General features: G+C 40.0%; 3 protein-coding genes across 3 annotated transcripts; 1 reads left to right on the top strand and 2 right to left on the bottom strand.

Moving 5' to 3' along the window:
* Positions 1–44,884: 44,884 nt before the first annotated feature.
* LOC138895767 (uncharacterized) lies at positions 44,885–48,008 on the bottom strand. The gene is made up of 7 exons (XM_070180492.1): positions 47,622–48,008; positions 46,907–47,486; positions 46,277–46,617; positions 45,846–46,165; positions 45,589–45,649; positions 45,055–45,409; positions 44,885–44,964 (listed from the first exon to the last, which is right to left on the bottom strand). The coding sequence occupies exons 1-7, from the start codon at positions 48,006–48,008 to the stop codon at positions 44,885–44,887; spliced, it is 2,124 nt and encodes a 707-aa protein (XP_070036593.1).
* A 15-nt stretch (positions 48,009–48,023) lies between these two features.
* On the bottom strand, positions 48,024–48,980 carry LOC138895766 (uncharacterized). The gene is made up of 2 exons (XM_070180491.1): positions 48,247–48,980; positions 48,024–48,132 (listed from the first exon to the last, which is right to left on the bottom strand). The coding sequence occupies exons 1-2, from the start codon at positions 48,978–48,980 to the stop codon at positions 48,024–48,026; spliced, it is 843 nt and encodes a 280-aa protein (XP_070036592.1).
* Positions 48,981–55,519: 6,539 nt separating this feature from the next.
* LOC104113237 (lectin-domain containing receptor kinase VI.3-like) lies at positions 55,520–57,900 on the top strand. Its single transcript, XM_009623348.4, has one exon. The coding sequence runs from the start codon at positions 55,712–55,714 to the stop codon at positions 57,746–57,748; it is 2,037 nt and encodes a 678-aa protein (XP_009621643.1). The 5' UTR covers positions 55,520–55,711; the 3' UTR covers positions 57,749–57,900.
* The last annotated feature ends 14,189 nt before the right edge of the window (positions 57,901–72,089 follow it).

The raw sequence follows: 72,089 nt of genomic DNA, 5'->3' as shown, positions 1-72,089 counted from the left end.
TGGCATTAAGTCAGAATTAAGTGGTTCTAGTAACTATGGAATGGTAAAGGAAGAATGCGATAAAAATGTGAAAGGGATGAGATTGCACTCATTCAAATCCTACAGATATGCTATGATTCCATAACATTATGCAAGCACGACGTCAAGGAAAGGAAGTAAGAGTCCCTGCCCGAGATGTTATAGGCAAGGAAGAACATCAAAAATTCCGTCCAGTATACGATGTAATGAGCTCGTAGCTTCACAAGAGTCAGAAGGTCTTCCCTAAGTACTACAACGAAAGACTAGCTGAGGAAATAAGGAATAAGGCTTCAACCTAAGCACAGTGACCTAAAGAGGAAATGGTCATTTAAAAAAATAAAAATAAAAAACAGTCTCACTACAACATTATATGCACTCCATGAGAAAGTGGCACCTACCATGGCTAAGGAACGGGAAGAAAAATCAAAAGTAATATTCGAGACCGTGTGAGTTGCACAAAAATTATGGCATGCATGGGAACTAAGATAAGCTAAGTATACACGCAACAGAGGGGCAAAAAGACCAGGAAAAGTAATAGCTTACATTTAAAGGAAGCTCAGAGGGAACAAAAGGGATTATGCACTTAAGACTTCAGAGTGATATCCATGCACCATATATGTTGACATTCATACAGCCGTAGAAGACTCTGATATAAGTTAAAAGAAAGAATTGAGACTAGGGCATAGACAAAGGATTGAATTATCAGAATATTGTATCATGGATATTCCATAGCGCCCATGAAAGGCTAAAGTAATAACTAATACCGTGAGCCACAGATCAGAAGATAGCTTAAGCCTACATAAAGGACTGATCAGAAGGAAGAGGAAACTAAAGAGTTACAACAACGAAGTAAATCAGGAGTCTGATTATTGGACCCAGAAAATTATATAAATCGCGATTGAGAACATTGCAGGATCGCTCTTAATATGAGAGGTACAAGAGAGATAGTACAGTAGCCATATTCTATAATGGTCTATGATAAAGTCAGTTAGAAGAGTACCGTCCTCATAAGATGTCAATATGAAGATCCCACCGGAGTATGTATGCATTAGAGGTGCGAGTATTATAATAGAGCTTCAAGTCGCGGATGTGAATTATACCTATGTGGAAGGGAGGTCATGAAAGAGATAAAAGATGTGATGCGAGATTTTAAGGTAAGTAAGGTAAAGGTGAACAACGTACAAGATACTCAAATGCAAAAGATCGTGAATAGTCCATACTTCGGATAGAAGGCTAGAAGCGCTGGGATTCAGTATCCAGGAATGATAGTGGCGTCGTCAGTGTCATATATCTTCCAGCCTATGGTTTCTAGGTATCGAGAGGTCTATTTAAGAGAGTAAAGAAGAGTTAGAGACGATGTGATGTCTCGCTTGATGTTCCAGAAAGACATAAGGAAATCTACGATGCAAGCAAGTTGAAGGAAGGTAGTGAATAATATAAATAGATATGTGTAGGTTGCAAGTTAAAGTATGGTAAAGCGACAAGGTTTTAGGAAGACAGGAGTAAGAGTAAGAAATGGCGAGTGAGAAGGTGATGAGAATGGATAAGTCCTCAGGATTAAGCCCATGAAAACAAGAGAGTTCATGGTCCCTCTAAGTTATAGAAAGCTCGGCATAGCCTGAACAAAACTCAAAGGAGTCTAAGACTAGTAGAATTTAAAAGAGATGAAATGTTGCCCTGATAGTAGAATAAGGGTGTGATTGTGATAAATAAAGGATGACGTTTGGACCTTCAACTGAGTAATGATTTGAAGAGGATTTCATGGATTGTACGGAATTAAAAACGTAGGGTAAATCACATTGGGATGCTATAAAATATGATTATTAAAGTACAATATCACCGCTAAGTGAATCAGGAAAATCACTTCAAATATTCCTCGATGCAATGTAAGCCCTAGTGGAAAGGTATTACGTAAGAAGTTTCAAGTTATCAGTGGTATATTATAGATCAATATTAAGGTGAATCAACAATGGATGGACAAAAGTCACAAAGTATGAGATGAGAATAGGCCGTCATTCTTAAGATGAATAAGTAATGAGGAAGCATTAAAGGACTTAGATTTATGCATATGGGATAAGTAGCGAAAGTAACCTGGAGTTCGGTAGCAGGCCTCAGTAACGATAAATCGAAGTAAGAGTCATGGTATAGTGTGACCCACCTAGATGTAGTAAAGTCATACGGATGGATAAACGGATATATGAAATAAGGTATAGCAATATTCGTAAGTTTAACAGAGTAAAGAGCGAAGAACTTCAGTATACCTATAGATGCCCAGAGAGACATTTTATCAAACTCTGTATGTGTTTACAAAGTGAGGCCTAGAGATTAGCTAAAAGCTGGAGGAAAAAGGAGAGAGGTGTCGCATAGGCACACTTACAAGGTCAGTATCAGGCTGCATAATAGAAGGTAGAAACAATTACGGGATTGGAAGGAAGTCATGTTGTGGGAAGGAGGCCTAAAGGGGGGAATGTCATGTCCTTTGTATTTATTCGCAGAACAGTTACCTAAATGGCAAGAAGAGTATTAAATATTCGCAAGATCTACCGGTTATGAGAATAATAAATGCATCGGTCAACATTCGAGGACGAATGTTCCAAAGGGGGGATGATGTTACACCCCATATTTTCGTACGTAAAAGTATGCCATAAGTAAATTGATGGAAGCTCGTAAATGAGATGTTACATCTCGCATTTTCGTATGTTAAAGTTTTGTCGTAAGTTAATCCACGTAAAATTCGGGAATGAGGTTATTTTAAAATTATAAGCATTATGCTATTTCAAACACGTGATGGGTAAATTTATGAAGGAAAAAGGGTAAGCAAATCAAAGAAAAGGAATTTCGTCAAAGTTTGACATTTTGGGATAAAATACGGTCCAAGCTATGATACCCGGTATTTATGGACTAGTACCATACAAGGTACCATATGACCATGATAGTATGATGTATAAGGTGTATTAAAAATGAGTAGAATTTTAAGTAATTTGAGATAATTCTTAATTATGCGGGTAATTGGTTAATTACCGAGTAACGAAACATTACCTAATTAACTAATAAGTTTGGATAAAGATTAAAAATTTCCCCCCACCCCTACGTGGCAGCAAGCCACTCCTTAAAGATATGACTCTTAGTCATTCTTTATTAGGTGGCAACATAACATAATAATTTCAAGACACTTCATTCTTATATTTTGTATACAATCACTGCAATCAAAAACGTTAGCCATTCTTACAATCAGAACATTAGCCATTCCTCCAAGTTTTTCAAACAAAATTTCTTAGTTACAAAGCACTACCAAATACCTTACAATCAGGCGTTAGAAATTCCTCCAAGATTTTCAACAAAATTTCTTGCAACCAAACAATCCTAATAGGAATTATTAGCACCTTAGCAACGTAAAATTTTGCGGTTCTAAGAGAGTACGATGCAACCTTTTTCAAGAATATCATACAGAGTTTTCCCTACTCCATGTATGTTAAGGCTATCCCTTCTTTCTTTTTGGCATGATCAATACGATATAAACAAAACGAGCAAATGCATAATTTTTATAAATGACTCTATTCATAGAAATATTAGGGGTATCTATATTCTTGATTCTCCGTGTGAATTATTATTATATCTTGTGTTCATGAGTCTCAGAAAAATACGTATTGGATAAAATTTATCCGACAGGCATATTATTTTTACGACATTCCGAGAAAATCTTATTAACGTATTTTTTATACATTTCATGCATTTATATATGTACATTGACCCATGACCAGATGACGTTATATATACGTATATTATATGTATATGGGATATGGAAAAAGTTTATGGCGTTATACACGCACCACCACCTGATCAGCTGGTATACGTTGATGATTTGCTCACAGTGACCGAAATGACATGATGGGATGCCCTTAGAGGCTTGATGATGTTATGAACATATATACCTATGCATGGTATGACATTTATACACATATGCATGACGTTATAAAAATGAAATGATTCATAGAGCTATGCAGAGGTACATATCGAGTCTTTTACTCCATGTTTCTCTCATGTCTATTATTTACTGATTTTCATTCCTTACATACTCAGTACATTATTTGTACTGACGTCCTTTTTGCCTGGGGACATTGCGTTTCATGCCCGCAGGTCTCGATAGATAGGTCGAGAGACCTCTAAGCAGGCAATCAGCTCAGCGGAAGATGTTGGTACACTCCATTTGTTCCGGAGTTGCTTATGTGGTCAGTATGATTATGACATATACTGATTAGTATGGCGGGGCCCTATCCCGACCTTTATGATATTTATGTACTCTTAGAGGCTTTTAGACATATGTCGTGTACGTGATAGATTGTACGGTCTTGTCGGCCTATGTTTTGAGTTTATAAATGATGAGGTTGGCCTATTAGGCCCGTATGTCACGTGTATATGATGATGTAATATGAAAGATACGTTACATTGGTACTCGGTTGAGTAAGGTACCGGGTGCCCGACGGCCCATCGGTTTGGGTCATGACAGCACATCTGCGCCCTCCATGTCCACATCTGCGGACTTAGCCCACGCAGCCCAAATGCGCACCTGCGGCCAACATTTCGCAAGTGCGAACGCACCAGAAGCCCTGCTGCATCAGCAGCTTCTCCAAGTCAAACTTGGTCCGCGCATCGTCCGATTAACACGGCGAGGATCCTGAGGCCTCGCCCAAACTCACCGATAAGTTTGTAAACATGAGACGGACTTGCTCGAACCCTCGAAACGCGAAAAACAACACCAAAGCTAAGAATCACACCCTAAACCAAATTTAATCAACTTATGAACTTCGAGTTCTTCCAACTTGCTCTAAACGCGACGAATCATACTTAATCTACTCGGAATGATACCAAATTTTGCGTGCAAGTCTTAAATCACCTTACGGAGCTATTCCTAGGCTCAGAATCTCAAACAGACTTTGATAACACCAAAACCTACTCCACACCAAATTTAAATAACTTTTAAACCTTCAATAAGCCAACTTTCGACTTTGGGCACGGAAATGCTTCTGGGTCATCCAAAACCCGATTCGGAGACACGCCCAAGTCCAAAACTATCATACGAACCTATTGGGACCTTCAAATCCCGGTTCTGAGGTCGTTTGCTAGAAATGTCGACACAAGTCAAACTTAGCCCCTTTAAAGCCAATATTAAGGAACTGAGTGTTCAGATACTCGAACTCTTCCAAACCCGTACTAACCATCATCACAAGTCGTAAAACAGTAAAAGCACATACGGGGAGTCTTATTTAGGAAAACGGGGATCTAAAAAGCAAATTGACCGGTTGGGTCATTACATTACGGACCTACTTCAACTTCCGGAATCGGAATCTGACCCCGATATCAAAAAGTTCACTCCCCGTCAAACTTTTCAAAAATTTAATTTTTTCCATTTCAAATCTAATTCAACTACGGACCTCAAAATCATAATCCGGATACGTTCCTAAGTCCAAAATCACCCAACAGAGCTAACGAAACCGTCAAAACTCCATTCTGGAGTTGTTACTCATAAGTCAACATCCGAACAACCATTTCAATTTAAGCTTTCAACCTTGATGTTAAGTGTCTCATTTCATTCTGAAATCCCTCCGGACCCGAACCGACTACCCGACAAGTCACATAACAGTTATAGAGTACAAAATGAGTAGTAAATGGGGGAATGGGGCTACAACTCTCAAAACGACCGGCCGGGGCGTTACACTCCTATAAGCTAAAAAGTGCTTAAAAGCTTTTAAGCCAATCCAAACACCCTCATAATATGGCCAAACAAATTAGATCACACAACATGATTTATATTCTCTGCGCATCACGCAGGTGCTATACTAGTGATTATGTAAATTTTCTTAACATTGTATATATACACGTTTATCTTTGAGGAAAGGAAAAGTTATACGCTTTCTGGCTTGGTTGCATTTGTAAGCAAAATTTGCATTGTTTTTCAATGAAATACTCCTGAAATATTCAGGGCCTTATAACGACAGGACATCCATGTTTCAAAGAAACTAAACATGTTGCTAACATTTTATCAATCGCCAGAAGTATAGAATTTCATAATTGTAACATTTGTTTGCTTAATTTACACACATTTCGAACAAGAAGAAGTTTCTTCCAAGAACTTTTAAGCATCATCAAATAAATGACAAAAGGATAAAAGGTACTATAAAAACGGAAGGCTTCCTTCCAGTCTATGATACATGAGATCTCGAGGATATATCGATGTGATCTAAATGATTAGTGCACTAAACATACTTTTAATGATCTACTAGAAGATTTTCATGGCGACAACAAGAGGTTATCTAATTCATATACAAATGTAGCAATATGCTCACATAGTATGCTAGTCGTACGACCTATTTATCCAGTATGAATGATGCAAGAGATAAAGGGAGAATATATTTTTCCTTTGCTTGATGGAGCTTAAGCACTCCCTTATGAGGCCTTTTGGGCCTAATACACTTATAAGGGTGTTAGCTAATTAGGCGGCCCATTAGGTCTAATAACCCTAAGCCTTAGTGCAGTCTATATATAAAACAACACTAGAGGAATTGAAAAGAGACGCTTTTCACTAGACTAGAGCCAGCTAGGATTAAATATTCTCTGTATTCATCAAAGGGATTTTTAGGTCCTGGAAACAAGGGATTCATCTCATCACGGTCTGCTAATACTAACTTGACTTGTATTATTCCAGAAAATGAAAATCCTAATTCCTAAATGGCGAAAATTGCAGTTCCCTAATAAAATTTTTTAAATAACATCATCTCATCACTGTCTGCTAATGAATGTTTGTATATACAGAGAGAGAGAATACTGCCATATACATGTGGACACTTGACTTACCTTGGTGCAACAGAAAATGCCAAGTTTATTACTTACTACTTTTCATGTCTTCTTTTGGTGAGAGGGAAGAATGGAAGCAATTTTGAACATACTGTTGTGATTTGAACCGTCGAGTGATAACTTTTAGAATGACTTATACTAACTTGGGTATTGACCGGATTGTAATAACTTTTCATGCAACCAACTGCTCTGTTATTCCAACAGCAATTATATATATCCTTAAGAAATAATAATAAATAAAGTGCATAATTTACCATGATACCCATATTAATTGATACATATATTTAATAAATTTAAAAAAATGATTTGAAATGAGCAGGGGCGGACCCACAAAGGGTCAAGCGGTTCAGTTGAATCCGCTTCGTTGAAAGATTATATTGTGTATATAGATAAATTGTATTTTTAAAAATATATTCTTTATATAAATGATAACTTGAACCCGCTTGACACAATTATGTTGTCGGTCGAGTTGGTTTAGTGGGTTCAAAATATACTAATGGTACTGAGTTCGAATCTGTTCGGCAAAGACACAAAATCAATAATAATTATTCTATACTTTAATTTGCTTTAAAAAAATAAATCTATCTACAACATGAATTTTGATTCAATTTTTATTGATATTTATTCAATTTGTGTATTTGTTACTTTAATTTAATTTTAGTCTATGTTGAAATGTCTATTGTTATACTAAAATTTCGGATTTGGTATATAACTCTTTTTCACAATTGGAATTATTTTAGTATTTATAAAAACAATTATTCTCTTTTGTTTAGAATTAACAACTTCTAACATAATAACAAGAAAAAATCTAGATTTTATATGAATATCTTAGAGCTAGTACTTTTTTTTAAAACTGAATTTCTTGAAGTAAAATTTGTTAAATTAAATAGATAAATTGCTAAAAATAGAAATATATAACTTTTTGTATCTTTTTAAAAATATTTTTAATTTTGTTAAAACTATAGAGCGCAACTTTAAAATGACTTCATTTTAAGATATTTTTTGAGAAAAAAAGTGATCAAACCTTATATGCTTGTCATATCCAACACCAATTATACTAATGCATGCCTATCGTCGTTTTTTTTTTTTTGAACCCGCTTGTGTAAAATCCTAGGTCCGCCACTGAAAATGAGTAATTAATATTGTGGGTATAACAAGAAAAAAGAAATTGTCTTCTCTTGATATGCTAAAAGTGATAAGTAAAAGTGAAAATTTATTTTTAAAATAGTGGACAAGTAAAAATGAACGGACAGAGTATATATTTGGTTCTCTTCACTTTAACTTAGACTTACGAATATATAAATAGCAATAGAGACCTTTGACTTTCCCAAGACACACAAGTGTAGATACAATTAATTTTTGTAACATGCCATTGAGTTCTCTGCCAATCTACTACTCATATGTGCTATATTGGCAAATACACGTTTTGCGTTTTCAGTTTAGGCCTTTTCCCCACCTAGCCACTGCTCTTATATATGGTTGGTTTCTCCTCATAAGCCGTATATAAGTTGGAATCCAGTCAATTCTTTCTGTCCGTTTGAACCTTGAACATACAAAAGCACAAGAACTATATATGTCTGTTCATCGGTCTTGATCCCTAATGAATTTAGCTATGAACGTTTACTAGTTCTCATGTATTTTCCTGCCTTGACTGCTATCAAATACCACCAAAAATCATAAGAATGTCTGTTTACTTGTTTTAAGGAATGGAATCTCGCAAGATTTCTGGTTTTTGTTTTTTTCCTATTATATATTTTTTTGTTAATGATGTATGTTCAATTTGTTTCTTGCAATGGACAAATGGTGATAATTTCCAGATATCATGCTTAGCTTTTCCGTGAGCCAAAGTTGATTAATCCTTACTAGTCTTTTGTTGTATAGTTTAACAAAGAACTTCTAATTGTAAGAGCATCACACAAGTAATAAGTTAGTCTTCCAGTCATATATGCCACTAGTTTCATCCACTAAAATAGTATCGGAGTAACAATTTGTTTGTTTTGTTGGTTTCCTTTGTTTTCTTCCCCTACAGACTGCTCTTGTGTTCATTTTCAACAAGGACGCAGCCGAATAGCTATATTCCTGATCAGGATCATCAGCTAGATAAAAGATGTGCTATATTTCTTACTCTTCTTACTTCAATTTTCCTCTACTTAACCCCCCACCCCCATATTGTATACTTTTCGAAAGTAGAGCTAGAATTTTAAGTTTATGAGTTATAAACTCTAAAAAAGACAGCTTAATGGGTTTCGTTCGAATAATTTATATATATATAAATTTGTGAGTTTTTTAAACATAAATACAGAGTTTGAGCCAAAATTATTGATACCTCCTTAACCTTTCATATATTTTACAATGGCTCTTCATATACTTATTTAAGTTGTGATCTGCACATCCCTCTAGTCCAATAGAAAACGTTAGCCTTCATCCATGAGATCAAGGTATCACTACCAGTAGAGGCCGCTTCCATAATAGACTTTGAAACCTCGTCTTCCCTTTCGATGTCCGATCCCGGACCTGACAAGCAGGGGTAGATCCATGTAAAGAAGAGGCATTGCCACGCCACCCGATCGCTCGAATAAAATTTAATATTTATAATGGTATTTCACACAATAAAATTGATTTAAGTAAAGGGCGTCACCCATAGTAACAAAGTGATGCTAGGTGCCAAGTCAAAGCTCCAGCTTTTCGGGCCTTTGGCGTATGTAGTGTCTCTTTTTTGTCATTTTCTCTTATTTCTTCTTTTCTTAATTTATTTTTATGCATCTTTGTATTTTCTCTCTATTTACAACACCAGTTTATTATTTATTTAGATTATGTATTTGCTTCCTTTTTCATTTTCTAGATCTCCAAAGTATTATTTGAATATAATTTTAATTATTTTCCTTTTATATTCATCTAGTGTTGTTTTCTTCTTGATATTAAATTGGTCCAAATATTTTTAGTTTGGTGATTGCGTATTTATTTATGTATCAAAATTTTATAAATCGTATCGAATTAATTCAAGATAGATCAAACAGAACCGAGATAATTCAAAATATAGTGAATCGACCAAACATCACTCTTTTTCAATCCTTGACTGGTGGTAGTTTGGCATTAAAATTAAATTGAACGGCACCCACAACCATAAAATACTGGATCCGCCTCTACTGACAAGTGATCTACTTGAAAGGATAGATTATTCGTTTTTTCCTAATTAAAATTAATGCATACTTGTCTTCTGTTTATTACCTCACGACTAATCATTTTCGTCTCATTTTTTCTTCTTTTAAGGATCTGTTTGGAAAGCCACCCAGTAATTAAAATTGATATAATTACTAGGTTAGTAATTATATTGTCTAGTAATTATACAGCCTAATAATTACGACGACATGTTTGTTTGTCATAATATAATTATAGTGTAATTACAAGCGTACTTCTTGATTGCACATATGTAATTACACAATTAGATTAAATTTTAAATGAAGTAAGTATCGAAACTTAAAAGTTAATATAATAAATATATGCCTATAAATAATTTATTATAAGTGTAAATGATATTAGATTTGGTATTTAAGAAGCATATCTTTTCTTGAATATACACTAATTAGTAATCATATATTTATAACTAATATTGTAAAAATAATTGATATATATTTTCTAAATTAATAATATCTAGTTTAATTAATTATAAAAATAAAAAACATACATTTTGTAAGAACACCATGGAATGCATGTTTAATAAAATAAATTAATATTTATAAATATAATGTCAAAACATTATGCAAATATTTGACTAAACTAATCTATCAATTATAACTAAATAATGAACAACGTGCAATGTGAAATAACATGCTAATACTACTAAAAGAAGTAAATTGGAACCATAAATATAAGACAATTTCAAAATCTCCCAAAATATTTTTTAACATATGTCAAATTTTAACATAATAAAAATAAGTTCCAATACAACTTAAGATTAGAAAACATAATAAGTTTATAGGTGTGTTTGGTATGAAGAAAAATATTTTTCATGGAAAATATTTTCCTAGAAAATGTTTACATGGAAAATGAGTGGTTTTATCACTTATTTTCCTTGTTTGGTTGGTGAATGTAAAACTTTCTCCGGAAATTTTTTTATACTGTTTGGTTAGAGAGTAGAAAATATTTTTCAGGAAAATATTATTTTAGGAAAACAACGTTAAAATTTGCGCTCCATAGCTATAAAGAAAATACTCTTTTTTTGGTTGAAAAAAAGTGCTTTTTCTACGATATGAAAATTAAGTACTCATTTTATTGAAATAAAAGAAAGTTATTTTTCTACATCATGAAAAGAAAATACTCATTTTGCTGAAATAAAAAAATACTTTTTCTACATCATAAGAAGAAAATAATCGTTTTATTGAATTGAAAAAAAAATACTTTTTCTACATCATAAAAATAAAATACTCTTTTTGTTGAAATGAAAGAAAATACTTTTTACTTCATCATTTTGTTGAAATGAAAGAAAATACTTTTGTAACGACCCGACCGGTCGTTTTGAGCTCTAACGCGTCGTTCGGCGGTTTGCTGGTGCAGGTGTCTGGTGTTGTTCTTCGCGAACGCAAAGGGTCTCACGCGGAGAAGGAATGGGAGCTGGGCCATGGAGCTGTTTAGCCTTCGCGAATGCGACGCTTCCTACGCGAACGCGAAGGGCGAGGGACAGTAGGCATCGAGAACGCGATATGAATGTCGCGAACGTGTAGAGTTAATTTGGATGCTGTAATTTTTGGCCTTCGCGATCGTGATGGTCTTTTCGCGATCATGAAGAGGAGCGGGCCTGGGCAGACTGGATTTAATACAGGATTTGGCTCATTCTCTCTCATTTGTCACTTGGTTGGGGGATTTTTGGAGAGCATCAAGTGGATATTTTAATCATCTATCTCAAGATAAGTGATTTCCTCACGTTGTGAGTTAAATACACGGTGTATATAAGGATTTAAACATAGAAATTTTTGGAAAATAAAGGGATTTTGAATAAAATCTAGAAATTGGTATTTTTGGAATTGGAACACGAAATCTGACATGGAATTGGGAACAAATTATATATTTGAGTTCGTGATATTATGGGTAAAGGTTATCTTCAAACAATTTCGGAATTCGGGCATGTGGGCCTGAGGGTTGACTTTATTGACTTTTCGAGCGGAGTTGGAAATTATTATAAATTGTTAAATTGCAAGCATTAGAGTATATGTTGATTGATTTGTGCGTTGTTTGACTTGTTTCGGATTGTTTGGCCTTAAATTGAAGAGTTAGAGAGGCGTTGGAGCCGGTTATGGAGCTTCGGAACAAAGTAAGTCTCATGTCTAACTCTGTGAGAGGGAAACTACGTACGCACGAGGTGACGAGAGTCCGTACGTAGCTAAAGCATGTTATGTCCGGTAGACTTAGGTTTTTATCATGCAGTATTTGAATTACTTGAACTTATTATGCTGACTTAGTTAATTGAAATTAGAATTGAACTGGATTTAGAAATTACATATATCTTAGGCCAAGCCTTATCACCTTGAGTTATTGGGTAGTTATTTGAGAAACAGTAAAGATTATGTTCACTCTGTGCTCATGTACTGTATTGTATGCACGTATCTCGTGATTCGATAACTTCCTTCCTTTCTTGTGGAGCAGGCCGAATGCCTCGAAAGCATATAGATGAATCTATGAATCGTGTTGCACGTCCCTCGGTAGTGTACTTATTATTCTGGATCAGGCCGAACGACCTCGGCGGAATCGTGCATTAGATCGCTAGTAGTCTGAATGTTCACGAGATAAACCTTGCACTGATGCCTGACATTTTATGGTATTCCTTGTTTATTTAGTATTGACACTTGGCATTTTCTGAACTATTAAGGTAGAATACAGGATCGAGAAATTTATACTTTAAAGGAAATAACTGGAAAATTATGAAATGATAGACTTACTCCACTATTGTTGTGCACTTCATATCTGTTATGAATTATCATGTTATTTAATTGTACCTCTATAAAGTGTCGATGTTGACCCCTCGTCACTACTTCTCTGGGTTTAGGTTAGATACTTACTAGGTACGTGTTGATTTACGTACTCATGTTGCACTTCTACACTAAATGTGCAGGATCTGACAGGTTCATTTGGAGATCATCTTGGCGCGCAGGTGCAACTGTTGAGGAGACTTTGCATGAGCTTCAATCCAGGCTATGTATCGTAGTCCACCGAGTCTCCATCGTACCATTTATTTTATCCTGTCTTATTTATATTTTGGAAAGATGTTGTATTGTTGTTGTACTTCTTAGAAAATGCTCATGCACTTGTGACACCGGGTTTTGGGGGTTCCTTCAGGTTATTCATTATTGTGGTTCATGTAAGTATTTTCATTTACTCTGTAAATTCTATTTTATACGGTTCAATTAAAGAAAATTATGATTTCAAATACTAAAATGAGTAATTACATTGGTAAATCACTGTTGGCTTGCCTCACGACGGCATTAGGCTCCATCATGACCTATAGTAGATTTTGGATCGTGACAGCTTGGTATCAAAGCATTAGGTTCACATAGGTCTCACGAGTCATGAGCAAGTCTAGTAGAGTCTTGCGGGTCGCTACGGAGACATCTGTACTTATATTTGAGAGGCTACAGGGATGTTAGGAGCACTTCCCTTCTTGATTCCTCATCATGCGGTTTGATTCCTTTGAGGCATATACCTTTATTTTCTTCCTACTCAATCTTATGCGACGTTAAGTGCTTGTTATCACTTGTCCTTCGAGGAGTCGTAGTGGTACTACAGACGTGGTGCAGGATGTTTTTCCCTGTGTGTTCGGGAAGGATATTATCATCGCCTTGCGGAAGGATGTTCTTTTGTTCCAGCTCAGTATCTATATTCTCTATGGTTTCGAGACTGTGAACTGATGGCCATGATGTCTATGCATTGTTATCGCACAATGTTGGTGTGATGGTAGGATGCTTGTTTATTTGTCGATGCAGTGAAAGAAGGATTTCTTAGTGCATGTTTTAGAGGTTCGGCATTTAATTTCAGCGGAGTAAAGGCAATCAGACTATGGATGTTCAGGCTTTGGTTGATGGAGAAATGAGACTCGATATTTTCGAGCATAGTGCAATTCTCATTTGTGATGTGATATAGTTGTCCTTGTTGAAACGTGTTAAGGTTCGTCGGTGTTATGGTCTCCCTTGATTTTGCCTTCGAGGGCAGGGTGTTGTGAAATGGTGCCTGAGGGACGGGTGTCAGAGATAGCGGTGTGCAGCGATTCAAAATCGAATTGGTATTTCTAATGTTGAGGGCTCGAGAAAGATGATCTTCTAGGAGGTTTAGAGTTGGGAGCAATTTATTAGTTCAGGTGCTACAGGGATGGATTTTGATTTGATGCAACATTTGGGTAGCGAAGCATGAGGAAGGACATGGCGGGAGGTGTCTCGCGATTGTTGGATTACTAGCAGGCCAAGTATGAAAAGCGGAGGTCGAGAAGTTTCTTAAAGGAGATGGTTTGACCGAAGTGGAAATGGCAGAGTATCATATGGATTCAGTGGTAAGATAGCCACGCACCTTAAGAAAGATTAGAGCGATTTGGGATGCATGGTGGAAAGTGGCTAGGTCTACGGATTGTATTTGGGATGGCGGCTACTGTATTGAGGAACATTTAATATTGTAGAAAAGAGTTTGCTTGAAATGAAGAGGGGTATGAAAAACTTGATTATCATTGGGATGCATCATGACTTCGAGTTTGGAATGTATTGTTGCACTTTTAGTTGATGTCAATGGGGAGTGAACGGACTTGTACAGCCGGTGGATGAGCACGAACTCAGGAGGGTTTTACTGATATCGTGGTGGTTGTTCCCAGTGAAGCGTTATTTGGGAGATGTCGCTATGGAATTCCATGGGGGGAGGGGGGATATCTCCTATGGACAGGTATGTGGTGGTATGATTTTGATGAAGTTTCTACGAAGATTTCTGCTTGCTATCTAGTGAAGGTCGAATAGGCAATTGTGGCTGATAATTCGGGATGTTTTATGAAAAGTGTAACAGGAGGTTTCAAGAATTTGGCGGGTTAACAGTGCAAGATCATGGTGATTGAGAAGGAGGAATCTTTATGGGTTCTAGATTTATGTGATTGTAGCTTAAGGCTAAGTGGGGGAGCCCCACCGTCTATAATCGAATCACGTAGTTGTCTGCTTGTGCAGCTTCTGGTTATCGGTGCATTGGTGGAGTATTTATGACTAAAGAAAGAAAACATCAGGGGTAATTCGAGCAAAGGATTTGATGAATGTGTTCTATATTTGGCCTTATCGATTCATGTTCAGATTTTTGGAGAAGTCTTAGAGTTTATGCTTCTGGTAAATATGATGTACAAGGGAAAATAATTCATCTAGTTGCTTCTTTGGGAGTGTTCATGTGCTGACAGCGCACTAGAGTTTGGCATATTTTCAGGACCAAGTTAGAGCGGGTAACTCTCAACAGTGGTTCCAATGGGTTCGTTATATGATTGAAGGCTGGGATTTTTCAGCAGAGTGTGAAGAATACTTGGGGAATTTTCTATGTTACCATCGGGTCTACGGGGCAGTATTGGATGAATGGGAGAAACAGTTTAGGATTCGCGGAAGGTCCTTCAGAATGGGTGTACCATTTGGAGATGCTATTGTGCGCATAAAGAGAGTATGAGATGGTTCATGAGTATTTAGACGATGTGGTCTTGTGATGCGGGTCACTCACATGTGGTTTGTGGCAATGATCAGTTCCTTTAGCGTGTAGAGTTATACATGTGGTTTGTGGTTGTACGTGCGGGCTCGACAGCCACCACAACTTGATTTATTTGGGAGGTAATTGATTCTAATGGCATCATTATGTGTAGATGGATTTTCGGAAGAGTCATGACGGTTTAGATCACGACTTGAGGTTTGTAATTTTTTTGCGATTTGGGAATTCAATTGCGTGTTGCGTTGGTTCTTCTGAAACGAGCTAAGTAAAAAGTCTTCTAGCCAATGAGGTGTTTATTCTACTGGTAATTCAAGGATTATGATGAATTCTAGTATTCTCGCGTAGCGGTATGATAGGTGCAGTGAGCGACAAGGAAATTTGAAAAATTGAGGATCAAGGTTGCGGTTCGGTGCTATCAATAATGTCACAAGCTCGGATGGGTAGAGGAGAATCCATATGTTAAGAGAAAACTGGCATTTTCTTTAGTGTCACCTGAGAATGGGGTTCTGTGGAAGAGGCATTGTGTATTGAATTATGGAATCAGTATGGTTGGTGGTGTGGAGGCACAAATTTTTCCACCGTGTGTGGAAGGTTGTGGGAGCGTACCCCACGGGGAGACTTGTATAAGTGTGACGTGCTAGTCACTTGATTGTTAAAGATTAAAACCAAGTATGGAGGTTTTGGTAATATCGCAAATGTGAGAGTTTATACCTGAGAGGCGTTCTATTCCTTGGGTTGTGGGTTGTGTGAGTTTGTCCCGGATTGGGCGGTTATTCTTCTGTGTCCTGGAAAAAGGTTATTATGGATCCTTGAAAGGTTATTCGCCCAGCATAGTATGATCAGAATCAGCTTGGGGTCCATTGATGGGTCTAAATGTGAATGGGTGCTCTACATCAGGGCGGGTGTGTACATTCAGCATAGCATTGCTTATGGAGGAGCCTTCGGGCATTGGATGTTATTCCAGTCGTCAGTTATTCCATGTAAATCTCTATTGTGACATGTGGCTGGTGAGACGGCTTGATTATTCGCACATGTGTTGAGGTCCCACGTAGCTTGTGGTGTTATGTGAGCATGATGGCTCTCAAGATACAAATCATATATCGCACCTTAGTTGTTCTTGGGTTTCATATCGTATGGCGCTATCCGTCTCCGCAGGATTTGTACTGTGCACTTGGTGTGCTTGTGGTCAATATTCGGGAATTTCGTAAGTATAAGCGTTACGGCTTGATGTGTGTTTTCTCCTTAATTGTCATGTGCGGATCGGGTGGCACGCCGCCACGGGTATATTGTTTGGATCAGGTTGCACGCCGCAACATTATCATGTTTGGATCGGGTTGCATGCCACACCATTGTCATGTTTGGATTGGGTTGCATGCTGCAACATTGTCATGTTTGGATCGGGTTGCACGTCGCAACAAAGTCATAATGGATCGGGTTGCACGCCGCAACAGCGAGATGTTGAGCATCATCCCTTACACTCATTTTGTCTGTCTTGTTTTTCATCCCTGAGGTAGGTTCATAGCATTGTTCTACCAATTTATTTGTTACGCGGGCTCCGTAGTTTTTCTCCAGAGCTCATTCTTCTTTATGTGTCATGTTCAATTTGTAGCTTGTCGGTGCATTAATGGCGTCATATGAGATCTTGGTCAGTGTTTGAGATGGCTTACTGCCTGAGCAGCTTGTACGGGGTGAGACGAGGTTATTGGACCTGGGATCAGTGCGATTAAAGTTATGAAGGGCGTATTAAAGAGCAAATATCGTTATTCAGTTCAGAATGAGGTAATGGTTCCGTCCAGAAGGAGAAACTCTAGTACTTATTGATTCGGTAGGTGGTTATGAGTTTCTACACATATCTTCTGTCGTGGCAGTACTGGAGGGTTGAAACCGGGCATATATGTGTTATGAGGTATGCTTCGGGCACTGGGTCAATGAAATTTCAACTATTGTGCTTGGAAGAGGTTGCCTTGGGCAAATGAGTTATGCGGCGCATTTTGTGATGTGGGCATGGGTGCATGACTATGTGTGGATTAAGCATGTGGAGATTTGCATTGTGTTCGTATGTTAGAATCATGTCTTGTAAAGAAATTCGAAAGTTGGAATTTGGTTCTAAAGCCTGTTAGCCAAGGTTATAGGGAGGATCTTCAGTCTGGCTCGAGCTAATGTGCACAACTGGGTAGTGGTGGCACGGGTAGGTGCACAAGGTGTCTCACATTGATTTTGGACAACTCTGCAGCAGTTCTCATCACGTTCGAGGACGAACGTATGTTTAAGTAGAGGAGAATGTAACGCCACGACCGCTCATTTTGAGCTCTAGCATGTCATTTGGCGGTTTGAGGACTTGAGTAGCTTCACTTCAGGTATTTTGACTTGTTCGCGTGGTCGGAATTGAATTTCGGGAAGTTCGGAGTTAATTTGGAAAGAAAATTCTAATTTCGGAAGCTTTAAGTTGGAAGAGTTGACTAAGGTTTGACTTTTGAGTAAACGACCTCGGAATCAGGATTCGAAGGTTCCAATAGGTTCGTATGATGATTTCGGACTTGAGCGTATGTTCGGGTCGAGTATCGGGTGGCCCGGGAGTATTTCGGCACTTATTGCGAAAGGTTGGCATTTTGAAGCTTTAAGAATTCCCTAAGTTTGGTCTGAAATGGGTTTTTATGTTATCGATGTCAGTTTGGGGTTCCGAGCCATGGAATAGATTCGTATCTTGATTTGTGACTTGCACGCAAAGTTTGGCGTCATTTCGGAATGTTTTGATATAATTCGGACGCGTTTGTCGAAGTTTGGAAGTTTGAAAGTTTAAAGGAATGTTTCGATCGTCGATTCATAGTTTTGATGTTGTTTGATGTGATTTGAGGCCTCGTGCAGGTTCATGTTATGTATTGGGACTGGTTGGTGTGATTGGACGTGGTCCCGGGAGCCTTGGGTGTGTTTCGGACAAAATTTGGCTGAGTTGCTGGTGTTCGTACTAGTGTCTGGTGCTGTTCCTCGCGAACGCGAAGCGTCTCACGCATTCACGAATAAAGAGCTTGGGCTGCTGGATTTTTGTTCTTCGCGAACGCGTCACCAGGGTCGCGAACATGGAAGGGAACCTGGAGCAGCCTACGCAAACACGACAGGACGGTCGCGAACGCGGAGAAGAAACGGAAGCTGGGCCCTGGAGCTGTTTAGCCTTCACGAACGCGATGCTTTCTACGCGAATGCGAACGCGAAGGGCGAGGGGCAGTAGGCATCGCGAATGCGACATGAAGGTCGCGAACGCATAAACTTAGTTTGGAGGCTTTGATTTTTGGCCTTCGCAATCGCGATGGTCTTTCCGCGATCGCGAAGAAGAGCGGGTCTGGGCAGACTGGATTTAATACGGGATTTGGCTCATTCTCTCTCATTTTTCACTTGGTTGGGCGATTATTGGAGAGCTTCAAAGGGAGATTTTCATCATCTATGTCAAGGTAAGTGATTCCCGCACATTGTGAGTTAAATACATGGTGTATATAAGGATTTAAACATAGAAATTTGTGGAAAATAATGGGATTTTGAAGAAAACCTAGAAATTAATATTTTTAGAATTTGACCGCGAAATTTGACATGGAATTGGGAACAAATTATATATTTGCGTTTGTGGTGTTATGGGAAAATTTTAGCTTCGAATATTTTCGGATTTCGGGCACGTGGGCCCGAGGGTTGACTTTACTGACTTTTCGAGCGGAGTTGGAAATTATTATAAATTGTTAAATTGTAAGCATTAGAGTATATGTTGATTAAGTTGTGCATTGTTTGACTATTTTTGGATCGTTTGGCCTTAAATTGAAAAGTTAGAGAGGTGTTGAAGCCGGTTATGGAACTTCGGAGCAAGGTAAGTCTCCTGTCTAACTCTGTGAGGGGGAAACTTCCCCTAGGTGATGTAATTGTTGTGTGCTACTAGTTGTGGGTGCTACGTACGTAGGAGGTGACGAGAGTCTGTACATTGCAAAAGCATGTTATGCCCGGGTAGACTTAGGTTTTTATCATGCAGTATTTGAATTACTTGAACTTATTCTGCTGGCTTAGTTAATTGAAATTAGAATTGAACTTGATTTAGAAATTACATATATCTTATGCCAAGCCTTATCACCTTGAGTTATTGGCTAGTTATTCGAAAAACGGTAAAGATTATGTTTACTTTGTGCTCATGTACTATATCGTAAGCACGTGTCCCGTGATTCAATAACTTTCTTCCTTTCTTGTGGAGCGGGTCGAATGCCTCGACACCATATAGATGCATATATGGATCGTGTCACACGTCCCTCGGCACTGTACACATTATTATGATTCGGGTCGAATGACCTCGGCGGAATCGTGCGTTATATCGCTAGTAGTCCGAATGTTCATAAGATAAACCTTGCACTGATGACCGACATTTTATGGTATTCCTTGTTTATTTAGTATTGACACTTGGCATTTTCTGAACTATTAAGGTAGAATACAGGATCGAGAAATTTATACTCTAAAGGAAATAACTGGAAAATTATGAAATTAGAGACTTACTCCACTATTGTTGTGCACTTCAAATCTGTTATGAATTATCATGTTATTTATTTGGACCTCTAGTAAGTGTCGATGTCAGCCCCTCGTCACTACTTCTCCGGGGTTAGGCTACATACTTACTGGGTACGCGTTGATTTACGTACTTATGCTGCACTTCTACACTAAATGTGCAGGATTTGTCAGGTTCATTTGGAGATCATCTTGGCGCGCAGGAGCATCTATTGAGGAGACTTTATATGATCTACAACCCAGGCTATGCATCACAGTCCACCGAGTCTCCATCATACCATTTATTTTATCCTGTCTTATTTACATTCTGGACAAATATTGTATTGTTGTTGTACTTGTTAGAAAATGCTCATGCACTTGTGACACCGAGTTTTGGGGGTTCCTTCAGGTTATTCATTATTGTGGTTCGTGTAAATATTTTTATTTACTCAGTAAATTCTATATTATACTGTTTAATTGAGGAAAATTATGATTTCACACACTAAAATGAGTAATTAAATTGGTAAATCATTGTTGGTTCCATCACAACCTATAGTGGTTTTTGGGTCGTGACAGCTTTTTCTACATCATGAAAAAAACTAATTTTTTTGTTACAATAAAAAAATACTTTTTATATCATGAAAAGAAAATTCTCATTTGTTGAAATAAAAAAGAAATCTATCTATAATACAAAAAGAAAGTACTATTAATAATATTTTTATTTAGGGCAGGGTGAGGGTGGGTAGGGTGGGGTGGGCGGGGTGGGCGGGGGTGGAGTCGGTAGGTGGGGTGTGTGAGGGTTGGTAGGGATGGGGAATAGGGTGGGGAAGGTTGAAAAAGTGTTTTGAAAAATATTTTCCCTTCTCTTGATAGGGAAAATATTTTCTTCCATTTGGAGGAAAATGAGTTCAAGAGAAAAATATTTTCCAAAACATTTAAGCCAACCAAATATGAGAAAATTAGAAAATATTTTTCGGAAAATATTTTTCTTCATACCAAACACACCATATAACCTCATTCAACAACGAAATTCTACTTTAATGACATCACTCATTATATGCCAAGTTTGTTAATGACTCATTATTTCTAGTATTAGGAGGAGAATAATAACATAGTTACGCTAAATGAAGAAAATAAAATAAATAATAAATAAAATATATGAGCAATTACATAGAATCACAACAAGTAAAGGTAGAGAAATAAAAAATAAATAATGTACAAAGAAAAAATATTTTAAAATTAAAAAAGAAATTTAAAATTTTAAAAATATTAAATTAAAATAATGGAAATAAAAAGTTATGAAGAAAATAAATTTAAAAAAAAAAAACAAAAAGGGAAGACTTTAAAAAGTAACCTTGTAATTACTGAGTGTAATTACCACTAATTCTCACCTCCCCCTTGAAAATTGGAGAGTGCACTTATACCCAATTCCATGCCGACTAAGTAATTACTTGGCCAGACAAATATGACAAACTGTGTAATTACACCCAATTACACCGAAATCTATTGGTAGGTGTCTTTCCAAATAGGCTCTAAGTGTATAATGCACGATCAAGAAATCAAATGTCTAAGAAGGGACACCGAGAAAAAGCTTTATTTTAATCCCCTTGAAAACTTTCATCATATCTTTAAACTGTGTTTTAATCCTATTTTTTTTTTGTTTGTCTTACCTATCATGTTCTTCCTTGATTTCTCCCTTCTTTTATGATGACCCGATATGTCACGACCCAATTTCTCTATAGGCCGTGATGACGCCCAACGTCGCCGCTAGGCAACCCAACAGTAACTATGTATCTATTCTTTTAACATTTTTGAAATAGTTAATTGTTTTTATTATTCTATAAGTAAGAGATGAGAAATTTAATAAAATAAAGTGTAACCAATTATAAGATCAAGTATGGTGAAATAAATACTCAAAATCATCAAGTGTCTACTAGCAAAATTTCAAGACCTGGTGTCACAAGTGTATGAGTTACTAGTAAAATATACAAAACACTAAGCTACTGTTTGAAATAAAGTAGATAAAAAGTAAATACAAACGAAAGACTTCGGGTGCTGCAGAACGGGCTCGGAAGGCAGCTCACTACTAAGTCTTGGAGTATCAGCAGTGTGCGCCGGGATAATAACCAGATGCACCTATCTCAGATCCTACACGGTTAGTGCAGAAGTGTAGGGTGAGTATATAAATAACATGTACCCAGTAAGTATCTAGTCTAACCTCGAAGAAGTAGTGACGAGGGGTCGACTTCGACACTTAGTATGGGCTCACAATAAAATTCCGAAATTCTAAATAAGCATGGGTTATGTAAATAATAATGAAACTCAATAACAAGTAGTGAATAAATAATTCTTTCAGTAATAGTAAATCCCAAGTCAATTTCCATCATTAAATAATTGTAACCTCTCAGGCCAATAAAACGATATCAAGTATAATTAGGCTCTGAGTATTATTACGCACGATTTATGTCGAGGTCGTACGACCCGATCCAAAATATATGTATATTGGGTGCACTGCCGAGGGTCAAACGGCATGAACCATAGATGCATCTATTAACCTGCCAAAGCGAACGGCCCACTCCCATGAGAGTAGAGGAATTTACCTCGCTCACGGAAGTACTTGCGACGCGAGTGGACATGGATTTCTCAGAGTTATTATAAGATTCGTCCATTCTTCCCCAACATAAGAAATCTAAATGGAAGACTTTAAATCTTAAAAATCCTTAATCTCAGCTCTAGTTAAGACAATTAATATGCATAATCAACATAACAGTGCAAACAAAGTATGGCGTAAATCCAAGACCACCCGGACATCACATGGAATATAGCTATGCACGGACTCCCGTCACCTAGTGCGAACATAGCTCCCCAGACAAGTAATTCACATCAAAATACACCTAAGGGGATGAGTTCCCTCTTACAAGGTTAGGCAAGAGACTTTTCTCATTCTCAAGCTCACTTCCGATCCACAAATATGCATCAAATCCTCAACTCGGTGCCAAACAACCCGAAACTAGTCAAATATTATATAAATTAATCAATACATGTTCAAAAGCTCATAATTTAACTATTAGAGTAATTACCCAACCCAAATTGGAAGACTCCTAAAATTCACCCCGGGCCCACGTGCCCAGATTCCGAAAATTTTCGAAGATAATTGTTAACCATAATCTCATGAACCCAAATATATAATTTTCACCTAATTCCATAATCATTTTCGTTGTTAAATCTCATTTTTATCAAAACCTCGATTTTTCAACTAAACCCATTATTTTCAAAATTTTACATGTTAAAGTTTACCCATAATCTATGTATTTAACTTACATTGGATAGAAATTACTTACCTTCAATAGCTAGGTGAAAACCCCTCTGTGAGAAGCTCCTAAATCGCCCAAGAATTGAAAGAAATGAGTAAAAAAATGCCCTAAGTCCCGTATTAAATGAGCCTCACTGCCTCCAACATTTTAGCATCTGCGGTCAATAGGCGCATCTGCGGACTAAGGTATGCTTCTACCGAATGCTTCAGGCCCAGCACTGGCCGCACCTGCGGCTCATCTCTCGCATCTACGTCCCCAGGCTTGACCGGCCCCCTTCGTACTAGCGGCCCTTCCCTTGCAGAATCGAGGCCGCTTCTGCGGAACCCTCGTCTCTTTTGCAGGCCACAGTCAGCTCGCCCAAAATCACTTCTGCAGCCACACGCTCGCACCTGCGAGCTCGCAGGTGCGGGTGCACCAACAACCCCTTTCAAGCTCTAACTCAATCCGTGCATCTTCTGAATAGCACTCGAGGCCCTCGAGGCCTCGTCCAAAAACACCAACAAGATTGTAAACATGAGACGGACTTGCTCGAACCCTAGGAATGCGAAAAACAATACAAAACAAAGAATCACACCCCAAACCAAATTGAATCAACTTATGAACTTCAAGTTCTTCCAACTTGCTCCGAACACGCCGAATCATACCTAAACTACTCGGAATGGTACCAAATTTTATGTGCGAGTCTTAAATCCCCTTATGGAGCTACTCCCAGTCTCGAAATTCCAAACGGACCTCGATAACATCAAAACCTACTCCAAACCAAATTTAAAGAACTTTTAAACCTTCAATAAGCCAACTTTCAACCTTAAGCACCGAAACGTTCCCAGGTCGTTCAAAACCTGATCCGAACACACACCCAAGTTCAAAATCATTATACGAACCTATTAGGACCTTCAAATCCTGATTTCAAGGTCGTTTACTACAAATGTTGACCAAAGTCAAACTTAGCCCTTTAAAGCCAATACTAAGGAACTAAGTGTTCCGATTTCAACCCGAACTCTTCCAAATCCCGAACTAACCATCTCCACAAGTCATAAAATAGTAAAAGCACATACGGGGAGTCTTATTTAGGAAAACGGGGATCTAGAAAGCAAAATGACCGGTCGGGTCGTTACATGATAGGTCATTTTTAGTTTAAGCCTTTATTTTTATGTTTCGAGACCTCAAATAGCTTCGTATAGAATTTCTCGATTTGCATGCACAGTCTGTGTCTTTTTTCAGAAAATTATTATGTGAAAAAAAATTGAAGAAAATGTGAATTTTAGCCTTAAAATGATTTGAGCGGACTACGCTCAACATTTTTTGTAAACGGACCCAAAACAATGTTTTGATGATCTGGGTGGGTCTGTATCATGATTTGGGATTTGGGCATATGCCCAAAATGGAATTCGGAAGTCCCTAACTTGATTTTACATGATTTGTTGAAAACTAGTAATTTGAAAGTTTAAAGAATTCTTAAGTTTGACCATAGGTTGACTTTGATGCTACCGAGTTTTGATTTTGGTTCCGGAATTTGGCATAGGTTCATTTCACTATTTATGACTTGTCTGCAAAATTTGGTACAAAACGGAGTTGATTTAATGTGATTTGGACGTTCGCTTGTGAATTTGAAAGTTCTTAAGTTTCTTTAAAAATTTCATACATTTTGGTGTCTGATTCGCGGTTTTAGGTGTTATTTTGGTCTTTTGATCACGCAAGAGAGTTCGTATGATGTTATTATACTTGTGTGCATGCTTGGTTTGGAGACCGATGGGCTCGGGTGAGTTTCGGATAGGCTATGGATTGCTTTCGAACTTAGAAGGATTGCTAGTTTCAGAGATTATGGTATCAAGTGCTTTGTTCTTCGCGATCGCGAAGGGTAACCTAGGCCGGGGTGGGATTTTCACTATGCGTTCATGAGGTTGAGGTCGCGAACACAAAGCAATGGTGGGATCACCCTTCGCGAACGCGACCAATACCACGCGAGCGCGATGGGTATGGGCCTTGAAGGGGACATGCTGAGTGTTCTACGCGAACGCGAGCCTGGCTCATGAACGCAAAGTCCAAGGGGGAGAATCCTTCATGAATGCATGAGAAACATCGCGAACGTGTAGACCAATAGGACTGATGTGCTTCGTGATCGCGTCAGGTCCTTCGCAAACGCGATAAAGACCTTACCCCCAGTCAATTAATATCCCAAAGTCGGGATTTTCTTCATTTTTTACCATCTCCACATTTGAGCTCAGCCTAAAGGCAATTTTGAAGGTTTTAACTCATTTTCTTCCATTTACATCAACACCCATTGATTTCTAGCCTTTAATCTATATTTGTTCATGGTAGAAATTAGGGATTTAGGTAGAAATTGGGGATTTTGAGAAATTAAAATTTAGGCCTCAAAAATTGATGTTGGATTTCGAAACTAATAATATAATCGGGCTTGGGGTGAATGGGTAATTGGGTTTTTGTCCGAACCTCGGGGTTTGACCAAGCGAGCCCGAGGTTGACTTTTGTTGACTTTTTCCAAAATCATTAAAAGTTAAATCCTTTTCACTCATGGGTAGTTTCTAAAGCTTATTTTGAATTGTTTAAACTATATTTGGTTAGATTCGATTAGTTTGGAGGTGAAATTTATAGGAAAGGTCCCGGTTGAGCTTTGATTTGATTGCGGAGTGAGGTAACGGTTGTGGTTAACCTTGACTTGAGGCATCAGGACTTATTAGTCTATTTAGTACGTGTTTAATGTCTAGGAACAATGTATATCTGAGGTGGCGAGTACTTATGCGTTGTTATTGGGTTAAAAGCATGCGGGTGAAACTTATTTCCTTGTGTAACGACTCGGTCGGTTGCTTTGAGAGTATTAGCCCGATCCCCTATTTATTGCTCCCTCTATATCATTTTGTGGTTGCATGACTTGTCGGGATGCCCGGTGTTGGGTTCGGGAGAGTTTGAGAGTGAAATGGGATACTTAGTCCCTAAATTGGAAGTTTAAGTCGTAGGAGTTTACCGTAGGTTGACCTGTGTGAAGACGACTCCGAAATGGAGTTTTAACGGTTCCAGTATCTCCGTAGGGTGATTTTGGTCTTAGGAGTGTGTTCGAATGATTCACGACCCTATTTTCCCTCCGTAGGATGCCGTGACGGCACCTAGTCTCTAAGACTAGGTAATCCTAACACTTACTAAATTAATAGCAAAATTTAACCAATAACTGACAAATATGAAATAGAAATCTCTATACAGCACTTACAATCCTAAATCCGGTAGTACAAGTCATAAGCTCTACTGAGTTTGCTAGGAAAACCTCTAAATACAATTGTTTCGAAATAGAGATAAAACAGTGCAAGTACAAAACCAGAAGGTGACTCTAAGGCCTGCGAATGCGGCAACAGGTTTACAATGAGTCTCCTCAGCAAGATCTGTACATCTAGCTAGCGATCGACCAACTCTGAAATACCTGGATATGCAAAAAATATGCAGAAGTATAGTATGAGTACACCACAGCGGTATCCAGTAAGTATCAAGAATAACCTCGGTGGAGTAGTGGTGAGGGACAGTCAAGACACCTACTATACTAAATAACTTGGACACGTATAGGTGTAGATATAGCAGGGTATGATATCTCTGTAAATCTAGGCATGATAACAACAATAATACGATGCTTGCAAGAGGAACTAGAAGCAACAATTAGCAACAGGACACAACAAGTAATAACACTGTAGAGTAAGCTGGACATAGTTGAAAATCTAGTGGAATCAATTAAGGTAAAAACAAGTAGCAACTCAATAAGAATAATCGCTCTCACACCAAGTTTATCCAATAATCTCCACGAGGTACCAAACCTCAAACTCACACAATTCACGGGTCCCAATTCATGAACCTTAATCACTTGGCATCTTATGCCCTTATTACAAGTTATAATTGCACGGACGACTCACGTGCCAATAGAACAATTCTCACATATAAGACAAGTAGACGGAGTACGTATAAATGGTCGGTAGCATCAGTGTTCATCTTCTTAATCTGATAGGGTGAGAAAGTACGTGTATGCTTGTACAAGTGTTCTGTCACCGTTCGGCCCAACGAATAAGAGTAGAGAAAATGAACGGAACATAAGAAACGATCCTCGCAATTTGCACAAGGTAAAACTCACACAAGTTAGGCACGCCACTACGCAAATATCAACAACAATGCCCCTAGGCGATCAAAAGTCATCATAAATCATTTCCCGACATAGCCCACCTTGTCTCGCCACGTATGCAATAATAAAATAAATGTATGCCTTGTCTCACCGCACGCGCATATATATTCCCACCTTGTCTCGTCACATGCGCAAACACACAGATAAAGCCCGCCTTGTCACGCCCCATGTGCAACATCAATAGTAATAATAGCACAGCAGAAACCTCGTGCAAACACCCGAACAAATCCTCCCAACAATATCACATGCCAAAAACATAACAGCACAATAAAATGACCTTCACAACATGTGCCCATATTCCAAAACATTTCCTCGAAACAGTTTCGGTACCACAACATCGTATAGCCCTTGGCTCAACAACACTAAGTACAACAACAACAACAACAACAACAACAACAACAACAACAACAACAACAACAACAACAACAACAATAACACGATTATACGGCAAGTAGATCAACTCAAGAACTTTAGAACGCAAAGAAATGGTAGAACGAGCTCACAAAGAAAGACACAACAGAGAATACTAGTCTCAACAAGAATAGCTCAACAAGGGAGAAATAATATGTAACAATGATTCCACAAAAGTACATTTCGACAACAAGGGAGGTAACTTGAGTCAATAATTCAAAATAAGGATAAGTCAACTATGCTAACGGATAACTAAACTTCATTTAGGGTTGGAAAATTACGAAAGAGATACAACGTATTCAATTAAGGATAAGCAACTTATGAAAAGGGTAATAATAACCTCAATTAAGGATAGACAATTACAGAGAGATAATAATAACTTAAATTAAGGATAAGCAATTAGGGTAGGATAGCATGACAATAGAAGAGGCAACAACTTCAGTTAAGGTACATAAGAGTCAAATAGGCAATAAGAGTGGAACATGAAGCAATTAATTCCAATTAAGACACGTAGAAGTAAAACTAGTAAATGAGGGATTTAACATAACCAAAATAACTTCATATCTAATGAACATAACAACCTAAGAGCCCTAAACGGTCAAATTTCCACAAATAAGCCCGAGCACGTACTCTTCACCTCACGTACACGGGCTTCACATGACACAATTAGCACCAAGGACTCAAATCCTAAGGGGTAGTTTCCCTCACACAAAGTTAGGCAAGATACTTACCTCAAATAAGCTAGACTGTTACTCTAAAATGACTTACCCGAGTTAAACAACCTTCGAACGACTCAAATCTAGCCAAAATAACTTCAATTTATAAATAAAACTCATAGAAAATAATTCCGAATAATAAAGCTTCAATCTTAAACAAGAACCTAAAGTCAACCCAAATATCGAACCCCTAACCCGCACCTCGGAACGCGATAAAATTTACAAAACCCGCACACCCATTCCGATACGAGTTCAACCATACCAAAATTATCCATTTCCGACATCAATTCGTCTTTCAAATCATCATTTTATATTTTGAAAGATTTCTTCAAATATTCCCATTTTCCTCAGCTAAAAACACTAAATATAAGATAAAAATAAAGATGGGATCATGGAATATAATAAATTATGTGTTAAGAACACTTACCCCAATGATTTCTTTGAAAACCCCAAGAACAATCTCTCAAATCCGAGGTCTACAACTCAAAATATGGTGAAAAAGGATAAACCCTCGACTTATATGATTTTGCCTAGAACTTCCGCATTTGCGGACAAGGAAGCGCATCTGCGCTCTCACATTTGTGAGAAAATATTTGCATCGGTAAACTCAACTAGCTAGCCCAGGATCCGCATCTGCGGAATTATAGACGCACCAGTGACATCGCACAAATGCCAAAAGGACCGCAGAAGAGGACAACTCGCATATGCGATTGTTGGGCTGTAAAAGCGGCCATCGCACCTGTGAGCCAATCTCCGCAGAAGCGAGCTTCCTCCCAGACCACTATGATCGCAGAAGCGACCAGGCTCACGTAGAAGCGGAGTCGCACCGGTGCTCCAAAATGTCGCAGGTGCAAAGCACCAGAACCAGACCTACCCCAAAATATGAAAAATGATCTGAAGCTCGTCCGAAACACACGTGGGGCCCCCGGGACCCTGTCCAAGCATACCAACAAGTTCCATAACCTAATACGGACCCGCTCAAGGTCTCAAATAACATTAAACAACATCGGAACTATGAATTGCACCACGAATCAAACTTATGAAATTTCGAATCTTCCAACTTCTAAAACGCGTGCCGAAATATATCAAATTAACCTGAAATGACGCCAAAGTTTTGCATGCAAGTTCCAAATGATATAACTGAGCTAATATAACTCTCAAAATCGTATTTTGACCCCGACATTACCAAAGTCAACTCTCGGCCAACCTCTTAACCTCCCAAAACTTTAACTTTTCAATTTTTGCCGAAATGCTTCAAATTACCCTACGGACCTCCAAATCTAAATCCCGACGTAAGTCTAAGTGAAAATCACCTTAGAAAGTCGTTGGAATCCCTAAAATGCTGCTTCGGAGTCATCTACACAAAAATTCAAAGTTGTAGTCAACTCTAACCGCTTAAGCTTCTAAAACATGAATTCATATTCCAAATTGAACCCGAATCATCTGAAAACTAAACTCGGACACGCACGCATGTCCTAACACATAATACAAAGTTGCTCTAGAACTTAAGCCACCGAACAAAACTGGTGGAATTTTGAGAAGCTTGATAGGGAATAGAATTTTTTATATCAGGTTCGGATTCCAATTTCGGAAGTTAGAATAGGTCTATAATGTCAATTGTGACTTATGTGCAAAATTTGGTATCAATCGGAGTCGTTTTGGTATGATTCGATGTTGGTTCCAGAATTTGTAACTTCATAGTTGCTAAGCTTGAATTTGGATTGCAATTTGTTGTATTCGTGTTGGCCTACAGACTTGCACTACCACCTAGTCTAGCTGCAGTTCATCCAGTGTTCCATGTTTCCATGCTCCCGAAGTATCACGACGATCCATCTCTTGTGTTAGACTTCCGCTCAGTCCAGTTGGACAAGGATCTATCTTATGTTGAGGTGCCAGTGGCCATTTTGGACAGGCAAGTTCAGAAGTTGAGGTTGAAGAACATTGCTTCAGTTAAGATTCAGTGGAGGGGTCAGCCAGACGTGGAGGGATCTTGGGAGACCGAGCATGATATGCATAGCTGTTATCCTCATCTCTTTAACCACTTCAGGTATGTCTTTATACTCGTTCGAGGACGAACGTTTGTTTAAAGAGGGGGAGGATGTAACGACCCGGCCGGTCGCTTGGAGAGTATTAGCCTCGATCCTCTATTTATTGCTCCCTCTATTTCATTTTGTGGTTGCGTGACTTGTCGGGATTCCCGATGTCGGGTTCGAGAGAGTTTCGGAGTGAAATGGGATGCATAGTCCCTAAATTGGAAGTTTAAGTCGTAAGAGTTGACCATAGGTTGACTTGTGTGAATATGACCTCGGAATAGAGTTTTGAAGGTTCCAGTAGCTCCGTAGGGTGATTTTGGTCTTAGGAGTGTGTTCGGAAGTTGATTTGGAGGTCCGTAGGCCATTCCGGCATTAATTGGCGAAAGCTAGAAAATTGGTGGAATTTTGGGAAGTCTGACCATAAATAGACTTTTTGATATCGGGGTCGGATTCGGATTCCGCAAGTTGGAATAAGTCTGTAATGTCAATTTGACTTATGTGCTAAATTTGGTGTCAATTGAAGTCATTTTGGTATGATTCGGCATCGGTTCCGAAATTTGGAAGTTCATAGTTGCTAAGCTTGAATTTAGGTTGCGATTCATTGTATTCATGTTGTTTGATGTGGTTTTTGGCCTAGAGTAGGTCTGTTAAGTGTTTTGGAACTAGTTTTCATATTCGGACGGGGTCCCGGGGACCCCGAGTGTGATTCGGATCGTTATCGGATCAAGTTTGGATTGTTGAGACTGCTGAAGTTGTGTTGTTCTGGTGTTATCGCACCTGCGGAGGGATTTACCGAAGGTGCGAGAATGGAATGTCCTAGTAGTGGTCTCATAAGCAGAAAAGTTATCCGCAGAAGCGCCTTCGCTTCTGCGATGGCAGGTGTGCAGAAGCGCTAGTGGTTGCAGGTGCGATCGTTTCCCCCGTAGAAGCGGTCTCGCAGATGCGAGCCCCTATCCACATAAGCGGAAGCCCTGGACTTAAGTGTTTTCGACACCTGCGATTATTTTTCCGAAGGTGAGGCATCACAGAAGCACTTCTTGGGCCGCATATGCAGTTTAACGGGGCAGAAAAGGGGGAATATCGAGGGTTTGCTCTCATTTTCATTTTGGGACTTTGAGAGCTTAGATTGAGGCGATAGTTTGATGGATTTTCAGATGAAGCATTTGGGTAAGGATTCTTGACTCATTTTTGATTAATTCCCATGAATCTACTATTAATTTCACCTTTTAGTTATCGTTTTAGAGTTTACAATTTCGGAAAAAAGTGTAGAAGTTCTTAGACCAAGTGTTTGGATTTTGAAAGACTAAATGAGGTCGGATTTGGATAATTATTGTATTTTTGGACTCGATATCAAATGGGTGTTAGTATTTTATAATTTTGGTCGGGTTCCGAGACGTGGGCCCGGGTCGACCTTTTGGGGAAAGTTTTTCAATTCATGCTAAAATCATAATTTCATTATTTAAACTAGTTTTATATAGTTATATTTATAGTATGTAATTATTTTTGGCTAGATTTGAGCCATTCGGAGTCGAAAAGTCGAGGGAAAGGCCTTCTTATTGATTGATTGAGCGAGGTTTAAGGTAAGTGACTTGTCTAACCTTGTGTGAAGAAAATTCCCCTTAGGATTTGGTATTGTTATGGTAATTTGCAATATGTGTGTAAGAAACCTAACGGGTGCATACACGGGCTAAATGTTGAAAATCCGGTTCTAGCTGAGTAGTTTCCTTTTTATGCCTTAATTGAGTTACTTTAGCATGTATAGTCATCATGTTTAGCCTAATTTCACATGTCTACTTGTCTTATCTCTTATTTGCAACTTGTACTACTTGCTTAGTTGAATCATCTACTTTATTGACTATGTATTCATTATTTAACTGTGGAAGTCCTTACTTGAAATTTTCTATCCTTTGAATATTATTGTTTCAGTTGTTATGTTTTCGTTTTTGTGGTTATTGTTGAGGTGACTGTTGTGATTGTGGCATGAGGCTTCTGTCGTGCGGTTGTTATTGTTGCACGAGGTTTCTGTCGTGCCGTTATTAATATTGAAATGCATGCGGTGGTATACGGTCTGGATGTTGAAACGCATGCGGTGGTATAAGGTGAGCTTGATACGCATGGCTAGTAGGGGAACTACTAGAAGTCATGCGGTGTGTTAAGGTGGGCTAAAACGTGGGTTGCTATTTTGAGAAAAACAATTTTCAAAACAAAATATAAAGGCTCTCACGGTGATAAAAGGAAAGTCTGTGAGATATTTACTTTTGGGACTACGAGGCGGTACCTCAGGAGTGCCCCTGTTGATTTCCTCTATTTGCTATATTGTTTGTTGTTGTTGTTCCTTAACTTCTAAGATTCTTGCTTCCTTTCATGTTGTATTTGTCTTCTTTGATTCTGTGTTGTTACCTTCTGTAAACTCTTATTGTTTCATTTCCCTATCATTTTATTATATCATTATATATTCTGCCTTGTTTCTTATTATTTCCAGTAGGGCCCTGAACTGACCTCGTCACTACTCTACCGAAGTTAAACTTGGCACTTACTGGGTACCGTTGTGGTGTACTCATACTATACTTATGCACATGTTTTTATGCAAATCCAGGTACATCCTATCAGCCTCGATTTTAAAGTGTTGTGTTGCTGCTTGGAGACTTCAAGGTACACTTGCCCGAGTCTGCAGGCCTCAGAGTCCTCTTTTATCCCGTATTTTCCTTGTTATATATTTTTCATGGAGAGTGATATATAGGATATTTACAGCACTGTATCTAGAGCTTGCGACTTATATCTACCGGGTTTGGGAGTTGTTTATACTTTGAGTTGCAGTTTTTATTTATTACAATTATTGACGTTTTGAGTTTTAGCTTAATATTCTGTTATTTCGCATACTTGTTAGGCTTACCTAGTCTTAAAGACTAGGTGTCGTCACGACATCCTAAGGAGGGAAATTGGGATTGTGACTAGTTGGTATCAGAGCTCTAGGTTCATAGGTGTTATGAGTCACAAGCAAGTTTAGTAGAGTCTCAGGATCGGTACAGAGACGCTTGTACTTATCTTCGGAAGTCTATTGAACTGTTAGAAAAAGCTTCACTTCTTTGATTCCTTATCGTGCGAAATATTTAACTTCGGATTCTAAATTTTCTGTCTTTCTACTCTCACAGATGATGAGGACATATACAGCTGGATCAGATGACAAGACACCCGCGCCCCCTTCTAGAGAAACGAGAGGCCGGGGTCGGGGTAGAGGCCGAGGACGTCCACGTGCTGCAGTCAGAGCACCCGCACGAGCTGCTACAATAGAGCCATCAGTAGCTCCAGCTAGAGGGCAGGCACCTGAGATGCTTGTTACTACACCAACCCTCCAGGAGACGCTTGCCCAATTTATGAGCATGTTCAGCACTTTGGCTCAGGCAGGGTTGATACCACTTACTCCTGCCACATCTCAGGTAGGGGGAGGTGCACAGACTCCTGCCGCCCGTACCCTAGAGCAGCGGGTCCAGGTTGACCATGTCCTAGAGATCATACCAGTATAACCGGTATCCCCAGTTCAGCCCGAGGTTAGGGCAACAGTTTCTGAGAAGGGGCAGCTCAGGCTTGAGAGGTATAAGAAGTATCACCCTCCTACTTTCAGTGGCATGGCATCAGAGGACGCCCAAGGGTTTCTTGGTGAGTGTCACCGTATCCTCCGTACTATGGGTATTACGAAGTCTAGTGGGGTTGCTTTCACTACGTTCCAGCTTAGAGGAACGGCTTATCGGTGGTAGCGAGCATATGAGTTGGGTAGTCCGATCGAGGAAGCTTCACTCACTTGGACTCAGTTCTCGGATATGTTCTTGAGGGAGTATGTTCCCTAGAGTCTCAGAGATGCATGGCGCGCAGAGTTTGAGCATTTGTGCAAGGTTTCTATGACTGTTTCGGAGTATAAGGTCGGTTCAGTGATTTGGCGAGACATGCATCAGCCTTGGTTGCTACTGTTAGAGAACGGGTCCATCGATTTATAGAAAGGGCTCAACCCTAGTATCAGATTTAGCATGGATCTAGATTGGAGATAGACATCACATACCAGCAGGTAGTGGTGATCGCTAGGAGATTGGAGGGTATGTTGACTCAGGAGAGAGAAAAGAGGGAGGCCAAAAGGTCTCGAGAGTCTGGCACATACAGTGGTACACGTGCCCCAGTTGTAGTTTGTCATGGTAGGGGCTATGTGAGTGGCCATGTTGATTCAGCACTTCCAGCTTCTAGCAGTATTCCGGCCAATCCTAGGCCTCAGGCTCCCTATTATGCATCGCCATTGTCTAGGGCACATCCTGAACGGGGTGCTTTCAGTGATCAGTCCACCCGATCAAGCCCGAGCCATCCACCGCAACCACGTCCTCCGAGAGCTTGTTTTCAGTGTGGTGACACTCATCATGTGGTGGGGGATTGCCCCATACTCAGGTGGGGTGCACCTCCATAGACTACTCAGGCTCAGCGCATTCCACCGGGTCCTCAGGCTTCTCAGTCTATGGTCATCGCAGCAGTTGCCACCCCACCTACAAAGCCAGATAGAGGTGGAGGTCGAGCAGGTAGAGGTCGCCCTAGAGGGGGAGGCCAGGCCAGATACTATGCTCTTCCTGGTAGGAGGTGGAGGTCGAGCTGGTAGAGGTTGCCTTAGAGGGGGAGGCCAGGCCAGATACTATGCTCTTCCTGGTAGGACTGAGGCAGTTTCATCCGACTCTGTCATCAAAAGTATTGTTCTGGTCTATCATAGAGATGCATCACTCTTATTTGATCCATGCTCTACTTATTCCTATGTGTCATCTTATTTTGATCTATATTTGGGTGTATCCCGTAATTCTTTGAGTTCTCATGTCTTTGTGTCTACGCCCGTGGGAGATTCTATTGTTGTTGACCATATGTATCGGTCATGTTTGGTTGTTCTTAGTGGTTTTGAGACCAGAGCCGATTTATTGTTGCTCAGTATGGTGGATTTCGATGTTATTTTGGGCATGGACTGGTTATCGCCCTATCATGCTATCCTTGATTATCACGCCAAGACGGTGACTGTTACACCCTATGTTTTCGTACGTGAAAGTCCGCCACAAGCAAATTGATGAAAGCTCGGAATGAGATGTTACATCCCACATTTTCATATGTTAAAATTTCTTCGTAAGTTAATCGACGTAGACTTGGGAATGAGATTATTTTTGAGGTTATAAGTATTTATGCTATTTCAAACAATAGATAAGTAAATTCGTGAAGGTGAGAGGGTAAACGAATCAAATAAAATGAGTTTCGTTGAAGGTTATCAATTTGGGATAAAATACGGTCCGAGCTGTAATACCCGGTATTTATGGACAAATGCCCTATAAGGTACCACATGACCATGATAGTAAGGTACATAAAGTGTTGTTAAAAGTGAGTAATATTTTAAGTAATTTGAGATAATTCTTAATTATGTGGATAGTTGGGTAATTAGTGATTTTAGTGGGAGATTAACTAAGTAATTAAAAATACTTGGATAAGCTTGATAAGCCTCATAACGTGGAAGCCCAAGAAGTCTTGATCAAAGCCCAAATAATGAGTCTTAACTCATGTAACAAGGTGGCAAAATTAGAGGAATTTTGGTGGCCAAGTCATCTCCTAAGTGGGGCCTACACCCACTAGGATAAAAGACCACTCTAATTCAAAGAGAGGTGCTTATATCTAATCTTCAAATAATGGATCTTCTTCAGCAAATTCATATGAGACATCTTAATATTGTAGCAACGTGAAAATTTGTGATTCTAAGGGAGTACGGTGCAATCTTTCTCAAGAATATCATACATATTTTTCCCTACTCCGATCATACCGTCACGTGTTTTGTCGCGATTGACGGGTGTTGGAAGGATTGCCAAGAGAATCGGCTCAGGTATATTAAGGCTATCCCTTCTTTCCTTTGGCATGATCCATACGTTACAAACGAAACGAGCAAATGCACAACTTTCATAAATGACTCTATTCATAGAAGTACTAGAAGTGCCTACGTTCTTGATTCCCCATGTGTCCTATTATTCTATCATATTTTCATGGGTCTCAGAAAATACGTAAGTTGATAAAGTTTATTTCATGATATTAATCAAAGGCATATTGATCTTGTGACATTCTGAGAAATCTTATTAATGCACTTCTTATGCATTTCATGCATTTATACATGTACATTGACCCATGACCAGATGGCATTATATACGCGTATATTATATGTATATGGGATATGGGAAAAGGTTATGGCGTTATATACGTACCACCACCTGATCAGCTAGTATACGTTGATGATTTGCCCACAATGGCAGAGATGATATAATGGGATGCCCTCAGAGGCTTGATGATGTTATGAACGCATATACCTATGCATGTTATGACATTTATACATATATGCATGACATTATAAATATGAAATGATTCACAGAGCTATTCAGACTTACATGTTGAGTCTTTTACTCCATGTTTCTCTATGTCTTTTATTTACTGATTTTCATTCCTTACATACTCGGTACATTATTTGTATTGACATCCCTTTTTCCTGGGGACGCTGTGTTTCATGCCCACAGGTCCCGATAGACAGGTTAAGAGTCCTCCAAGTAGGCTATCAGCTCAGCGGAAGGTGTTGGTGCGCTCCATTTGCTCCGCAGTTGCTTATTTGGTCAGTATGATTTGGTCATGTATTGATTAGTATAGCGGGGCCCTGTCCCGGCCTTTATGGTGTTTATCTACTCTTAGAGGCTTGTAGACATATGTGAGGTACGTAAAAGATTGTATGGTCTTGTCAGCCTATTTTCAGTGTACGAGTGATCATTTTGGTCTTATAGGCTCGTATGTTATATGTATAAGTTTGTATTACATGTTGGGTCGTCCAATGTTGAGTGTTTCCTCATGTTTTATTCCACTTATTTCATGACAGCCTTTCCGGCTCATTTACCTTTAATAGTAAGATATGAAAATATACGTTACGTTGGTACTCGGTTGAGTAAGGTACCGGGTGCCCGTCGCGGCCCATCGGTTTGGGATGTGACAGTGATGTTGGCTATGCCAGGATTACCGCGGTTAGAGTGGAGAGGTACTTTAGATTATGTTCCTAGCAGGGTTCTTTCATTTCTAAAGGCTCGGCGGATGGTTGAGAAGGGGTGTGATGCGTATCTGGCATATCTGATGGATTTTAGTGTTGATACTTCTACCGTCGAGTCAGTTCCAGTAGTGAGATATTATCCAGATGTATTCCCGGTGAATCTTCTGGCATGCCGCCCGACAGAGATATTGACTTTGGTATTGATTTGTTACCGGGCACTCAGCCCATTTCTATTCCACCCTATCGTATGGCCCCAACAGAGTTGAATGAATTAAATGAATAGTTGCAAGAGTTGCTTGACAAGGGATTCATTCTGCCCAGTGTGTCGCCTTAGGGTACTCCAGTCTTATTTGTAAAGAAGAAGTATGGTTCTATGCGCATGTGTATTGATTATCGCCCGTTGAACAAGGTCACAGTGAAGAACATGTATCTATTGCCTTGTATTAATGACCTATTTGATCAACTTCAAGGTGCTATAGTGTTCTCTAAGATCGACTTGCGTTCAGGCTATCATCAGTTGAAGATTCGGGAGCCATATATCCCGAAGGCTGCCTTCAGGACTCGGTATGGTCATTACAAGTTCCTTGTGATGTCGTTTGGGCTGACCAACGCCCCAGCATCATTCATGCACTTGATGAATAGTGTATTCCGACCCTATCTTGACTCATTCGTCATTGTGTTTATTGACGACATTCTGCTGTACTCCCAGAGCCGAGAGGATCATGAGTAGCACCTGAGGACTGTGCTTCAGATCTTAAGAGAAAAGAAGTTATATGCAAAATTTTTGAAGTGTGAATTCTTGTTATATTCAGTGGCATTTTTAGGTCATGTAGTATTGAGTGAGGTAATCAAGGTAGATCCAAAGAAGATTAAAGCATTGCAGAGTTGGCCCGGACCGTCCTCAGCTACGGAGATCCAGAGTTTTCTTGGTTTGGCGGGGTATTACCGTCGATTTGTAAAGGGATTCTCATCTATTGCAGCACCCATGACCAGATTGACCCAGAAGGGTGCTCCGTTCAGGTGGACCAGGGAGTGTGAGGAGAGATTTCAAAATCTCAAGACAGCTTTGACCACAGCCTCAGTGTTGGTCTTGCCAACAGGTTCGGGGTCTTACACGGTGTATTACGATGCGTCGCGCATTGCTCTCAGCGTGGTGTTGATGCAGGACTGTAGGGTGATTGCCTACGCATCTAGATAGCTGAAGGTGCACGAAAAGAACTATTATGTCCATGACCACGAGTTAGCAGCTATTGTTCATGCCATGAAGATTTGGCGGCATTATTTGCACAGTGTACTTTATGAGGTCTACACCGATCACTGTAGTCTGTAGCATCTGTTCAAACAGAAGGATCTTAACTTGCAACAGCGGAGGTGGTTAGAGTTGCTTAAGGACTATCATATCACTATTCTATATCATCCCGGGAAGGCCAATGTAGTGGCCGATGCCTTGAGTCGCAAGGCGGAGAGTTTAGGTAGCTTAGCACATCTACCAGTAGTAGAGAGGGCATTAGCCTTGGATATCCAGGCCTTGGCCAACCAGTTTGTTGGATTGGATATTTTTGAGCCGAGCCGAGTTTTGTCTTGTATGGTTTCACGGTCTTCTCTTTTATGATCGTATCAGAGAGCATCAGTATGACGACCCTCATCTGCTTGTCCTCAAGGACATGGTTCAGCACGGTGATGCAAAGGAGGTCATTATTGGAGAGGACGGTGTATTACGATACAAGGCAGGCTGTGTGTGCCCAATGTAGATGTCTTGCGTGAGTTGATTATCCAGGAAGCTCAAAGTTTGTAGTAATCCATTCATCTAGGTGTCGCGAAGATGTACCAGGACTTGAGGTAGCACTATTAGTGGAGGCGGATGAAGAAGGACATAGTGGAATATGTAGCTCGGTGCCTAAACTGTCAGCAAGTGAAGTACGAGCATCAGCGGCCTGGTGGATTGCTTCAAAGGTTAGATATTCCATAGTGGAAATGGTAGCGGATCACTATGGATTTTGTTGTTGGACTCCCACAGACTCGGAGGAAGTTCGATGCAGTATGGGTGATTATGGATAGATTGACCAAGTCAACTCATTTCATTCCAGTGGCAACTACTTATTCTTCAGAGCAGTTGGCTCAAATTTATATTTACGAGATTGTCAGGCTTCATGACGTGCCGTTATCTATCATCTCTAACAGAGGTACTTAGTTTACATCGCGGTTCTAGAGAGCCGTACAGCATACGTTGGGCACACGGGTGGAGTTGAGTATAGCATTTCACCCTCAGACGGACAGTCTGCGCGCGTGTGATGGATTTTGGGGGTTCTTGGGATCAGTTCTTGCCACTTACGGAGTTTTCCTACGACAGTTATCAGTCGAGCATTCTGATGGCACCGTATAAGGCTTTGTATATAAGGAGGTGTCGATGTCTGATGGGTTGGTTTGAGCCAGGTGAGGCTAGGCTGTTGGGTACAGATTTCGCTCAGGATGCTTTGAAAAAGGTTGAATTGATTCAGGATCGACTTCGTACAGCCCAATCCAGATAGAAGAGTTATGCGGATCGGAAGGCTCGCGACATTACATTCATGGTTGGGGAGAGGGTTTTGCTCTAGGTTTCGCCCATGAAGAATGTTATGATGTTCGGGAGGAAGAATAAGCTAAGCCCTAGGTATATCGGGCCTTTTGCGATTCTTGAGAGGATTGGGGAGGTGGCCTACAGACTTGCACTACCACCTAGTCTAGCTGCAGTTCATCCAATGTTCCATGTTTCAATGCTACAAAATTATCACGGCGATCTGTCTCATGTGTTAGACTTCAGCTCAATCCAGTTGGACAAGGATCTATCTTATGTTGAGGAGCCGGTGGCCATTATGGACAGGCAGGTTTGGAAGTTAAGGTCGACGAACATTGCTTCAGTTAAGGTTCAGTGGAGGGGTCAACTAGTCAAGGAGGCGACTTGGTAGACCAAGCATGATATGCGTAGCCGTTATCCTCATATTTTTACCACTACAGGTATGTCTCTATACTCGTTCGAGGACGGAAGTTTGTTTACAGAGGGGGAGGATGTAACGTACCGATCGGTCTCTTAGAGAGTATTAGCCCCGATACCCTATTTATTTCTCCTTTTATTTCATTTTATGGTTGCGTGACTTGGTTGGATGCCCAGTGTTGGGTTCGGGAGAGTTTCGTGTAGAATGGGACACATAGTCCCTAAATTAGAAGTTTAAGTCATAGGAGTTGATCGTAGGTTGACCTGTGTGAAGACGACTCCGTAATGGAGTTTTGATGGTTCTAGTAGCTTTGTATGGTGATTTTGGTCTTAAGAGTGAGTTCGGATGTTGATTTGGAGGTCTGTAGGTCATTAATTGATGAAAGTTGGAAAATTCATGGAATTTTGGGAAGTTTGACTGGAAATGGACTTTTTGATATCGGGGTCGGATTCCGATTTCGGAAGTTTGAATAGTTCTATAATGTCAATTGTGACTTGTGCGCAAATTTGGTGTCAACCGGAGTCGTTTTGGTATGATTCAGCGTCGGTTCCGAAATTTGGAAGTTCATAGTTGTTAAGCTTGAATTTGGGTTGCGATTCATTGTATTCAGGTTGTTTGATGTGGTGTTCGGCCTCGAGTAGGTCCGTTAAGTGTGTTGGAAATAGTTGGCATATTCGGACGGGGTCCGGGGGGCCTAGAGTGTGATTCGGATCGTTATCGGATCAAGTTTGGATTGTTAAGACTGTTGAAGCTGGGATGTTCTAGTGTTATCGCACCTGCGGAGGGATTTATCGCAGGTGCGGGCTCGCAGAAGCGAGCTAGTGAACGTAGGTGGGAGAATGGCCTTGTCCAAAAGTGATCGCAGAAGCAGATTATCCGCAGAAGTGCCTTCACTTCTGCGATGGCAGGTGCGCAGAAGCGCCAGTAGTCGCAAGTGCTATCCTTTCTCCCCGCAAAAGAGGTCTTGCAAATACGAGACCCTATCTGCAGAATCCCTGGACTTAAGTTTTTTCCGCACCTGCGATGGTTTTTCCGTAGGTGCGGCGTCACAGAAGTGCTTCTTGGGCCGCAGATGCGGTTTAACTGGGCAGAAAAGGGGAAATATCGAGGGTTTGCTCTCATTTTCATTTTGGGACTTTGAGAGATCAGATTGAGGCGAGATTTTGAGGGATTTTCAGAGGAAGCATTTGCGTAAGGATTCTTGACTCATTTTTGATTAATTCCCATAAATCTACTATTAATTTCACCTTTTAGTTATGGTTTTGGAGTTTAAAATTGGGGAACAAATGTAGAAGTTCTTATACCAAGTGTTTGGGTTTTGAAAGACTAAATGAGATCGGATTTGGATAATTATTGTATGGTTGGACTCGATATCGAATGGGTGTACGTATTTTATAATTTTGGTCGAGTTCTGAGACGTGGGCTTGGGTCGACTTTTTGGGGCGATTTTTTCAATTATTGCTAAAATCATAATTTCATTATTTAGATTAGTTTCCTATAGTTATGTTTATAGTATGTAATTGGTTTTGTCTAGATTTGAGTAGTTCGGAGTCGGAAAGTCAAGGGAAAGGCCTTCTTATTGATTGATTGAGCGAGATTTGAGGTAAGTGACTTGTCTAACCTTGTGTGGGGAAATTCCCCTTGGGATTTGGTAATGTTATGCTAATTTGCAATATGTGAAGTCCGTATAATCAAGGTGACGAGTGTGTACACGGGCTAAATATTGAAAATTCGGTTCTAGCTTAGTAGTTTCCTTTTTATTCCCTAATTGAGTTACTTTAGCATGTATAGTCATCACGTTTAGCCTAATTTCACAAGTCTACTTGTCTTATCTCTTATTTGCAACTTGTACTACTTGCTTAGTTGAATCATCTACTTTATTGATTCAGTATTCATTATTTAGCATTAGAAGTCCTTACTTGAAATTTGCTATCCTTGGAATATCATTGTTTCAGTTGTTATGTTTTGGTTTTCGTGGTTATTATTGAGGTGACTGTTGTGATTGTAGCACGAGGTTTCTGCCGCGTGGTTGTTATTATTGCACGAGGTTTCTGTCGTGTCGTTGTGATTATTAATACGCATGCAGTGGTATAAGATCAGGAAGTTGAAACGCATGCGGTAAGATAAGGTGGGCTTGATACGCGTGGCTAGTAGGGGAACTACTAAAAGTCATGCAGTGTGATAAGGTGGGCTAAAGTGCGAGATGCTATTTTGGGAAAAATAATTTTCAAAACAAAATATAAAGGCTCCCACAGTGATATAAGGAAAGTATGTGAGATATTTACTTTTGGGACCACGAGGCGGTACCTCGGGAGCGCCCCTGTTGATTTCCTCTATTTGTTGTATTATTTGCTGTTGTAGTTCCTTAACTTGTAAGATTTTTGCTTCCTTTCATGTTGTATTTGTCTTCTTTGATTCCGTGTTGTTGCATTCCGTAAATTGTTATTGTTTCACTTCCCTATCATTTTATTATATCATTATATCTTCTGCCTTGTTTCTTATTATTTCTAGTAGGGCCCTGACATGACATCGTCACTATTCTACTGAAGTTAAACTTGGCACTTACTGAGTACCGTTGTGGTGTACTCATATTACACTTCTGCACATGTTTTTGTGCAAATCCATGTACATCATATCAGCCTCGATATTAGAGTATTGTGTTGCTGCTTGGAGACTTCAAGGTACACCTGCCCACGTCCGCAGGCCTCGGAGTCCTATTTTATCCCGTCTTTTCCTTGTTTCCTTATGTTTTTATAGAGAGTGATGTATAGGATATTTGCAACACTATATCTAGATCTTGTGACTTATATCTACCGGGTTTTGGGAGTTGTTTATACTTTGAGTTGCAGTTTTTATTTATTACAGTTGTTGACATTTTGAGTTTTAGCTTAATATTTTCGTTATTCCGCATACTTGTTAGGCTTACCTAGTCTTAGAGACTAGGTGCCGTCACAAAATCCTATGGAGGGGAATTGGGGTCGTGACACCTTGTGATTATTGCATTGTTAATTATGATTCTATGGTTAGTTTAGGTTATTACTTTTTGTTTTTAAGCAACTATTCCACTCGGCAGCACTTGCCTAGTGGATAATATATAAATAAAATCTCAAAATGGGTCCAAAGCTTACAAGATGTCCAAACCAAAATAGAAGTTGCATGAAGCTACTAGCTATTAAAAAGATAGAAAAGCTAACATCTAATGAACTAGCTATTACAACATAATAAGTTGAATGCTTTCTTCTCCTATCAGTGTATGTGAATCCAATTGTCATTGGCAAATACCAAGCAGCACCTATCAAGCTCTCACCAGGCGCCAGGGTATATTGTCCATAGGCTAAAATGAATTCCAAACATCTCCACCACAGAGTTGAAGCCAGCGTAGTCTTCCAAGTGTAGCTACTATATGATCTCCATATGCAGCGAACTGATTTTGTCCAAGTATTAATCATGTGCTCACTCATCAGAATTAATGTGTAGAAGAGGAGCCTGGCTTTAGGCAGGCTTTGCAAGGCAAAAGCCAGGCTTGAGCTGGCTTTAGGCAGGCTTTGCAGTGCAAAAGTCAGGCTTGAGCTGGCTTTAGGCAGGCTTTGCAAGGCAAAAGCCAGGCTTGAGCTAGCTTTAGGCAGGCTTTGCAAGGCAAAAGCCAGGCATAAGCTGGCTTTAGGCCGGCTTTGCAAGTCAAACGCTAGGAATGAGCTGGCTTTAAGCAGGCTTTGCAAGGCAAAGGCCAGGCTTTGAAACTGTGCCTTTTTGTGATCTTGTAAGCTCAGATCCTTCCCAACTAGAACCTTTAATGTAGACATCATTCTAAAAATTGCTAAACCATCCTCAGATTGAGCATGAAAGCATGCTAATACTACTGAGAAATGATTCAACAATCTCCAAAAATACCATATGATAGGTTCAGCATTTTCCTTAGCATTTGAACATATCAGAAGTGGGATAAATTGTACCATCCGACACTTGCTTATCGCATTTTTACTGTACAATATCAAAGCACCCCCAGAATGAGCATGAGACCATGCTAATACCATTGGAAAGTACCTTAATAGCATATTGAATGAGACAAAGAAAATGCAGGTTTGTGCTGAGTCCAATCCTGTGAAGCAATCAGTCTGTGGTTCTTCTCTTTGCTATCCTAACCCTAAGGTTAGGTGATTGAGATTTTTCTAGATTGATCAACCTCCTCCCTGCACTAGGCAGTTCAGAGAATGAATGAAACTCAGATGTTCCTACAAAAGAAAATACAATATTAGCTATAAAATCCGCCACTGAGTTGCCTTCTCTGAACACATGTTGAAAGACCACATTGAAGTTTTCCTTCATCTCTATAATTTTCTTCACATCCTGTGCAATTACCCAAGGAGGATCCCATTCCCCTTCTATCACCTTCTTCATCACCAACGAATCAGTCTCCAATATCAGAGGGTGAAGATCGTGCTCCACACAGTATTCCAACCCTTGAAGAATAGCCTTAGCTTCAGCTACCACATTAGTTGTCACTCCCATGTCTACTGCCCTAGTATACACCATATCACCTTCATCATCCCTCACACAAAATCCTAGGGAGCTAGGTCCAGGATTACCCTTTGAGGCTCCATCAGTATTACATTTGTACCAATCATGAAAAGGAAGCTGTCATGTTACTCTTGTAGTGATCAATATAGGTTTATATCCATCAAAGTATTGAATCATGTATGGCCATAACATTGGAATATTAGGCATCCAAGCATACCTCACCCTTGCCAGTTGATGCAATGTCCTATTTATCTCATGAATCACCCTATTTATGGACACTGAACTCCCATGTTTACCTGCATTTCTTCTCTTCCAAAGCTCCCAAGTGATGATAGCTGGTACTGCTTGAAACAGTGGCTTTAATTTTGGACAACACTGAGCATACCACCAATGTCTAATAACCTGCTTCAATTGAATCAATGGCACAGTAATTCCAGCCGCCCCCATGAAGAAGTTCCATACCGTAGAGGTAGTAGGACTTGTGACAAATATATGCTGAATGGATTCCTCTTGGGGCTGCTGACAACACCAACACCTAGACATCACCATTTGCCCTTTCCTCCTCCACATGTCATCAGTAGCTATTTTCTGCCTCCACAATCTCCACAAGAAGAAGGATATCTTGAAAGGCACACCTTTAATCCACATTAACTTGAATTCCTTATTAGGATCAGCTCTATGCCTTAATATTTGCCAAGCACTGCTAACACTGAACTTGCCTGAAGGAGTTGGCATCCAGTATGGCCTATCCCAATATCCCTCATTGCCTTCATAATGCATATTTAGCCTTATATGTTCTGAAACTTCCTCATTGAAAGTTTGATCTAGCAGCTGAACATCCCATATTTCCCCTTGCCGCAGTTCTGCCACCTCCTGAAGATCTTCATTGATTGGAAAGTCTTCAGGTAATACGTGATGAAGTGCACCCAATCCAGTCCAATTTTCATGCCAAATATTAGTGGTTCCACTCTTCAATTCCCATACAATCTCATGTTCTACTTCTTCCCTAGCATTCAGCATTTGTCTCCAAACATGAGACCCTTTCCTAAAATGCACCACTGTGGGTAGCTCCTTCTTGCAATACTTATTCCACGTGAAATTAGACCACAAAGATTTTGTGGTCCTAAACCTCCACCATAGTTTAGCAAACAGTGCCCTTGAGACATCATGTAAGGACCTAAAACCTAGGCCCCCTTCCTCTGTAGGAAGGAAAAGATTTTGCCATGAAGCCCAGTGTCTACTTCTCCCTTCTTCCTTTGTGCTCCAAAAGAACCTAGCAAAAATCTTATGTAGATGCTCCAGGATGTTGTTTGTTGGATCAAGGACTGATAACATGTGAACTGGCATACTTTTCAACACACTAGAGATGAGTGTTGCCTTTTTTTCCAAATGACAGCAGCTTTCCTTTACATGAATGCAATTTAGCCTTCACCTTCTTGATAAGATCCTCATAATAGTCCTTCCTCGTTCTAGTGTAAAAAATAGGACATCCTAGATATGTGAAGGGGAATTTACCTCTTGCAAATCCTGTAATAGCTCCAACTGCCTGAAACAATCCATTAGCAACCTTTGAATGCATGTAGTATGAACTCTTATCTTTGTTGATCATCTGACCTGATATCTTCTCATAGTTCCCCAACACTGCCATAATCTTGCTCAAGGAGGGAAGATAAGCAGATGCAAAGATTATGGTATCATCAGCATATGCCAAATGGTTTAAAGGATCAGACCACTTAGGCATTCCAAATCCCACAAATGACCTGTCTTCAAAGAGCTTATTCAAAGACTTGGAAAGTACCTCAGCTGACAGAATGAACAATGCTGGAGATAGGGGATCCCCTTGCTTCACACCCCTTGTAGACTTAAAGAACCTTGAGGACTTCCCATTCACCAATACTGAATACCAGTTATTTGATATCAAGCTCCACACCATGTTGATGAAGTGCTCAGAAAATCCCATCTTCCTTAGAACATGCAACAAGTACTTCCATGAAACCCTATCATAGGCCTTTGCCATATCAAGCTTGATCACCACATTAGCTGGCTTTCCACTTAACCTTATGTCAGTGACAATTTCTTGAGTCAATAAGATGTTCTCAAATATACTCCTACCCTTTATAAATTCGGATTGATTAGGAGATATTAGAGATGGCAGTAAACTCTCCAATCTGTCATGTAACACCCTAGACAAGACCTTGTTAGTGAAGTTGCTCAAACTAATAGGTCTTAAGTCAGAGAAGGTCTCAACTCTAGGTTTCTTGGGTAGCAACACTAGATTGGTGTAAGTGATGGATTTAGGCAATGCAGCTCCTCCATAGAAGTGTAGCACCATGTTGTGTATATCAGCACCAATAACATCCCAGCATGTTTGATAAAACAGGACATTGAATCCATCAGGACCACTAGCACTGTCCCCACTAAGCTCAAAAACATCTGCCCTTACTTCTTCAATTGTTGGCAATCTGCTAAGTTCCAAATTCTGATCCATGGTGACCATTGAAGGTACATTATTGAGCAAGGAAAATTCAGAAGCATCACCTTCATTTGTGAACTGTTTTTGATAGAATTCCACTGCAGTTGTAGCCAATTGCTCCTGGTCTTCAATACATACCCCACTGCCACTTTTAATCCTCTTCAGTTGCAATTTCTTTCTTTTGCCATTGACATGATTGTGAAAGAAACTTGTATTCCTATCTCCTTCAGCAAACCAAATCATCCCAGCTTTTTGCTTTCAATACTGCTCCTCAATACTCAAGTATTTCTTCAATTCAAATTGAGCCTTTTGAAGAACAATCTTATTCTCAATTGTAGGCTCTTCTTCAAACAACATCTCCTTCACCCTAACAATGTCCTCCAAAATAGCCAATTGCTTGAAGATATCACCAAATGTTTCCCTACTCTATTTTGAAAGTGCTGCCTTCACCCTCTTGATATTCTATTTGAATATCAAAAACGGATCCCCTATAAAATCAGCTTCCCAATTCTGCCTCACCACATCCATGAATGTAGCATGCTTTGTCCAAAAGTTCAAGAACCTGAAAGGCTTGACAAAATTGGTTGTCTGCTCCCCACATATCATTAGCAGTGGTGCATGATCTGATCCAGTTCTGATTAGATGCTCAACTTCAATAGTTGGCAACATGTTCTGAAATGAAAAATTCACAAAAATCATATCGAGTCTCTTGAATATACACTCAGCATTGGATCTCCCATTCCACCATGTGAATGGACTTCCTTTGTACCCTTGCTCAAACAAACCACAAGAGTTTACACAAAATGCAAAATCCTCATATTCAGGAAGGTGCACTGGAAGTCCCCCTATTTTCTCATCTTCATGCAATACCACATTGAAATCCCCTCCTACCAACCATGGTAATTCCATATCACTTGCTAAGTAATACAAGTGATCCCACAATTCCAACCTCTCCATTGCTGAACATTTTGCATAAACAAATGGCATCATCATGTGCTGCCCCAGGTCATGGTGAAACACTCTCACAGTCACTTGTTGCTTAGTATCCTCCACTAATTCCCATTCCACCACTGCATCGAAGAACAACCATATTTGCCCATTAATATTTGCATAAGAAGTCTCCATATTCAACCTCCTTCTATATCTATCAATAAGTCCCTTCTTTTTAAAAGGCTCCATCAATGCAACTACATAAATATTATGCTCCCTATTCATGTTGATCACCCTAGGAAAGGCCTGTTGTGTATTCACGGACCTTATGTTCCATATTAATGTTTTGATCATCATCATTTAGATAGAGAAGTTGGCCTCCTGGGCATTATTCTTGAAGGTTGTGGTGGATCTTTACTATGATTCTTAGTTTTCTTACCTCCTTTAGCACTAGTTGTGGGTGATAAATCCCCTTCTCTAGCTACTTGTTTGAAGTTTTCTGCAGTTGATTCATCATCTCCTTCATCCTCCATTGGATTTTGTCTCAATAAGTCTTCACCAATTGGTGTCACATTGTGTGTAACTAAATCATGTAAATGTTGTACAGGAGTCTTAAGTGGAACATTAAGATGTAGTTGCATAATTTGATCAGTGCCAAATTCCATAGGCGCTTCCTCTATTTCCCCAGATGCTCTTGGAACAATTGCTTGCTCATCATCCTTTTCATACTCCTTGAATTATAGATCATAGACACTACCTAGCCTAGGAGTTACTGTAGTCGTCTGCTCTGAAAGCACTGTTCTAGTGAGATCACCACCCTTCCCATTGCCTGATATTTGGTCTGAACCCACTATATCATCCCTAATCTTCACATCAACATCTCCGTCAAGTTTGTTCTCTAATGCATACACCGGAACACCATCTACATAGGCCAAAATCTCTCCAGTTGCACTAAGGTTGGGGTTTACTGTATCTGCCTCATCAGGTGAACCTGGCCTTAGGCCTGGCGTTGCCAGCCTAATGCCAGGGGAGCCTAGATTTAGGCCTGGCATCGCCAGCCTAACGCCAGGGGAGCCTGACTTTAGGCCTGGCATCGCCAGCCTAACGCTTGGGGAGCCTGGCGTCGCCAGCCTAACGCCTGGTGAACCTGGCTTTAGGCCTGGCGTCGCCAGCCTATCGCCAGGTGAGCTCAGCTTGTTGTCCTTCTTCCCCTTGTCTTCTGTTGTCTTTGTTTTGCCCAGCTGATCATCCTTAACCTCAACTGCATTGCTCCATAAGACCTTTGTAGAGTTTACCTCATCAAGATCCTTAACCTGCCCAGACTCTTTTAAATTGTCTGAGATGGAATCTCATGACAAGATTGGTTTGTGGTCACATAGAGTTGTTTTGGCTCCTCTTTGCTAGTCCCAAACCTTCTATGAACCCAGTCGATTGTGGACTGAATCCCAGAAGGAGTAGGACCATCTTTAGAACTGAAGACTGGTTTTTCCCCCACCAAAACCAGTTGGTTGTTCTCGTTTATATCACTTTGTTCCTCCTCTAATACTGCAAATTTATTCCTTACTTGAATTTTGTTTGTCTGATCTTCTTCGACCTCTACCAGTGCAAAGTTATTTGTAGTGTGCACCTGCTGTACACCAGCATTCACTGGCACGATTGCATTGCCAGTTTGCCCTTGTACCTGGGTTTTGTTATTTTTGTTGGTTCCCCGATTATCCCGAACTTCCTTCCACTGTTCACCTACGTTCCCGACTACTTTTCCACTTGTGAGAATCATTAAAGGGGTAGTGTGATTTTTGGTTTTTCCTTGTTCATCAGCAGCAGGATTCCAGTTGTTCGACTTAGCAAGATCATTCCTTTTCTCGCTGCTTCGATTCTCAATAAGCTCGGGGTGCAAATGCCAACATTCAATTTCATCATGTCCTTGTAGTTTACACTCCTTACAATATTTTGGTAGCATGTCATACTGAATTCTCACCCATTCTGTTCGAACACCACCAGAAGCTTCATCATCAATATCCAATCGCAGCTTTTTAGGTTGTTCGGCCAACAAATCGACAAGAACTTTTACTCTTGCGCAGCTCGGCCTCATTTTGTTTGTAGTTGCCGCATCAAGACACACTGGCCTTACCATAGCTGTAGCCAAAGAAAAAAGAGTTTCTTTTACAAAAAAGGTAGGCAGCAGTCCAGGAAAAGAAATCCACGCCATCGCCATCGGAGTTTCTTCACCCGCCTTAAATTTTGCATCGTAGATAAGAGTACGCAATTGGTATTCGTACCCATCTTTGGCTTTTATGTAGTACGTACTCTTCGATGTGAAATTGAGGAAGTCTTGCCATAGATTTAATCTAATTAACACATGATGATCTCTAAGGAATATGAAATTACACTCACCTTTGATACCACATTGACTTGGAATTATTTGGCGAAGCTCGTGAATCTTCGGAGATCCATAGAAAGCTTGCCAACGACAGCATATTGTAGGCCTTCAATCACGTTTGTTTGATCTACTTCTGCCTCTGTGAATTTAACCACTGGTTGGCCATTCAAATACACTGCTCATTGCAATGGAATGGGTTGAATTGAAGCTGCAGCAGTAGCCATCGCTGGAGGATTTAAAGTATTTGGTTTCAAAATCTTAGAGTAATCTAGAGGAGCTGGTTTGGAGTTAGTTGTTGTATGTTGTTGTGCGACGCTGGGGGAGGGAAGACCAGCCGGAAAAGATGGCTGGTCGCTGGCCATTGTAGACATTGAAGCCTAAAGCTCCAGTTTGTCCGCGATGAACAGTAACGAAGTCACTGTTCACGGTACTGTTTGGCACTGTTCACTGCTACAGTGACGGCGAAAATTTGAGAGAACCAATTCTAGAGAGAGAATTTTTCTAACCTCATTACTTCTTTGATTATTCCTCATTACTTCTTTGATTATTCCTTTCATAATTATTTCTTATTTCATAATTGTAGAGTATTTTGGAAGTTAAAGTTTGGAATCTTGGCATCATATTGGAGGTTAAATACATTCTCCGCATTATTTATTTCTCAAATTCATATTATCTTCACCACATTGTGAGGAAGAGAGTAAAAGCAGGAAGGAGTGATGCCGTGCCATTGCATTTATCTCATTTACTTATTATTATATGGTGAGGAAGAGAGTAAAAGAACGAAGGGTGATGTCGTGCCATTCATCTCATGTATTCTTTGTTACATAGTAAGGACGAGATTAAAAGCACGAAGGGTGGTGTCATGACATTTCATTTATTTATATCATTATTTCATGGTAAGGACTGGAGTAAAAGCACGAAGGGTAATGCCGTGCCATTTTCATATCATTGGTTTATCTGATTTCATTGGTTGATGATTTATTCGGCTATCAAATGATTTCATACCAGTCGTAGTTGTCATATTTTTCCACTTTTTGCATGTCCCCTCCCAGTTTGTACGTTATTATTCTCTGTTATTGTTACTGCTTCATATATACTTGTACAAGTTTATTTATGTAGGTGTACTGTCATAGCCTCGTCACTACCTCGTTTAGGTTGGGCTCGACACTTACAGAGTACATTGGGTCGGTTGTACTCAGACTACACTTTTGCACTTCTTGTGCAGATTCTGGTATTGGTCCCAGCGATGCGTGAGGTGTGTCAGCTCGGATCATTGCATACGGAGACTTGAGGTAGATTTGCTGGCATCCGCAGACCTAGAAGTCCCCTTCATCTTCCCACTTTTACTGTTCATTTCCTTCGAAAGAGTTGTATTTATTTCAGACTCTGTTTGTAGAACTTCTAGTTACTCGTGTACTCATGACTTCGGATCTTTGGGAATAGATATTATCATATGACTTATGTATGTACTATATCATATTGGGTTTCTATTTCTCGTTGTATATCATCATTGTGTTTTAACTATTTAAAATTGGGTATTTAATTATTTCACATCGGCTTTCCTAGCAAGTGGATGTTAGGCGCCATCACGACCTCGAGGTTGGTATTCCGGGTCGTGACAAGTTGGTATCAGAGCATTAGATCTCACGAGTCATGAACATGTTTAGTAGAGTCTGGAGGATCGGTACGGAGACGTTTGTAGTTATCTTCCAGAGGCTATGGAGTTTTAAAATTTCACTTCTTTCCTTCTCTATCATGCGATTTTATTCTATCATTAATAATTGAACTATTTTATTCTTGTTCTCTCGTAGATGGCGAAAACAAGCACATCATCATCAGCCGGACAGGAATCGGAGCCCCTTGTGGCAGCTACTACCAAGGGTAGAGGCCGAGGTCGAGCCAGAGATCGAGCCAGAGGCAGAGCTCAGCCTAGAGCTCGAGCAGCAGCACCCGCAGTGGAGCCTCAAATTGATCAAGAGGAGGAGATCCCAGCTCAGACCGTAAATATGCAAAATAATAAAACCTAATCAAACTCTACAGCTATTAAAAAAGTTTTGAAGCTTTAAATATGAAAATCAGATTTTATGAAATTATTATTTGTTTGGATTTGATGTTGTCATAAATGATGGTGAAAAGCTCTGCTATTTAATAATGAAACAATGATTTACATCATGAATTATATAAAATATTTCAGAGTACATAAGACTTCTAACCCTATAGAGTTATGTTGTTAATAAACTTTCATCCTAGAGTTTAAGAGTGATTAGGAGTCATCCTTTACAATTGGAATTATCCTTTGGAGTTTATATCTCAATTTTAAGGGAGTCCGGTAAAGATTAAAGTTATTTTGCTTGAAATTTCGGATTGAAACCCGAAGAGGAAGAAGAACAATGTTGTATAACTAATATTTTATATACAAGTTGTATGTTATTTGTATGTCCAGTGTATCATTGGACATACAATGATATATACACGATATACAAAATATATACACATGACATATAAATATATACAATAATATAATTGTATATAAGTTGTATACAAGTCATATATAAGTTGTATACAATCAAACTTTTATATGCAAATTATACATAAGTTGTATTGTTTAGCTTCTAGTTAGTAGGTTTAGAATGAGAAATTTGAAGTTCTATAATGTTGGGTTTGTTTTCCTCATATAACTATTACAAAAAAATTGAATTGAGATTTTAAGATAAAACCTCTTATGGGGAAGGGATCTATGACTCCAAAGGTGACCTCAAGCTGAGTTGATCATAGGGAGGAGGTCCCAATTCAGACCGTACCCGTCAGACCAGCTCAGGTCCCGAAGGGATTCATAGCTACTCTAGTATTTCAGTACGCTCTAGTCCGCTTGGTGGGCCTTATGGAGAGTGTGACTAAGACCGGTGCATTTCCGGTGGCACCAGCCGTCTCTCGGACCGGGGAGGAACACAAACTCCTGCTACTCACACTCCGGAGCAGGTGGCTCCCCTATATCAAACTCCAGTAGCCCAGCTACATAAAATCTTCCTACTTGTCTAATCTGAACGTTCATTCCAAAAACTTGTCATAATGGACGAAGCAACGTGTTATAAAATGGAATAGTTGAGTTCAAGATTCAAAGCTGACTAAATGGCTTCATTTTAAATTCTTAATGCATCAACAGAAGAATTTCCTCTTAGGGTAGGTTAAGGGAAGCTTCGATGAATTCCATAAGTTGATTGACTTTTAGACTTGTAACAACCAATGTAAAGACTGTTTTATATTTCTGTCAGAAATAGTGGCCATACAAACGTGGACCACACCTTTCTCCATCACTTGCAAAACAATATAATGAACCCTCATCCATAAGCAACTGATATTATTCCTTGAATTTCTGCTCTCTCAACTTTGACTTAGTAAATAATCAATTAATGAGACACGGTTTCTACATTCAAATAAGAGCCCGTAAACCCCTCGTAAGCAGTGGCAGAGCCACATGCATTTAAGGGGTGTCACCGACACCCCTTTGTCGGAAAATTACATTGTGTAGTTAGGTAAATTTTTATAAAATATGTATATATACTATGTATGACACTTCTTGACTTCTTGGTTAGTTTATTTCTTTATATTTTGACCTCGCTTAGTAAAAATTCTGACTCTGCCACTGCTCGTAAGGAGGTCTTCCCATTTAATAGGTCATACGAAATCTTCCCTTTTTAATATGTCGTATGGGACACAAATTTAAATTAGTATACTGTATAATACATAGTTATAAAAAAGAAAGTAAAAAAAAACCGCTAATTTTAATAAAGGTACTTGGTCTACATTAACATGCTGTAAAATTGCAACGTGCCTCTGGTTATTCTATTAAAGCCATATCACTTGATTTGATTGTCAATCTACCAAGTATGATTAGGTGGAATAATTATGTATCACTAAGCAATCATATAAGTTTAATCTCATTGGTCAAATGTGATATCAAGGTAGTTTCTTTGCCATCTTCAATAATTAATTCTTTTTGTTTTTTAAATATGGAAAACTTAATCCTCATGTGTTATTGGAGAGTGAAGGGGTGCACGGGATAAACAAAGTAAAAACATGTTTTGACGTTTAAAGACACATGATTTTCTGTTTATTAAGACTAAACTGAACTCCTAAAATAGAAAGATTCTTCCAAAATAACCCAAAAGAACAGTTCTTTAATTACCAATTCACTCACAAAAATACAAAACCAACTGAATTAAACCAATTAAATATTTTTCTGAAGCTCTTGGAGCTTTACATGCCTTATGACATTTTCTTTTCTTTAGTCCATGGCAAAGCACAATAACGAGAGTACCAATAAAAGTCTCCAGTCTTGAAAAGTTGAAAATTTCAAAATTGAGATCATCTTTTAAGTTATTGTGTATATGGCAACCCTTATTTCCCACTCTGATCTGCTACTTCAAAGTCAACAACCTATAACGACTTTGATATGACTATATATCTCTTTGTTTGTTTCAAAGTCTCTCCATTAATTAAGTTAATAGCATAGACTTTGAAAATAAAACCTCATCTTCCATTTGTTTTTCTCTTCCTTTAAGAAGGCATCTTCTTGTCTTTTTGAGTTGAACAGTTTAGCCTCAAAACTTAACAAACTGCACTTCCAAAATACTCCATGGACAAGCCCTATTGCCTAGTTATTCTAGCATTCTTTTGCACTATTCTTGTAAGAGCTCATTCATTTGATTTTCTTTACAATGGATTCAATAAGTCAGATATCATGACTGCTGGAGTTGCATATATCAATCCTAGTGGTGCACTTAAGCTTACCAATAGATCATACCATGTCATAGGCCATGCTTTCCATCCCAAACCTATACCAATTTTCAACTCTAGTACTAATTCCACTGATAAAAATGCTTCTTCATTTAGTACAAACTTCGTCTTCGCCATTGTCCCTCTTAAGAACACTCCAGGTGGCTTTGGCTTTGCTTTCACCTTATCTCCATCCCCGAGTTTTCCTGGTGCTCAAGGCAATCACTTTCTTGGAGTCCTCAATTCAACGAATGATGGCAATGACACTAACCACATCTTTATGGTTGAATTTGACACTGTGAATGGTCACAATGAAGGTGTGGACAAAGATGGAAACCACATTGGAATCAACATCAATAGCATGAGGTCTATCGCATCACACTCAGCCGATTACCATATTGATGGCACTTCTGAAACAGAACAGGTATATCTACAAGGTGAAGAATCGATTCAGGCTTGGATAGATTACGATGGAGTAAAGAAAGAGGTAAATGTAACAGTGGCTCCAACATCAGTTTCAAAGCCAATTCAACCTCTAATCTCTAAGCCCATAGACTTGTCCCCAGTGATGAAGGAAAATATGTATGCTGGTTTCTCAGCAGCCACAGGAGATAAAGCAAGCTCTCATTACATCTTGGGTTGGAGTTTTCGGTTGAATGGAGCTGCTGATCCTTTAAATCATTTTAAGCTACCTACTGCCCCACCTGAAGTGGTAACATCCTCCAAGAATTCCCATCTTAAAAAGGCCTTGATCGCAACATTTTCCTGCACGGTTTTCCTGATCATTGTGGCATCAGTAATTGTTCATATCCGTAGAAGAATGGTGCAACATGAAGTTCTAGAAGACTGGGAGCTGGATTGTCCTCACAGGTTTAGATACAGAGATCTTTACAAGGCAGCCAGGGGATTCAAGGACAGTGAACTAATTGGAGTTGGAGGATTTGGTGCCGTTTATAAGGGTATTTTGCCCACTAATGGAGCTGAGGTTGCAGTGAAGAGGATAGCAAGCAATTCTCTTCAAGGAATGAGAGAATTTGCAGCGGAGATTGAAAGCTTAGGCAGGTTAAGGCACAAACACTTGGTCAACCTTCAAGGCTGGTGTAAGACAAAGAATGATCTTCTCCTAGTGTATGACTATGTCCCAAATGGAAGTCTTGATTCATTACTTTATAGAACGAAAAATGACATTGTTCTAGCATGGGACCAGAGATTTAACATCATCAAAGGGATTGCTGCAGGGCTTCTTTACTTGCATGACGAATGGGAGCAAGTGGTAATACATCGAGACGTGAAGAGCAGTAACGTCCTGATTGATGGTGAAATGAATGGTAAATTAGGGGATTTTGGGCTTGCAAGATTATATGATCATGGCAAGAATTCACACACTACAAATGTTGTAGGAACAATAGGCTACCTTGCACCCGAATTATCACGAACAGGGAAGGCCTCAACGAGCACAGATGTTTATGCATATGGTGTACTGCTTCTTGAAGTAGCTAGTGGAAGACCACCTATTATCTATGAACCAGGGCAAGGAGCTCTGGTACTAGCAGATTGGGTGATAGAATGTCTTCAACTAGGTAATATTCTTGATGCAGTTGATCCTAAGTTGAATTCTGCCTATGTTGATAAAGAGGTGAAAATGGTTTTGGGACTTGGGCTTCTTTGTTCTCACCCAAGACCAGAAGCTAGGCCAAACATGAGACAAGTAATGAGGTACCTCAATGGAGATGAATCGCTTCAAATTTCAGAGCAATTGAGCTCTGTTGGATCGGGCAGGGTTGATGAAATCACATCCAAGTTCTTGGAAGTGTTTGCTAGTGATACAATCAATATATCACGCCGTACATTTTCCATCGGACAGATGTCATCTAGTTCCCTAAATGCTGGTAGATAGAAACTATAGGAACTTCTGTATAAAGGATATACACTGTTCTCGTGTTTTGCTTAAAGCTCTTTATAGGAATTAAGTAGCTTCTTTTTAACCAAAAATTCACATTTTCTTCCTTGTAATTGTACAATTTAGATGGATCATTTATTTCTGGTGCATTCATAAGTTACCCGTAAAACTGTACAGTTGAATTTATACCTGGTTTCTAGACAAGTGAATTAAAGTTATCCTGAAATAATAAAATAATTGAAGAATTAAGCAATACTTAGCCTTGAGATGGAGACGAAATAACAGAAATAGCAATTCCGGGAATAGGGTTTCCGGGCACAACAGCAATGAAATCAAAAAGCAAGAAGATAAGATTGTATTAAGCTTTGAATAGAATGTTGCATAAGTTTGTCAGAAAATTCATGTCCTTTACAATGATAACTGAGCTCACTATTTATAGCTACGTCTAGGGAAGGAGGTCCTAGGATCGTGCCCCTCTTCAATGTCAGTTATGAGGGTCATTGATGAAGATGTAACGGTGAGCATAAATGCCAAATTTCCTGTAACGGGCAATCGTTCTTAATGCAACGGAATATTCTCTATTAAATGCTAACGGGCGAAGAGTATTCATCACATCTTTATTAGCGTTATTCTTTCCGATGACAAACGAAGCGGTTGTCTTTGGTCTTGGCCATCCCCCGTCTTGGGTTCCACGTGTCCCTCTTTTGGGCGGCCACGTGTTATAGCATATTTTACCCTATACAGTTAGTCTCCCTGCTTTCCGGTGACACAACTTTGTGTTACCGGAAAGTTGGTAGAAATACTCTTTTGGCAGTAATTACTATAACTCCTTCTGAAGGCTTCTGACGGTTGCTTAGACGCACGTCTCTCCATATTTAATGTCCCGAACACGCGTCATCCCACGATTCAGCACAACTTTTGCCGATTCTCGAGGTAATCATGGTCATGAATTTAGCCGCCAAAACTTTTACTTATACGCATCAACCTTATCCCTTATACTTCATAATTTTACAAGCTTCTCTTATTCGACTTGCATCCTGCTCTTCATCTTTTCTCTAATTCTCTTCAAGCAAAAACTTTCCCCTTCTTCCATACAATGGCTTCTTCCTCAAAGTGTACCAGTTTTTCAAAGAACAAGAACAAGGCCGAGGATTCTGCTCTTCCAACAGTGGGCTCTATCATCCCTAGAAGTCTTGTTACCACAAAAGACTTCGAAGAGAAATTTTCTACTACTAACTCTCATATATGGGTCGTCAGTAGGTATCCTTCTTCCATCCGTCCTTCTAGCATTCCTGTTGTGAAGGAAGACTGCCGTTGTCACGATTTGGATATTGTTGCTCCTGATCTATCGGAGCGAGTGACCCTACCTAAGGATGGTTTTACATATTTTTACACGTATCCCTTTACTTTGGGTGCGTTCTCTTTGAGTGGAGATCTTGACTCCATTATTGCGGAGTTTTGCCGCCGCTACCAGGTGTGTTTGGCACAAGTAAGTCCTTCTGTGTGGAAGACGGTTGCTTGCCTTCGGAGTTTGTGCTAGGAGACGGGAGAAGAGCTAACCTTAGCTCATATGATCAATCTCTATTCTCCCAAGATCTTCCACGTGAGAATGATAAACCTCTGCAAGCGTGGCCGCCATGCTCAGTTATCTAGCATGGATGATGACAACGACTGTGAATGGATGGAATGGTTTGTTACAGTTTCCACCAACGATATCATTCCGGCAACAGCTTCATCCTTTCCGGCCGCTTGGAACCGCACTCGTAAGCTCTTTGTTTAATATTTCTTTTATTAAATATTCTTCTATACCAGTATTGATCCTCCATCCTTCATCTGTTTCAGCAACCCGATGGATCCCACCGGCAGTTGAAGGTTTGGACCAGTGGGTCCAGAAGATCTTGGATGTTACGATGCCTGAAAATCGCTTGTAGAAAGAACTGGCCCCTAAATACGGGTTGAAGGCCAAAAATCATGGTAATTCAAACTCACCATGTTTAAATTTTTCATGTGAAGAACTTGATTGATCCCTTATACCTTGTCTATGAAATCAGGTCTACCTGCGGGCTCTATTGTTATCCCCGAGGAGGACATCTTGGTTGATTCTGCTGATGCGGCGAGGCTGCTTCAGGAGGTGCTTACTCGAACAGGTATCTCCGGGCATGCTTCGGGTACAAGTGTATCATTACGGAGAACCCGACCGGAGAACAAACAACCAAAAAGAAGACGCTCCTTCGCGACTGGGGAAATGAATAAGAGGGCAAAGATTGCTGCCCCCGAGTCTTCTCCGGTAGTGATGATGACTGGCCCTCCTTCCGGGTCGGTCATAGACACCGTGATGATCGATGATTATGAAGAATCTAGTGATGAGGAAGCTTCTCTACATAGAAGACGACGATCCTCATCATCTCAACAGGATGCTCGACCTATTGAGATAGTTACACCAACCGAGGACGATGTTTCGGCACTTTGGTGAGAGTTTAATTTGGTAGATAATGCCAACTCCCATCTTCGGGCCCCAATTTCTATGCCCGATGCTGCGGGGCTGAGTACCGCTTCCCTGCCATCTTCCGTTGGCAAGCATCCAACAACTAGCACTACATTTGATGCAGCTGCTTCTCACTCTTCAACCCCATCAGCTTCATCTCCACCTTCGCCTACACCAGCAACTGCTTCATGCGCATCTATTCTTCCACCAGCAGCTGCCACATCACCTCCACCGGCCATACTTGATCATGAAGGAAGTGTTCCTCTTCCCCAGTCCCTAGTTCATGGGAATTTAAGGAAAAGTTATACTGCCCCCTTAGGAGATCCGCAAGGGAGGAGGAATGTTACTCTTTCGGTCTCTACTGGATACAACTTGTTATCTCGGCTGGTGGATTAATTACCTGTAGCCTTTTGCTTCAGAGAAGGATTGGGAAAAGATTCATGCTCTCTCGGGAGAGTGCTTGTTGAACAACGCCATGCACAACGCCGCAGCAGTATATTCTTTACTTCTTTTGTTGTTTCTACTATTTTTGCATAAACACATCCTGAGTTTGTTTTTCTCACTTTGTAGGCCAACTTTCTTGCTTCTGAGGCCCTTCAAAGGTTTATTATGAAAAAGGAGGAACTTACCTCTGGGCGGGATTAACTTTTGGTTGAACGAGACCAAGCCGTTATTCGCCTCTCAGAATTGGAAACTAAGGTTGCCGAGGCTGTTGTGTTGGAAACTCGTTTGCAGCAAAGTGAGTAGGAAGTGGAGATCCTTAGCCAAGAGATTGCCCCGTTAAGGGTCCAATTTGAAGAGGCTAGGGCCAAATGGGCTGAAGTCCATAATGTCATTCTTGCTGCAACCGATCGTGAGGCTGCCTCTGCTGAAAGATTGAACAACTTAGAGGCAGCCTTGAATTCCAAGGCTGAAGAGCTTGCTGTTGTAGAGGTGAAATATGCCCAGCTGGAGGAGAAGCATAATAGGACCATTGAGCATAATAAGATTTTTAGCTCTACTGTCCGCGAGCTCGATGTTAGCCTCAAGTCTGTTAGATGCGCCCGGGAAAACCTTTTTGCCGAGGTCACCCAACTCAAAGAAGAACTCAAGCGCGAGCGGCTTCCCTCGTTGTTGAGAAAACTTATGCTATGTACAACATGAGGAGGAAAACCTTGGAAGAGGCTAAAGCTGGTATCATTGATTTTGATGCCAAAATTGCTAAGGCCCGTGAGCTTGAGTTAGCTGCTAAAAGTGGTCTCCCAGCGAGGTCTGATGCTCGTGGTCCTTCTGGTTCCGGTTCCGAGTTTTCGGGAACTGAAGAAGAATCGGAGGATGATAAAGCTGAAGGCCAAACTGGTGAAGATCAAAATATTGAGCCATCGGTAGATCCATTTACTGCTTCTGGGGACGGGGACACTTCTCTTCCTCCGGGTTCTGGAGATACTGCAGCTTAGCTTTTCTTTTCTTTTTCCAATTCTTGTATATGTGTCGTTTTGGCATGTTATTGTAAATAGAAACATCTTTTTGCTCAAGTATTTTTTTGAGTCTTTCTTTCGTTTGAATATTCGTGCAAGTCTTTAACCTTTGCATTTTCTTCCTTTTGTTTAAGAGTTTTACACAAGTTTTTCTGTTTGCGTCTTATTATGTAAAGCCTTGGGTGTATTTTCCCCAAAAGCATTTTGGCTCTGGGGTATCAACCCTTTTTCGTGAGGGCTTTTGTAAGTGTTTGCGCAAGTTTACTTTTTACGTCCTTTCGTATACGGCTGCGGGTGTATTTTCCCCGAAGACATTTTGATTCCGGGCATAAATTCTTCTGAAATCAACCCTTTAACGTGAGGGTTTTTATAAGAGAGGGACCTCTTATGTTTACGGTGCTCTTGAAGAGGACGTCTCCTGTTCATTACGGCACTAGCATTTGAAGTACTTGTTTAACTTTCAAATGACAAAGTTAATTCATCGTTCAGACAAAAACATGATAAAACAAAAGGATTTCATTTCACTTTATTCCTTCTATTTTCAAAAAGTACATAAGCATTTGCTATGTTGAAAAGAAATTGCCATTACTTGTGGCTAATTTGTACAACTTGTTTCTACGGAGCTGTCAGCAGTACTCGGTCCCGATGATACAATTATATTTATGATTTTTTGTTCCCGGTTGACGTGGCAGTCATTGTATCTTCATATCATCCCCCCCCCCCATGTTCGAATGCGAAGAATGCGAATTAGAACATTGGAAGTCTTGTATCTTTGAAGATTCCACCAATGAATTGCTAGATAATCCTTAACTCGATAACATACTTTACTTCCCCTCAGGAATTTATGCTATCGAGCGAAGGACTATTTAACAACCCTCTAGTGGTTTGCGCTCGTGAACGGTCAGGTAACCTTTGCTCAATAGCAAACTTACCTTCTCGGTGGGAATTTGCTATGAGCAAAAGATTATCTAACCATCCCCGAGTAGATCTTTGCTTGTGTGCCTTGCTATTAAAGGTCTTATTGCTAGTGTCTTCGTAGTATACTTTTTGTTGCTGCCTCGTTAAAAACCTTGCTAGAAAAATTCAATTAGGACAAAAATTGAACGAAGTGAAAAAGAGTGTAGCACATACTTTCCGCTCAGATAATGTTCATCAACAATTATATCTTTTGAGGTGCGCCACATTCCAATTGCTAAGCAACCTTTCTCCATTTTGGTTCTCCAATTCATATGAACCTTTTTTGGTGATAGCTGAAATCTAGTTGGGGCCTTCCCACGTTGGGCCTAACTTCCCTGCGTTGGGCTCCAGGGTGTTTTGAGTTACTTTCCTTAGGACCAAGTCTCTTACTTTGAAATAACGGAGGTTGTCTCTTCGATTATAATACCGCTCCATTCTCTGCTTTTGGGCTGCCATTCTTATATGATCCAAGTCCCTGCGCTCATCGAGTAGCTCCAATTTAACTAACATTGCTTCATTGTTTGATTCTTCATCTTCTTGGAAATATCTCAAGGTGGGTTCCCCTACTTCTACTGGGATTAAAGCTTTTGCACCATACACAAGGGAAAAGGGAGTTTTTCCTGTGCTCGATTTGGCCGTTGTTTAGTATGCCCATAGAACTCCGGGTAATTCCTCAGGCCAATTACCTTTTGCCGTTTCCAACCTTTTCTTGAGGTTTTGAATAATTACTTTGTTCGTTGACTCTGCTTGACCGTTTGCGCTCGGATGATAGGGTGAAGATGTGATCCTCTTTATTTTTAACTCTTCGAGGAACTTTGTGACTTTTGCATCGATAAATTGTGGCTCATTATCGCATGCTATCTCTTTTGGTATTTCGAACCTACAAATTATATTTTCCAACAAGAAATACACCACTTCGTGCTCGCTGATCTTCTGATAAGGACCTACTTCCACCCAGTTAGAAAAATAGTCAGTCAAAATTAAAAGAAATCTTACCTTTCCGGGAGCCGGCGGTAGTGGTCCGACGATGTCCATACCCCATTTCATGAACGGCCACGGGGATAGAACCGAATGTAAGTGTTCTTCCGGTTGATGTACCAGTGGTGCGTAGCATTGGTACTTATCACATTTTCGTACGAAGTCTTTGGTATCTTGTTCCATGCGGGGCCAATAATATCCTGCCCTTACCAACTTCAACACTAAGGAATTTGCGCTCGAATGGTTACTTCATATCCCTTCGTGAACCTCTCTCATGACATAGTTAGCTTCAGATGCCCTTAAGCATCAGGCCAGCGGGCCTTGGAAAGATTTTCTATACAATTGGCCTCTCTTGAAGCTATATCACGCGGATTTGGCTCGCAGCGCACGGAATGATTTGGGGTCTTCGGGTAGCTTTCCGTGCTCGAGATAATCGATGATTTCATTTCTCTAGTTTCATACCAAATTAGTTGCATTTACCTCATAGTAATCCAGGACTGAGTTCATCAGTTGTACTACCGTCCCAGATTCTGATCCCTTTATTTCCGTCGATGATCCAAGGTTAGCCAATGCGTCTGCTTCTGTGTTATCTTCCCTCAGGATATGAGCAATCGACCACTCCTGAAATCGCGCCAACAGAGCCTGTACCTTTACCACGTATTGTTGCATGCACTCCTTTTTAGATTCGAAGATCCCGTAGACCTGCTTTATCACCAATAGTGAGTCGCATTTGATTTCGATTACCTCGGAATCAAGTCCCTGGGCCAATTCGATCCCTGCAATCAAAGCTTCATGCTCTGCTTCATTGTTAGTTAAAGGGACTATTCTAATGGCTTGCCTTAGGGTTTCCCTAGAAGGTGTGATTAAGACTATACCAAGCCCGGACCCTTTTATGTGGAAGCTCTGTCCGTAAATAAGGTCCAAACTCCTGATGTTGATTCCGACACCATTACTCAACCATTATTGCCATAGGCAGTAATCCTGGACTGAAATCGGCCACGAAGTTAGCCAAGACTTGCGACTTAATTGCAGTGTTTGGTTTATATTCTATGTCGAACTCACTCATTTCGTCAGCCCATTTAGCCAATCTACCTGAGAGCTCGGGTTAATAGAGGATGTTCCGCAAAGGGAAAGTGGTCACCACGACGACTACGAGAGGTAAGGCTAGTTTCTCCAAATGTGGGTAGAGAGTTTCTGCTCCTGTTAAAATTTTACTAACATAATAAGTGGGAGATTGCGTACCTTCGTCCTCACGGACTAAAATTGCACTTACCACAACTTACGAAACAGTGAGGTAGACTAACAACGTTTCACCTTCTTTTGGTTTTGAAAGCAATTGAGGTCTTGACAAGTACTTTTTCAAATCCCTCAAAGCCCGCTGGCACTCCGGGTCCATTCAAAATTATTTTTCTTTTTGAGCAGTGCAAAGAAACGATGACATTTTTTGAATGATCGGGAAATGAACCTGCTTAAAGCTGCCAATCTCCCCGTGAGCCTTTGGACTTCCTTCATGTTTGACAGTTGGTCTGGGATGTCTTCTATATCCTTAATTTTATCGGGGTTTACCTCAATTCCCCTTTGCAATACCAGAAATCCCAAAAACTTACCAGAGCTTACCCCGAACGCGCATTCTCGGGATTAAGTTTCATATTATGCTTCCTTAGGATGTCAAAAGTTTCTTGCAGATGTTTAAAGTGATCACCTACATTCAAAGACTTAATGAGCATATCGTCTATATAAACTTCCATAGTTTTCCTATTTGATTTTCAAATATCCTTTTCACGAGCCGTTGATAAGTAGCTCCGGCATTTTTCAACCCGAAGGGCATCACATTGTAGCAATATGTATCGAAATTCGTTATAAACGAAGTCTTTTCCTGACCCTTCGGGTTCATCTTAATTTAGTTGTACCCGGAATAAGCATCGAGCAAACTCATTAACTCGTGCCCGGTCGTGGCATCAATCATTTGATCGATGTTTGGCAGTGGGAACGAGTCCTTCGGGCACGCCTTATTAAGATCTTTATAATCTACACACATGCAAAATTTATTGTTCTTCTTAGTAACTACTACTACATTGGCTAACCAATCTGGATATTTTACCTCTCAGATCGAATCGATATTAAGTAAGCGGGTTACCTCTTCTTTGATGAATTTATTCCTGGCTTCGGCAATAGGGCGTTTCTTTTGTCTTACCGAAGGTATGGTGGGATCCAAACTTAAAATATGTACGGCTACCTTTGTTGGGATACCTGTCATATCCTCATGTGACCATGCAAAACAATCGGCATTAGATTTAAGGAATTTAATAAAGTCAGACATGAGCTCCGGGTGCAGTCTTGTCCCTAAGTGGAACTTCCTTTCTAGGAATTCATCGAACAATGCAACTTGCTCAAGCTCTTCCGTTGTGGATTTCGTTGCATCCGTCTCTTCTGGAACCTGGAAATATCTCGGCACCTGATAATATTCTGATGCCTCTTCCCCATACTAACTTTATCTAGTTCGGGAGCAGGTGTCAATTCCTGTAATTTCTATGCCGCGCGTTCCTTTCCTTTGCTACTGGAGACCGAAATTGCATTCATCTCCCTTGTCGCCGGTTGGTCACCCCCTATCTGCTTAATTCCTTCGTGCAACCATCGCCTTTCCAGAATGATATTATATCCCATATCACCATCTACCACTTCGAAGAGAGTTATTTTCATTACTCATTCGGCGTTTGTGAGTAATAAAATTTCTCCTCGTGTTATCACGCTCGCGAGGTTGAATCCAGCGAGGAGCTTTGTAACCGGAATAATGCTTCCGATGAGTTTAGCTTGCTCCAATGCTCTCCATTATATGATATTAGCCTAACTTCCTGGATCCACTAGAACACGTTTAATCTTAAAATCTAGCATATTTAAAGAAATTACCAGTGTGTCATTGTTTGGTAGCAACAATCCGTTCGCGTCCGCCTCCGTAAAAGTGATATCGTCTTCACGGAGCTTTTTTGCTATGGGTTATTGATACTTTCATCTTTTTTTCTACCGACAAGGTGACCCCGTTGATCTCGTTCCCTCCGAAGATCATGTTGATCGTTTGGCACGGGGGATTTTCTCCTTATTTTGAGGGTTCTGTATTGTCCCGGTTATGACCATAATTGTTCTTAGCTCGGTCACTCAAGAATTCTCTGAGATGACCATTCTTCAATAATGTTTCCACTTCCTACCTGAGGTATTGGTAGTCCCATGTCTGGTGGCCATTTGTCCCATGGTATTCACATCATAAGTTGGGATCCCTCTGGTTGGGATCAGATCTCATTGGTTTCAGGAACCGTGCTTCTTTGATGTTTCTCGTGGTTGACGCCAACTCCACTATACTGGCGTTGAAGTTGTATTCCGGTAACTTGGGTTAAGAAGGATCCCGTGACCCTAACGCTTCTTTATCCTGCAGTGATTTATTATTCCAACCGCGATTAGTCCTTCTGTCTATGGCGAACCTGTCCACTATCCGGAAGCCTCTGTCGCGGCCTTCGGTCCGTTCGTAGGGAAAAAACTGGACCCTCGAAGTCCGTCTGTCCATGTCGTAATCGTCTTTTGATTTTTCTCTATTTTTCTTCCGTCCTTTGGTCGACGATGAAAAACCAATCCGATCATCTTCGATCCTTATCTTTGACTCATGTTGGTTGTGGACATATATCTAAGTCGTTGCTTGAAACTCAAGCAGGCTTTTCTTTAGTTTCCGGGAAGCTTCTGAACTTCTCGGATTCAATCCCTTGGTGAATGCTTCAGCCGCACATTCATCCGGAACATCTGGGAGCAAAATTCTCTCCTTCTAGAATCGGGTAACGAATTCTCGTAGTAACTCGGACTCTCCTTGCGCAATCCTGAATATGTCGATCTTTCAGGCCTGTACTTTTCTGGCCCCGGCATGAGCCTTGATGAAAGAGCCTGCGAGCATCTCAAAGGAGTTTATGGAATGCTCGGGTAACAGTGAATACCACGTCAAGGATCCCCTCGTGAGAGTTTCTCCAAATTTCTTCAGCAAAACATATTCAATTTCGTGAGGAGCTAAATCATTTCTCTTCACCGTCATTATGTAAGTGGTAATGTACTCCTGAGGGTCTGAAGTTCCGTCATATTTTGGCACATCAGGCATTTTGAATCGCTTCGGGATTAATTCTGGTGCCCCACTTGGCTTGTATGGCAATTGAGTATACTCTTTTGAGTCCGCGCCCGGGATTTAATCCATGCAGGCATTCACTTCCCTCATAAACCATAAAATTTCATTCTTGAAAGGATCGTTCTCGTTATTTAGGTCGGATCTGCTCCCCCCTACTCCCATCGGAGCCAACTTCGCCCATAGGAGTGTTGTTGTTGACCCTCTGCGTTGTTTGATTCACGGGAGCACAGGGAGGAATCAGATCTCGTCTATTTGCATTATTTGAAGCCCCCGACAGTGCATGGTTCAACTCCGTCATAACCTTATCCTGTCGCGTAAGGTGGTCTAGAATGATCGCATGTTGCTTTTGCAAGACCCTTACCGCGTCAACGACATATTCCTCCTCAGCATCATCGGGATTTGTCTCCCGAACATGTCGATGATACTGCCTGTCATGCACCGGTGTGGCGTCATTCCCCTCATTATGGGTGTCACTGATTGAGTCCTCGAAATGAGGTTGATCCCTCGAATCTCGGGATTGTGCGTATTGTTAACAGCGTTATCTGCCATTTGTTATGATTTTTTCTAAGATAAAATAATCAAAATACGTTAGTAAAAAAGACAAAGATCAATTTAATCGCACGACTGTCTAGGCCCCACGGTTGGCGCCAAACTATTTACCCGTAAAATGGTACAGTTAAATTAACGTGGTTTATAGATAAGTGAATTAATTTGATCTTAAAATAATAAAATAATTAAAGAATTAAGCAATACTTAGCCTTGAGATGGAGAAGAAATAACAGAAATAGCAGTTTTGGGAATAGGGTTTTCGGGCATAACAGCAATGAAATCAAAGTAAGAAGATAAGATTGTATTAAGCTTTGAATAGAATGTTGCATAAGTTTGTCAGAAAATTTATGTCCTTTACAATGATAACTGAGCTTACTATTTATAGCTACGTCTAGGGAAGGAGATCCTAGGATCGTGCCCCTCTTTAATATCAATTATGAGGGTCATTGATGAAGATATAACGGTGAACATAAATGTCAAATTTCCTGTAACGGGCAATCATTCTTAATGTCACAGAATATTCTCTATTAAATGCTACCGGGCGAAGAGTATTCATCACATCTTTATGAACGTTACTTTTTTCGGTGACAAACGGAATAGTTGTCTTCGGTCTTGGCCATCCCCGTCTTGGGTTCCACGTGTCCCTCTTTTGGACGGCCACGTGTCATAGAATATTTTACCCTATACACTAACAATGGAAAGGAACATAATATCATTCCTATATTTGCGTTCTTACTTAACACATCCTACATTTGTTTATGCACACAGTCTAAAAGATATAGATTCTGATTTTTTCTGCACAAATTCTTTAATTTCTTAAAGATATAGTTTCTCGTTTAGTTGAATATCATGATATTTTATATATGTTTTTATGAGCACATGCCTCATCATACATTTATTCCTCCTGAAAAATAAAAATAAAAACATCCACTCACAACATTTAAAGGAAGGTCTTCAATACATTAAAGCACGAAATGTAGCTAATTCTCAACACTGAAATCAACGAAATATACTTCAAAGAATGTCCAAGTAGATAATTGTAACGACCCGGCCGGTCGTTTTGAGAATTAAAGCCATGATACCCTAATATCTTCTTTTTTCACATTTGTTTCTGCTTTTGGGATTTGCATGAGTGATTGGTTATGGAATTCGGGGAGTTTTGGGACACTTAGTCCCTAGTTGTGAGTTTAAGCCTTAGAAATTAGACCGTAGTCGGAACTGTGTGAAGACGGATCCGGAATAGAATTCTGTCGACTCCGTTAGCTCCGTTGAGTGAGTTTGAGCTTAGGAGCGCATCCGGAATGTGTTTTGGAGGTCTGTAGTAGATTTAGGCTTGAATTGGCAAAAGTTAAATTTTCGGCGATTTCGGCCGATAGTGGAATTTTTTATATCGAGCTCAGAATGAATTTCTGAAAGTGGCTGTAAGTTCATAGTGTCATTTGTGACCTGTATGTAAAATTTGAGGTCATTCGGACTAGATTTGACATGGTTCGGCGTCGTTTGTAGAATTTGGAAAGTTCTAAATTCTTAGGCTTGAATCCGTGCTTAATTAATGTATTTGGTGTTGTTCGATGTGGTTTGAAGGCTCGACTAAGTTTGAATGATGTTTTAGGACTTGTTGGTGTATTGGATTGAGGTCTCGGGGTTCTCGAGTGTGTTTCGGATGCTCAACGGGTCATTTTTGGACTTAGAGAAGTAGCTGATTTTTGGTGTTTTATTGCAGAAAAATCCTTCATTGCGTTCGTGAGAGGTGCCTCGCGATCGCGTAGAGCATCTGGGAAAGGCAGCTAAGTTATTCTTCGCGTTCGCAATGTTGTTCCCGCGTTCACGAAGGTGTGGGACCTTAAGCCTACGCGTTCGCGATATGGTCCTCGTGTTCGCGTAGAGGAACGGGGCAGAGGAAGCTTCGGGCATTAAGCCTACGCATTCGCGAAGAGGTTCTTGCATTCGCGAAGGGTCCGTCAGTGGAAGGTACACGTTCGCGAAGGAGGAATTTTGGGCCAGTGGAAGATTGTTCATCGCATTCGCGATCGTGATGTCGCGTTTGCGAAGAAGAACGCACCTGGGCAGAATTTAAGGTTCAAAAACGAGGGTTGAGTTCATAACACAAAAATTTGATTGAGAGCTCGGTAGAAGGCGAAATTTGGAGAGATTTTCAGAGGAAGTTTTTGGGTAATGATTCCGAACTCCTTGATGGTTATATTCCACTAATCTATGGTTGATTTCATCATTTAATTTCGGATTTTGGGGTTGAAATTGGGAAATATTTGGAAGAACTTCTTCAACAAAGATTTCGAGTTTTGAAAGGGGATTTGTGGTCAGATTTGAGAAATATTTATATGGTTAGACTCGTGAGTGAATGGGTGTTCGTAATTTATAATTTTTACCCGATTCCGAGACGTGGGCCCGGGGAGACTTTTTGGGCGTTTTTCCTAATTTCATGCTTTAGCTTCGAATTAATTAGTTAAATTAATTACTTGTAGTTATATTTACATTTTACAATTAATTTGAATAGATTCGGGCCATTTGGAGTCGGATACTCGTGGCAAGAACGTGATATCAAGTTGATTTGAGCAGTCGAGGCAAGTGGCTTGCCTAACCTTGTGTTGGGGACTTTCCCCTTAGGATGTTTGATATTAATTGATGTGTGGGCGCCGTATACGTGAGGTGACGAGTACGTACATGGGCTATTATTGCAAAAATCTCATTTTTCCTTTCTAAATCATAAACTGTTTTCCCTTATTAAATTGCACTAATATGTTTAATTGTTTAGGTTAGATTAGAGAAGCATGCTTACGTATTTTAACTGCCTATTTGACATTCTGTGCTCCATGCTTAGTTAAGTCCCTACTTTCCTTATGTGTTCAGTGTAAACTGTATAACTCGATGTCATACCTGTCATTTCATCTTACGTTGCATATTTAAATTGGAACTACGGACGTATTCCGGGAGATCCCCCTGTCTTGCATATTTAAATTAGGACTACGGACGTATTCCGGGAGATCCCCGTGTCTTGCATATTTATTTTGGGACTACGGACGTATTCCGAGAGATCCCCCAGCACTGCATATTTACTTTGGGACTACGGACGTATTGCAGGAGATCCCCATGTACTGCATATTCATTCGGAACTACAGGACGGTATCCCGGGAGATTCCCCATTGTGTTTACCTTGTTCTGAGCCGAGGGCTCCCTTAACTGTTAAATTTTTGAGAATTTCTTTAACTGTGTTACCGTAAACTATACTTATATCTTTTACTGTTTAATTTATTATATTTACTCCGGTAGGACCTTGACCTGACCTTGTCACTACTCGACCGAGGTTAGGCTTGGCACTTACTGGGTACCATTATGGTGTACTCATATCCTTTCCTGCACATGTTTTCATGTGCAGATCCAGGTGCGAGCTATCAGCATCGGGGTTAGTGCGTGCTGCTGTTTCTAGGAGACTTCAAGGTACTTCTGCTTGCGTCCGCAGATCCTCGGAGTCCCCTTCTACTCCCTCGCCTAGAGATTTTCCTTATTATCTTCAGACTTTGTATAGAGCTATATAGATTATAGCAGCTTGTGACTTAGTGATATTCCGGGTCTTGGAAAATTATTTTGTATATGCCGAGTGGTACTACTTTTGGTTATTCACAATATGTTGTGTTTTCATTATATTTTTTCGTAATATTAGGCTTACCTAGTCGTAAAGACTAGGTGCCGTCACGACACCTTACAAATTTGGATCGTGACAATAACTTCATATTATCT

The sequence above is a fragment of the Nicotiana tomentosiformis genome, chromosome 7 (genome assembly GCF_000390325.3).
Source record: "Nicotiana tomentosiformis chromosome 7, ASM39032v3, whole genome shotgun sequence".
NCBI classification, from domain to species: Eukaryota; Viridiplantae; Streptophyta; class Magnoliopsida; order Solanales; family Solanaceae; genus Nicotiana; species Nicotiana tomentosiformis.
The sequence above is the reverse complement of the archived record's forward strand: the minus strand, read 5'-3'. Positions and strand labels throughout refer to the sequence as shown.

What these genes read in the sequence shown, in the direction of transcription:
- LOC104113237 (XM_009623348.4), top strand. Translation starts at nt 55,712, where the DNA reads ATGGACAAGCCCTATTGCCTAGTTATTCTAGCATTCTTTTGCACTATT.
- LOC138895766 (XM_070180491.1), bottom strand. Translation starts at nt 48,980, where the DNA reads ATGAATAGGGAGCATAATATTTATGTAGTTGCATTGATGGAGCCTTTT. An exon ending in GCTGATTTTATAGGGGATCC is followed by an intron (nt 48,133 to 48,246) that starts GTTTTTGATATT and finishes GGACATTGTTAG; the next exon opens with GGTGAAGGAGATGTTGTTTG.
- LOC138895767 (XM_070180492.1), bottom strand. Translation starts at nt 48,008, where the DNA reads ATGATTTGGTTTGCTGAAGGAGATAGGAATACAAGTTTCTTTCACAAT. An exon ending in AAGAAGTAGAACATGAGATT is followed by an intron (nt 46,166 to 46,276) that starts GTATGGGAATTG and finishes GAAGATCTTCAG; the next exon opens with GAGGTGGCAGAACTGCGGCA. An exon ending in TTGGAAGAGAAGAAATGCAG is followed by an intron (nt 45,410 to 45,588) that starts GTAAACATGGGA and finishes GTAACATGACAG; the next exon opens with CTTCCTTTTCATGATTGGTA.